Below are 53,466 nucleotides of genomic sequence, written 5' to 3' on the forward strand. Positions count from 1 at the left end.
AAAGTTACGGCCTTCTTCAATCCCATGCTCGACGAGCTCGCCTGCCAACTCAAATTCGCCTGCAGCCCCAAATCGCCTGCCCAGACCCAAGTTGCTGCCTCGCCTTCGTGCCTGCAACTCGAAATGCGGACCGCTGAGTCCCAAATCCCGCTCACCCAAGTCTGCCTGGCACCTAGGCTCGCTGCAACCCAGTTCGCCTGCTAGCTCGCCTGGCAAGACCCAAAGCCGCCCTCAGTCCCAAACTCACCTGCCAACCCAGTCGCGCGGAAATGCGCGCCTGCAGACCCAAGCTGCAGACCTCGCCAGCCTCACTGTTCAAGCGCCACTTGGAGTATGGGCAACAGTTACATCAAATTGGTAATCCACAAATCAAAGGACGAGGCACAATACTCCAGCCGTCAATGGCCGCTACAGTACGAATTGATGAGCGGACAGCGGGCGCCGTAAACGCCTGCAACCCTCATAAATGCGGCCTCACCTCATTGTCGCAGGTGTAGGGACGAGAGCCGCCAGTACGCTCGGTGGTTGCGTCAGATCCACGCAAGCATTCTGACAGCCGTTGCTCACGCATACGAGGGGGGCTTCCCACTCCTAGTAGCGTGACGCAGAGCAAGCTCGTCGACATGACATGACGCGTGACGAGGGAACAGCAGGACGTCTCGAACAACGTGTGTCACATCCCATAATTTCAAGGAGCCAGGTCCAGCCTACTCTCCCTCACCTCTATTAGTAGGTCAAATCCCATGAATCAAGGAGAAGCCCATGCCATCCCTTCCTGTTAAAACCATTCTTCAGCAGCATGAAGAAGGGGGGATTTGGCCGTTGGCATGACAAAAAAAGAAAAAAGTAAATTTGGCTGGCTAATCTCCAAAGGTTAGAACCGGAACCCTTGCCAAAGGCTCCCTCATTTGATGAACCGAATGCTCCGGCTCCGGCATCAACTTCGGATCGGATTCGTCCAAGGGAAGGCAGACTCGGCCGAGCACGAGCGAGGCATCCGTTCGCACCTAAAGTCCCCACACAAAACAAAGAGGGCCTTCCGCCTGCTTCTGTGTAAATATTTGATTTGTTAGTTTGTAATAAGCTTTCTTATAAATGCAAACGAAACTCCTTCCTTCGGAAGAATCAAATTTTCACCCTACAACACTACAGGTGGGCAGTTATGCATTGGCTATGTTGATTCGGATTATGCTGGGGATTTGGATAAGCGTCGGTCTACGACAGGGTATGTGTTTACTTTAACCCGTGCACCAGTGTGTTGGAGAAGCACCTTACAGTCGACGGTGGCTTTGTCTACGACGGAGGTAGAGTATATGGCAGTTACGGAGGCTGTGAAGGAGGCTATTTGGCTTCGAGGACTTTTGGAGGAACTTGGTATATCGCAGAGGTCCTTCACTATTCATTATGATAGCATGAGTGCTATCTATTTGGCGAAGAATCAGGTTTGTCATGCGCGGACGAAGCACATTGATGTTCGTTATCACTTCGTTCAAGATGTTCTTGAAGATGGCGATGTGGAGATTATGAAAGTCCACACGAAGGATAATCCGGCGGATATGCTCACTAAGGTGGTTCCGAGCAACAGGTTTGATCATTGTCAAAACTTGTTGCATATTCGTGATTGTTGAGGCCGTTGACGGCCATTTGGATGAACTACGTTCGGCTTGATTCCTTGGGCAAGAGGATACGTAGGCAGTCTTTCAGATGCAGCCGGTTTGGATTAGTTGATGGGGGTGAGATTGTTTGGACTCTCGTTCGGGTTCCCGATGTGTTGACATTTGTATGCTTTGGTGTCGGCTCAGTTTTGTGAAAACTTCACCGAGGTGGAGAATTGTGAGCGTGGTGGGGTCCACGAGTTTTGGGAGAAAAATCGCGTGAGCAGAACGCGATTTCGGTTTTTTGTTTTCCGCGTGAACAATAGCAGGCCAGGCCACCCGAACTCCAAAACTTGATGCTATATATATATATATTTGTAGCTGTATCTAGGTTTTTGAGGCTTGGAGCAATCAAGGGAGGACACAGAACTTTTGTGGCGGCTACAGTGTGCACGCGCAGGAGAATTGATTTTTCGGCTTGGTTATTCTTTTGCGGCTGGAGGATAAAAGAAGCAGTCACCATTGTTTTGTTATTTAGGGTTTTGTGCATCCCTTTGAGAGAGTATTTGTGTGAGAGATTTGAGAGTTTGTTTGAGGGTTTAGATTGAGAGTGATTGTAAACCCTAGTTGTATTCTCTCCCTCTATTAGTAGATCTCCTCCTCCTTGCCCCGTGGACGTAGGCAATTTGCCGAACCACGTTAAAATTGGTTGTACTGCTTTTGTGTGATTTGTAATAGCTTTTAGGGTCCCTCGACGCGCAGTCCTAGAGCTGACGAGAGGAAGAGCTAATATCCTACTTTGATAGGATATAGGCTTTTATTGCGATCTGACTCTCTTGTTGTGCTGCCGAAGTGCTGCCGAAATTTCCGCTGCGCGCAACAGAATAGACCAAAACCCTAAGCCTAATCAAAGAACAAAATCCTCAGTCTCCGAGATCCATCACCCATCTCCAATCTCTCTAACTTCCTCTTCCACAATAAATCCCACCCACTTCTAAGATCACTCTTACACCCAAAATATTTCACCAATCCATCTTTAACCCAAAATTATATTTTAGCACCTTTTTGTATGGTTAAGTAGCTATATTGTGTCCTACCTTTCTATATATTTATTATGAATAGATACATTATACAGTGTGTTTTTAAAACTAAATGCTTAAACCACTATTTTTTCAAGGATTTTTTAAAACTAATCTCGCAGCATAGCCAACTATAGATAAGGTTTTGGCGTGTAAACTCAAAATTTCATCCTCGTTTGATTTTATACCCACCCTTTAAAATAGCATTTTAGCCCGTGAGCCTAAATTTAATGAAATTTATAGTAATTTTCTACATTTTTGTTAACTGGTAATGTTCTTTTGAATAGGATTAAGTGGTGATGTTTATAGTTTAGTTTTAAACTAGATGCTTAAATCACTAATATTTAGGAAAAAAGTTTCTCCTTAATGTCATGCCATCCCAAATTGTTGATGAATTGTTTTCCTATAAACCTAAAGCTTATACCCACCCACTTCAAAAAAAAAAATTTCTATAAACTCAAAGTTTTCACCTATTCACTTCTAGACCCACCTTTCCAATTCACTTTTAGGTTCAAAATTCGATCCAAAGTTTTATTTTCATCAATTTTCAAATCCTTCCATTTCCAAAAAAATAAAGTTTCTTACAAACACAAACTCTTAACTCTATTTTTTTAAACCCATTCACTTCCAAAATTACTTTTACACATAAAAAAATACTTTGATAGGTTGCTATACTTTGTTGTGACTTGCTATAAATTTTAATTATAAGTGGTTAGATATACGATATATTTTTAAACCAAGTATTTAAATCACTATTTTTTTCTATTTTTTTTTTCTTTTTAAGCACTAATGATGCAGTATCACTAACTATAGATAGGTTTTTTGCATATAAACGCAAAGTTCCTTAGTTGATTTTTAAGCTCCCTTAATCATTTCCAAAAAGAGTTTTTCGCCTATAAAGCTAAGCTTTTATGCCAATTAATTCTAAACTTACCCAACTAAAAAATTATTCTATGACTCTAAATCGTTTAGTTAATTAGTTTTAAATCCACTTTGCATTTAAGTAGTTTAGTATACAATGTAGGTTCTTTAATTTTAATAAAACTTGTTAATATTTTGTTCTAAGTGGTTATGTATATACTATATTTTTAAACCAACTATTTAAACCATTATTATTTTTAGCTTTTTTAAACTAATGTCATGACATCACGTGGATTAGTTTTGCTTGTTAGTATTGAACTTATAATTAATATACTAAATATTAATTATAATAAGTATATGTTAATTATCATATTATACTATATATTATATTATATGGGGTAAATATTTTCTATAGATTATATTATATTATAGTTATTACATAGTGCTTTCAAATATTAATATATGTAATTATTTTCTCTATTAGTATGTTATTGTTATATAGTACATAGTGTATAATTATTATTTTGTTATTCATATAATATTATTTTTTGATATAACATTATGATATTACATAATATATTATTAAACCATTAGTGATATACGATATTAGTTATATAATATGATATAATATTTATTTAATTATAAAATATATTATCATATTATTATTATCTAAAAATTTTATTAAAACATTTTATCTTATTATTAGTATTTTATTTTATTACTATTTAATAGTAATATATTACATATAACAAAATAGTGATATATTATATTAAATAAATAATAGAGTAGAATAATTTATATTTATATTATATCATTATTGTATTATTATTAGTAAATTATTATCTAATATTATTTATCAGTGTATTTTTATTATTAAAAAATCATTTTAATATTATTTGTTGCTATTTATTATTAATATAATTTATATAACATTATTTAAAATATTATGATCATATTACATTAATAATAATAATATAATATCTATTACTAATTAATGGTACTAAACATAATATTAATGCCAAAAAATTAATGGTTCAATAATTGAAAAAAATCAATGGTATTAATCTTAATTTTAATACATTAGGATACTAATATTACTACTAGGAGAGAAATCGGGCCAAATATGTGTTAGACCCTAGAGGGGGGTGATTAGGGTCTTATGCTAATCTAATTTGATTTTATGCCAAATAAAACTAATTAATAAATTATTCTTGCAAGATAGATATACAATATGTTATAAGCAAGAATATGCAATATAAACAAAGAGATATATCCTATATAGTGAAATATATGTAATGATATATAAACAACACAAAGGTAAACAATCTAAACTAAAGATACAATTATGATAGAGCAATATAAACAATGCAAATACACAATATGATCACGGAGTTCGGACCTTCCGTCCTACGTCTCCGCTCCCCACTCCCGGGGAGAAACCTGTTAGCCCTTATTATTTGATGATGTTTTACAACCACCATTATCGGTACTAATGGCTTATTGAGTGCAAATGTAGTAAATTCTTTCATTATCGGTACTAATGGCTTATTGAGTGCAAATGTAGTAAATTCTTTTATCAAGCTTGTTAGTGCCATAAATGGAGGATTGGATGGAATATACGTGTTAGTGCCATAAATGGAGGATTGGATGGAATATACGCTACAACGATGATATCCAAAGGAGGAGGAGGAAAAATGATGAAGCAATGTTATTTCAAGAACAACAAATTCATATAAAAGCTTCATCCAAACTCAAGCTATATCAAGACTCAAGAATTGTATTCTATGTGAGGATATTAGCTAGTTTTTATTCTCTCTCTAGTATTAGAATGTAGGCAAAGAGTTATTGAATTCACTTGAAGCTATTGGGACTCACACACACGTTTTCATACTTAAGCTTTTAAGCGTTTTTCATAAAATACTATTTTTCACAAGTATGAGGACCTATCTGCAAAATTCTTATTCCAAACAGTTTGTTTTTAGTATTAAAAATATTTTACAAAGTGTCATAATTTTCAGAGGTCAAATAAATATTTTCTAAATATTTTCGTTTGAGTCTAAATACTATTCTGGAGCATATCAGAATGCGGTCGACCGCACCGGTCGACCACACTTAAGGTCATTCGTCATTGGGCTCCAGAGAGGTCGTCGGTCGATTGGTGCGGTCGACCAAAATCTCGATTTTTCTATCGGTCGACCGCACCGGTCGACCGATGATGGCTCTGCTTGTTTTCTGTGTTTTCAAAGTTGCTCGCGGTCGACCGGATTTTCGTTCGGTCGACCGAATTATCTTTTCAGTCGACCGAACGTTCTGGCGGTCGACCGAAATTTTATTCGGTCAACCGAGAGCTTTTTCAAACGGTCGGTTGCCTTGGTTACTGTGCTATCACTTAACTGTGTTTGGCACAGTTTGTGACAATAGTCTGAATAGGAGATTATTTTCTTAATTGGGAAGATTGAGTTATGATTTTAAAATGATTAATCTCGGCAATAGTCTGAATAGGAGATTATTTTTTTAATTGGGAAGATTGAGTTGTGATTTTAAAATGATTAATTTTTTCTATTTAAACCAAGACTTCTTCTTCTTCCCAGTTGCCCTAACTTCTGCAAAAACCAGAGAGACGCTGTCTTCCTGAGAAAAATTTTTAAAGTCTGGTTTCTGTGTTTTCTCTCTGTTTTTGTGTGTGTTCACTTCCCAGCTTCAGTACTCTTTCTATTTGCCATAGGGACTTGTAAAGAGAGAGTCTTGCATCATTTCTACTGCTGTGTGAGTGTGATCTTGTGTAGATCAACTGTGAGGGTGTGGGATCTGTTGAGATCAACTGTGTAGTGAGAGATTGAGAGGGAATCGCTGTGTAGACGAAGTTTCGGCTTCCAAACCGGGTGTGTAGTGGATTTCTCCTTGAGAGTGGGGAGCGGGGATGTAGGTCAGCGGACCGAACCTCGTTAACACATCGCGCGTCAAAGGATAACGATTCCTAACCCTATCTCTCTTACTTTGATTGCATTAGTATATTGTGTTTTGCTTGTCTTAATTTTTATTGCATAATTAGAGCCTCTTGACCCTAATCACCCCCCCCTCTAGGGTCCAACAATGTTCTCTTGTGGTCTACTATTGTTCTTGTGTGTGCTTTTGATATTGTCTATTTGGGGCTTTCGCGGCGCACAACAAGTGGTATCAGAGCTCCGGGTTGGATTTGGGAGTTTTGTTCGAAGGATTCACTGTTGGATTCTTGGTTGAAGAGTAGATCTATAATATGGTTGAAACAAGCAGGGCTAGTTCAAGTGCTACTAGTACATCGGGGTCGGCTTTGACAAAGGCGATCCAAAATTTGAGCATCAATAACACTAAAATTGATGTCCCAAAGTTCGACGGCAAGATTAACTTTGGTTTATGGAGGTGTCAAGTGATGGACGCCTTAGATGCACAAAATTTAGAGGAGACTTTTGAGTTTCAAGAGAAACCTGAGGAGATTGATGATAGGGTTTGGAATAAAATACACAGTAGGGCTTGTGGGGTGATTCGGTCATGCTTGACGCCGGATCTTATTTATGATGTGATGAACGAGACATCGGCAAAGAGATTGTGGGAAACGCTCAATGAAAAATATTTGACAAAGAGCATTGAGAATAGGCTTCATTTAAAGAAAAGGTTCTACCAATTCAAGATGAAGAGAGGAGTTTCCATTCGAGAGCATGTTAACAACTTCACAAAGCTGATTTCGGATATGGCCAATGTTGATATCATGGTGGAGGATGAAGACAAGGCGATGTTACTATTGTGTTCATTGCCGGATGATGAATTTAGTACCTTTGTTCTTACTATGATAAATGGGCGAACTACAGTTAGCTACAAGGAGGTGACCTCGGCATTGGTGAATTATGAGCTGAGGAAGAATGATTGTGAGCCCTCCGAGAAGGCATCGGGTGATGCACTTGCAGTTCGTGGCCGTAGTCCAAACCGCCAAAAGTTCAACCGCTCAAAATCAAAGAATAGGGGTGGCCATAAAAGTGTTGGTAGAAATCAATGTGCCTTTTGCAAAGAAGAGGGACATTAGAAGAATGAGTGCCCAAAGTTGAAGGATAGAGCCGGGAAGCAAAGGGGGAAAGCTGTATAAGCTTCAGAGGTGAATGTTGCCAAGGTTGTTGGTGACACTTCAGATTCGGATTCTTCCGGTTATTCTTGTCCCGCACTGCCGTCTGTTTGTTATGCCGACTCTACGGAGTGGATGCTTGATTCGGGAGCTACATTTCACATTTTCCCTAAGAGGGATTGGTTTACCAACTTTGAGGAGTTGAAGAGAGGAGACGTGGTGCTCATGGGGAACGATCACGTTTGTCCTATTAGTGGGATTAGCTCAGTCAGAATCAGAATGCATGACGGGGTGACTAGGGAATTGAAAGAAGTGAGGTTCGTGCTGCAGTTGACGAAGAACCTCATTTCTCTTGGAACTTTGGAGGCATCCGGCTATAGAGTGATCTTAGAAGATGCTAGTTTGAAGGTCATGAAGGGGTCCATGGTGGTGATGCGAGGTGTCAGGGAAAACAACCTATACTACTTGAAGGGAAAGACAGTTACAGGGGGTCTGGCTGCTTCTATCACCACAGAGGAGGACACTACCACACTATGGCACATGAGGCTTGGACACACAGGTGAAAAGTCCCTACAGTCATTGGCAAAACAGGGGCTACTGAAAGGTGCAAAGACCTGCAAGATGGAGCTGTGTGAGCATTGCATACTTGGGAAGAAGACTAAAGTGAAGTTTGGCACCGCAATTCACAACACCCAAGGTATATTAGACTACATTCACACAGATGTTTGGGGCCCTTCTAAGCACACATCGCTTGGTGGGGCAAATTATTTCGTCACTTTCATTGATGATTATTCCAGGAGGAATTGGGTATATACCATGAAGCATAAACATGAGGTCCTGGATATATTTGTGGAGTGGAAGAAGAAAGTGGAGCTGCAGACAGGTAGAAAGGTGAAGACTCTTCGTTCAGACAATGGGGGAGAGTATAAGAGTGATCCATTTCTACAGTTTTGCCGGGATCATGGCATTAGAAGACACTTCACAGTTAGAGAGACACCGCAACAGAACGGGGTGGCCGAGAGATTGAACTGTACCTTGCTGGAGAAGGTGCGATGTATGATGACACAGAGTGGATTATCTAGATCTTTTTGGGCCGAGGAGTTGGTTTATGCGAGCCATCTCGTTAACAGGTTGTCGTGCACTGCGATAGAGGGGAAGACTCCTTTGGAGCATTGGTATGGTTCTGTGGCTAGTGATTATGATACTCTTCGGATATTTGGGTGTCCAGCTTATTTTCATGTTAGTGATGGGAAGTTAAATCCGAGAGCGAGGAAGGCGTTTTTTGTGGGATTTAGAGAATGTGTAAAAGGCTTCAAATTATGGGATCCACAAGACAAGAAGATGGTCATTAGCAGAGATGTCACATTTGATGAGGCGTACATGATGAAGCCTCGAATTCCTCAGCAGGTGGAGGAAGATCAGACAGGAGGGATATCACAGCAGTTGGAGAATGATGTGACTCCACCCACTCCAGTCAGCACTGTGTCCATTGAGACTCCTACAGAGGTGGCACTGGAAGGAGATGAGATGACAGTTGGGCTTTTGGAGGATACAGTTGATGGTGAGGCTCAGGAGCAGGGTCATGCTCAGAGGTCCATTGCTGCAGATAGACCGAGGAGAGAGATTCGTCGGCCAGCTAGATATGATGATGTCATGGTAGCATATACTTTATCTGTGGAGGTCGTTGATGATCTTATTCCTGCCACATTCAGGGAGGCAGAGTCCAGCCCTGATTCCATTAGGTGCAGGAATTCTATGGAGGAGGAGATGCAATCTCTTCAGAAGAACGACACTTGGGAACTTGCAAAGCTACCGAAGGGTAAGAAAGCTATTGGTTGCAAGTAGGTGTATGCTAAGAAGGAGGTATCTTCTATTGGGGACATTCGGTCAAGGCCAGATTGGTTGCTAAGGGATATGCACAGCTTGAGGGCGTTGACTACAATGAGGTGTTTTCACCCGTTGTGAAGCATTCGTCGATTCGGATACTATTGGCATTGGTGGCACAGCTGGACTTAGATTTGGTCCAAATGGACGTGAAGATGGCCTTTCTACATGGAGACTTAGATGAGGAGATCTACATGACACAACCTATGGGGTTTAAAGCTGCAGGAAGAGAAAATTTGGTGTGCAAATTGAAGAAATCTCTTTATGGACTGAAGCAATCACCGCGACAATGGTACAAGTGATTTAATAGCTTTATAATTGGCCGAGGGTACACGAGGAGCCCTTATGACCCGTGTGTTTATATGCGCAAGCTACAGGATGGTGAGCACATTTATTTGTTATTATATGTTGATGATATGCTCATAGCTTCTAGGAACACTTCAGCTATTGGGAAATTGAAAAAGGAGCTGTCATCTGAATTTGAAATGAAGGACCTGGGAGAGGCTAAGAAGATATTGGGTATGGAGATTGAGCGAGACAGGGTGAAGGGGAGATTGAAGCTTACACAGAGGAGTTACTTGCAGAAGATGCTGAAGAAATTCAGTTTTGAGGGTAATACCAAGGTGGTGAGTACTCCATTAGCTCCCCACTTTAAGCTTTCAGCTTTGATGTCACCAGTTTCAGTGGAGGATAGGGACTACATGTCCAAAGTTTCGTATGCCAGTGCAGTGGGTAGCTTGATGTATGCTATGGTATGTACGAGGCCAGATTTGTCACAGACCGTGAGCATGGTATCTAGGTACATGCACAACCCCGGGAAGGGGCATTGGGAGGCCGTGAAGTGGATTCTACGGTATATTAAGGGTACCGTGGATGTTGGGTTGATATTTGCGAAGAATGATGAGACAGGGCAGGATTGTATTGGCTACGTGGATTCAGACTATGCCGGAGATCTTGACAAGCGTCGGTCCACTACAGGTTATGTTTTTACATTGACTAGTACACCGGTGTGTTGGAGATGTACTCTTCAGTCTACAGTGGCGCTTTCTACTACGGAGGCGGAATATATGGCGGTGACTGAAGCAGTGAAGGAGGCTTTGTGGCTACATGGCTTGTTGGATGATTTGGGGATTGCACAGGAGACCATTCAGGTACATTGTGATAGTATGTCAGCTATCTATTTGGCGAAGAACCAAGTCTACCATGCACGCATAAAGCACATTGGTGTCAGATTTTACTTTGTACGTGACGTATTAGATGATGGTGATGTCACGTTGGAGAAGGTCCACACTAAGGATAACCCTGCTGATATGTTGACCAAAGTTGTATCAGGTGTGAAGTTTGGTCACTGTTTGAATTTGTTGAATATTCTTCATTGTTGAGGCCGTTGGCGGCCATTTGGATGAACTACGTTTGGCTTGATTCCTTGGGCAAGAGGATACGTAGGCAGTCTTGCAGATGCAGCCGGTTAAGTTGATTTGGGGTGCTTTTTGGTGTCGGCTCAGTTCTGGCAAACGCTCGCCGAGGTGGAGATTTGTAGAATCAGCAGCAGAGGATGACAGATTCAGTGTTCAGGCTCAGGTTTCAGTCTGAACGGGTGGCGGTCGACCGGTCCGGTCGACCGCATTCGTACACAAGGCTTACTGTGCGGCAGAGTTGGTGTCGGTCGATTCTAGGGCTTCTATTGTTGGAGTCTATTGGAGAGATCAAGTGGTCTTGTAAGAGGGTTTTGGGTAAGATTTGTAACCTTAATTTGTATTCCCCTTTGATTTAATTAGTAAAGCTACCCCCTCCTTGCCCCGTAGACGTAGGCACATTGCCGAACCACGTATATCTTGTGTTCTTGCTGTGATTGGTAGCTTGTGTTCTCTTGTGGTCTACTATTGTTCTTGTGTGTGCTTTTGATATTGTCTATTTGGGGCTTCCGCGGCGCACAACAAATAGGTGGATGAGATCTCGCTGGATATGTTGTTTGAGGATGAGGGTAGAAAGTATTCATGAGAAACCTCGACTCGCGATATGTGTTCAGTCACGAGAGGGCCAAAGGAGTTTTGAGAAATTTTGAGTAATCTTACACTTTATTCTCCATGGTTTATAAGACCAATATTAACTAATTACCCTCGTGATTGAAAGTTTTTCCAGTTTTTTTTTGTATTTATATACCCTTAATCACGCATATTTGCAAAACCATGCCCCAAATCTCAATATTTATAAAACTATTGTTGGCTATTTTGTTCATGAAAAGGCAATATTTTTGCCTTTGTGAATAGTCACACATTAGAAAATGTGATGAATAGTAAGGGGTTTATATTGCTTCACCTCTTATTTGGCTTTGAGTAGTGTTTTGGGTTTTGTATTGTTTGGGTTTTGAATTACTTCTCTAGATTTTATTTTTGCATGTTTTACACAATTTTTTTTTACTCGGTCATGTAACGGTTGCGGAGATTGTGCGGAGGTTACGCGGAATACGAGTAACGTGCGTGGATTATGAGCAACGGCTACAGCTTCCAACTCCTATAAATAGAGGCTTCCCAATTCGAGAAAATACATAGAAAACAATCTCTTCTATCCTTTTCTTAAATGAGAGCTTCTCCCTCCTCTCTGAAAATTGTTGGATACTATTAATTTTCTTTTGGACAACGTTCTTCATCAGAGCAGAAGCTCTGCCACTCTCGATTGAGTACAGTGACAAGCCGAATTCCGGGGGTTTTATCGCTAGGGGAGAGAGGACCATCTGCGTCAGGACAATAGGCAGGTTTTCAATCTTCTAGGGCAGTATTTATACGGCTGCTCCCGATCAGGCTCGAATTTCTAATTCTTTTATTTCGGATTTTTATGCTAATAATTTTTATTTTTGACAGCAACTATCACCAATCATCAATTTTGAAGAAAAAAATAACTCCAAACAAATTATTAACTTCGTTAATAGGCTAATTTACTCACGTAATCTCACACATGTTATGATTTGAACCTGGGTCCACCAATCAGAAGCATACTCAGACTGACCATCCTAGCGACGGCCGGTAGGTATAATTGTTGCCAAGTTATGTCATCTTCATAGTGAAGAACATCCAAATCCTTCTTCTTATTCACGCGTCAAAGTGAAATTTCAGTACGTACGACAAAAAAAAAGGATGGAAGGCGACTATTGATTTAGAATCAAACACAACAAAGCTTGGATCTCCAAGGGAAGGAGTCAAGGGTGCCATTAAATTGCTATTGATTGTAGTCATCACTGACGTAAACGTGGTTGGTACAGTCAACGTTGGTAAAGTTAACTTTACGGTTGTTGATGTCAATGTGGATGATGTGGAGGCCATCACACACCTTTGTAGAGGATGCAGATTGCTCGGGTTTCAAACAAAAGAAGGAGATGAGTTGAACGATTGCTGAATATCGCTTTGATTGAGATAAAAGAAATTGATTTCTAGGGGTTTAGGTGTCATTATGATACGATGAGAAATATTAAGAGAGAAGAGAGGATTCACCAGTGAAGATTTGACTTTAATCCTAGATTGGAGCCGTCACTTGTATGTATTTATATCACAATGATAATTACATATATAATTACATAATACACCATGTTTTACAATGTAGTCCCTCGTATATACACTATTACAAACAGACAAACGGGATAAGATATAAATGGTTGAGAACAATTTAGAGGTGGAGGGAAAATAGGTGGATGAGATCTCGCTGGTTCTGTTGTTTGCGGATGAGGGTAGAGAGAATATTCACGAGAAACCTCGACTCATGTGATATGTCTTCAGGCCTCACGAGAGGACCAAAGGAGTTTTGAGAAATTTTGAGTGATCTTACACTTTATTCCCCATGGTATATAAGATCATTATTAACTAATTACCCTCGTGATTGAAAGTTTTTCCAGGTCTTTTGTATTTATACACCCTTAATCCTGCATATTTGCAAAACTATGCTCCAAATCTCAATATTTATAAAACTATCACCAATCATCAATTTTGAAAAAATAAAATAACTCCAAACAAATTATTAACTTCGTTAATAGGCTAATTTACTCACGTAATCTCACACATGTTATGATTTGAACCTGGGTTACTCAGACTGACCATCCTAGCGACAACCGGTAGGTACGATTGTAGCCAAGTGCTGTCATCTTCATAGTGAAGAACATCCAAATCCTTCTTTTTATTCACGCGTCAAAGTGAAATTTCAGTACGTACGACAAAAAAAAAGGATAGAAGGCGACTATTGATTTAGAATCAAACACAACAAATAATAATAATAATAGTAATAATAATTGTTCCCCTTCGACATCTTTATTTAGAATACAAGCGCACACAAGCAGCTACAAGTTGCGAACAAACCGGTTACATGACTTCAATTGATCTTCCGAAAAGGATATACCTGCAGGCCGGACTTCAATTGTTCTTCCGAAAATGAGATATCTGCAAGTTTTCTACTCCCATCTTCTGAAAATTGCTGCTCCTCCGAGACCTGTAGAAACGTCCCCAACTGAATTCATTGTATTTAGCCGGATTATCTTCAGTCACAAGTTCATCTAAAGGCTTCATAATTATATGATGTGCAGGATCGAAGAAGAATGGGAAGGAAAATCTCTCCCTCTCCGAGTTCAACGACACCCTGTGCTCCGTGCTCTCGTACTTGTCATTGCTCCACACCTGCATGGACGAACTTGCTATGAAATATCAACTGCTTGGAAATGAAGAAATTATGAGAATGGTTTTCTCCATAAGTTAAATTACAGTCTTTGTTTTTCTTCTTTTGACTCGCGGAGACATGAATGCTAGTCAGGAAATGAAAGATTATGTAAAATCTCTCTCAGATTTATCGGATTTACTTCGAAGAAATTAAGGCTTATAGGATTTACCATTGAAGAATGGTGATTTGGTTCTCCCGTCTCAATTTCTATGACATTAGATGTAAATACCGTAGATACCTATCACTTGCGCTCCCATGTTAACATTCGTATTACAAGGTCAGTTACAGATAAACACTCTGTACTATAGAGGATTAGAAATTTATTTTCATGACTACCCTTTTGTTATTTGTACATGTATAGTATAGGAGATATATTAATTTCCACATCTATATAAATAATGGTGGTCTGGGCATTGCGTGGCTTAGGTGCTAATAAAAACGCACAGGATCAGTGAGTGATATTACACGAGGTGTATATGCAATTAGTTATATGTTGAAAATATGATAATTATATTAACAAATGGTAATGATTTGACCAGACATTGGAAAAGTATTAGATAGACGCCATTTTTTAACCTGGATGAGATCGCCGATGTTGATGACGTAGGAGTTTGGAGCAGGCTTGACACGGACCCACTGGCCATCGGACTTCCTCTTGACATCGAGGCCACCGACCTCGTCCTGTGCCAGGACGGTGAGGGCTCCTTGGTCCTTGTGTGGGCCCACGCCGAGTGCAAGGTCAGGGGAGGGGCACGCAGGGTAGCGGTTTAAGCGGACTCTGCTTAGGGAGTCCTTGAAGTAGCCGTTCAGTCGCTTGGCTGGTAAGTCTAAGCTCATGGCCATGAGTTCCAGCAGTTTGAATGCGAGTTTTTCGACGGCTTTTGCGTATTCTATGCAGGCATCTCTGTGGAAAAAAGAATTTCAGAGGAGTTAGTAGAAGCATTCGGATGAGGCAGAGAGTTCACAAAACATATTTTTGTTTTATCAGATACTTATTTGTAATCCAAATCACGAGGAAATATATCTATTGAAAAGTAGAGATAGAATTCCTAGCGTGTAACTTGGGTTGTTGTAAGTTTACATACATGCAACTAGGCCATTTTTGTCCAGTTGCATGCATTTTGTTTTGTTGCAACCGCTCATTTATAGCTGCAATTATAGTTGCAAAACCACCGTAGTTGAAACTTTTGACTTGTAGCTATTTTTGACTGACGAAAATGAACTATAAATCCACTTAAGTTACAATTGTAGTCGCAACAAATTATTTTATCAAAAAATTTTAATTTTGGAAACAATATTTTTTAAAAATTACTTTTCCCGAACAATATTATTTTTCTCAAAAGTAATTTTTTGGCAAATTATTCTTTTTCAAAAATATTAATTTTAGAAAATATTATTTATCAAAGTTTCATTTATTTTGGAAAATATTATTTTCCCAAAAGTTTATTTCTTTATAAAATATTATTTTTTAAAAATTATCATTTGTTTCCAAAATAAATATATCAAAAAATATTTTTTTTTTCAAATAAACAATATATTTTCATAAAATAATCTTTTTTTATAGAATAATATTTTTTTCCAAAAACATTATTTTTCTCCAAAAATTATTTCTTATTAATATTATTTTTTAAAAATATTATTTTATTTATCAAAAGTAAAATTTAAAATAATAATATTTTCTAAAAATAATATTTTTTGAAAAAAATATATAATTGTTCTCTAAGTTTCTAAAAAGCATATTATTTTTTAAAATTATTTTACTACAAAGTTATCGTTGGCTAAATATCTTTTTGATAAAGTATTGCCACTTTTTTCAAAACATTATTTTCTAAAAATATTTTCAATTCTCAAATTTAAATGCTTTAAAAAATAAATAAAAACAAGTTGCATATAAGAAGTTACCAAGGAGAACTATGGAAATGCGAGTCGTAAAATTTAAAAATTGAATTAAACAATTTTAACTATAGGTACAAGTAATAATAGTTGCAACGTGTGCTGGTGTTAATTGCATTGCAACTAAAGGTGCCAGCTACAAAAAGCAAGTATGAGAAGGAATCAATATTGAAGACGTGTTAATAACCTCTAACTAATTAATTACCTCATATCCTTTGGATACTCCGGCCACCGATTCGAAATCTCCTGCACCCTCGTCTCCTTAACCTCACTCGACGTCGGAACAATCATCGGGTTATTCACTGCAAAATCAAACACTTCCTTCCAGTCCCTAACATTCTTTGTATTCTCCATATCATAATACCCTAGAAAATTCTCGTCGTCCCTCCTCACTCTCCTCTTCTCCTCTGTCGGCAGAGCGAAGAACTCCTTCGCTGCCGACTGAACTCTTTCAAGGAGTTCGATCGGGACTCCGTGGTTGATGACTTGCAAGAAGCCAACTTCACTGCAGGCTGCTTTGATTTCGGCAACAAGGGTTCTTATAGGTAGCGTATCGTCACCGGGGATGAAGGGACTGGTAAGGAGTGGAGAGAGGTCGATTATGGGGATTGATTCGGCCTCGGAGATGTCGAGGTTGGGTCGCTGGTCGGGTTTCTGAATGAAGTCTGGATCAAATTCTGAACCCATCTTCTTCTTTTTTTTGCTTCTCTTAATCTCTCGTTCTGAGTCCCTCTAATATATATATATATATGGCTGTTTCAAGTTTCATGGGGACTGCGTGAGTTTTAGTGCAATGCATCTGGACTTGTTTTCGAACTTTTGTCGTTTTATTTTTCTTGCCCGACACCTAAGCAACGTATATCATCAGCTTATAGTTTCTGTTTTTAGCTTCTCCCGTTAAGTCCGTACGTGCTTGCATGGATTTTTTTTTTATTTATATTATTTTGTTTATACGTTTATTCAAATATGTTAAGCTACAATATTATAATATATAGCATACTATATATGAGAGAGAGAGAAGAAAAAATGGAGAACTTGGTACAAGTTGCTTCAAGCCACTTGGTAGTGATGTGTCTAATCTTTGACCCTAATCTACATTGGAGTTAGTGAATAGGGTGGGAGGCTCTATCTTTCGAGGTGTGATGTAGGGTCAAGATTAGGCCACATCACTAACCAAGTTGTTTAAGCAATTGTAACCAAGGTCTCCATATTTCTGAATATAATATAATTATATATATGATATTAATCTATATATACTGATATATCTATATATATATTATAATATACATATATAGAGAGAGAAGAAGATGAGAGAGAGATGGTTTAATACTTGGTAGAACATAAATTTTGTGCTTGTAGTTGAGGTGTAGCATCTCTCATCCACTCATGTCATTGGGAGGGACCACATTCAACGCTTTTGAATGTATCCCCCCATTTGAATAAGTGAACGATAATATCATTCCTCCACTACCAAGCACAAATTTTGTGCGCTGATACCAAAACATACCCATATCCTCATATATATATTATTATAGCTATAATCATATATATATATATATACTATATATATATATATATATATTAAATATAATATATTAATTAAATATCATCTATTAACTAATATAAAATGCTTATGAAGGAAGAGCTAGTGAGTACCTCTTTTCTCTGCATTATGAGAATAAGATAAATTTTTTTCGGTTAAAGTTTTGAGTGGTAGGTTTGTCTTAGATGAGTTAAAATCTTAAGTTTGAAATTCAAAATTAAATAGTTTAACCATCAGTCTCTTCTTTACAAATTTAGTCATGAGATTTACTTGTCCACCCCACTACCCCACTATTCAATTGCTTTTGGGAGAAATATTTTTCATTTTCTTTCACAACCATCATGATTTAATTGTGTACCCAACTATTCAACTTTTTTTTAGAGAAATATCTTTCATTTTCTTTCACAACCATCATGATTTAATTTCCCATCCCACCACCTCTCTATTCAATTTTTTGAGAGAATTATCTTTCATTTTCTTTCACGTACAACCATCATGATTTAATTGCCCACCCGACCACCCCACTATTCAAACAAAAAAAAAGTTCTTCTTTTTTTGGCTTGCCCAAATTCTTTTTGCATAATCATTATGATGATATAATCACTCGTTAACTTAATAATTAACTAATAACTTAATCTATATGGTCAAATTTCAAGGTAATTGCTAACAACTTGAATTTGTTTTCTCATTTTTTATAAAAATGATAAAAGATATGATATTCATGGTAAGTTGAAAAGTCGGAACTTTTCGCTATCCCACTAAACCATGAATTACCTCTCATTGTTCTATAACCATACATATACTTACATGAACATCCATATATAACTAATTAATTGAGAGAAATATCTTTCATTTTCTTTCACAACCATCATGATTTGCCTACCCCACTACGTACCCCACTATTCAAATTATTTTTTTTTTGGCTTGCCCAAATTCTTTTCTCATAATCATCACAATGATATAATCACTTATTAACTTAATAATTAACTAATAACTTAATCTATGTAGCCGAATTTCAAGGCAATTGCTAACAACTTGAATTTGTTTTCTGGTTTTTTTCATAAAAATGACAAAAGATATGATATTCATGGTAATTTGAAAAGTTGGAATTTCTTGTTAGAAATTTTATGGAGATTAATCACCATATAAAAGAACCATGAATTCCTTTCCCTAGTCCAAGTGGGGTCCGCCTCCCATCCATTTTTGCTGCAAAGAGAATGTAACATGGGCCTTAATTACTATTAATCAATAGGCAACCCAAAAATATTGGACGGTAAATCCCAACATTCTCCCCTCCAGCCAAAAGAGGGGGTATGTCAATCTATGACTCCTCCCCGAGAGTTTATGGCGGCCAATTGCTAACGTAGTCTTCTCTCTGAAAATAGTCTTCTTTTTTGCTTCTCTTAATCTCTCGTTCTGAGTCCCTCTAATATGGCTGTTTCAAGTTTCATGGGGACCGCGTGAGTTTGAGTGCAATGTATCTGGACTTGTTTTCGAACTTTTGTCGTTTTATTTTTTTCTTGCCAGACACCTAAGCAACGTATATCATCAGCTTATAGTTTCACATTTTAGCTTCTCACGTGAAGTCCGTACGTGCTTGCATGGATATAGATAGGGACGTGTTTACGAACTTTTGTCGTTTTATTTTTCTTGCCTGACACCTAAGCAACCCTGACACCAAAGCAACGTATATCAGCAGCTTATAGTTTCTCATTTTAGCTTCTCACTTTAAGTCCGTACGTGCTTGCATAGATTTTTTTTGATTTATATTTCTGGTTTATACGTTCATCAAACATGCTTAAGCTACTCTAATGAACTAAAGATAGATGTTAATTATTATATATAATATTACTAATATATATAATATACTATATATGATATATATATAATATAATATTATATCTATATAATAAATATATATATATGAGATTAATGAGTGATCTTTTCATAGGAGATGATTCATCCTTGAACCTCTAAAATCACGATGATTGCAGCGACATTATGGATGAATCCGCTCCGTTAAACTTCAACTACATATTCTAAAATCCCAAACACACCAAGTTTAGGGTGAACCCGTCTCGTTTGACCCTTCATTTCACTCGTATCAATATTTAACCCTGTTTAATGATAGAACTTTATCACGACTGGCCGCTCAGATGGAGGGTCAAACGACGACGGATCATCCCAAACTTGGCGTGTGTTGGGGTTTTAGATATGTAGATCAATTCAACGCGAGCGATCATTCATAATATCGCGCTCAAATCATCGTGATTTTAGAGACGGTCAAGGACGGAATCCTCTCCTCATGGACAAGGATACCCATAATATATATAATATATATATATATTAATATATATATATATATATATATATATATATATTATATTATATGATATATATACTATATATATATGAGGTTGCTGGAGAAGAAGCAGCCAGCTCACCGCCCCTGAGCTGATAGCTCTATGACATGTTGAAGCCCCCTACTAGATCATAACTAAGTAGGGGTCATTCAGTCAGGAGCGTTAGCGCACTGGGATCTTGATCGTGACTACCAGCTTCTCCATTTCTGATATATATAATATATATATATATTATATATATATATATATATATATATATATATATATTATTTATATATATATATTATATATATATATATAATATATATATATATATATATAGAAAACCGGAGGTGAGCTGGCAGCGAAGAAATTTCCTGCGCTACAAGTGTATGACATGTGAGCCCCCCTACTAGTCACTCGTTTTGTGCGCTCACATGCCATTACACTTGCAGCCGCATGAAATATTTCCTACGCTGCCAGCTCACCTCCCGTTTATCTCATATATATATATATATATATATATATATATATATATATAATATATATATATATATATATATATATATAATAATATATATATATATATAAAATTACTTTTATAAAAAGGAAACCCAAAACCTACATTAAACTATTATTATATTCCATTATATTGATTTTTTTTAATAATTCTAATAAATCTGGAAATCCCAAAATAGTATAGCCTCAGCTTTTAATACCCACTACACTTACACTGTTTAGCGCTTTTATTCAACATAAAAGATTTAAAATAACCCACACCCCACCCCCACCCCCACCCCAAAAAAAAGATTATATTCTCCATTTTTTTGAAATTCCTCTCCAAATAGATTTCCCCCCTCAGATGTTTACTCCCTCTATATAATCCTAGTATAATACAATTATTACATTCATAATTCACTCAAAAAAAAATTGCTCTCACCAGCTCATCTCGCTAGCTTAGGTAATTCTACATCTTATTGCATTCATGTTTCTCCTCTATATAATCCCACTTTTTTACAATTAATTACATATCAAAAATAATTTGTCATGATTGATCTTTGCATGTGCATGTTACCTGATGCAACAAAACATATATATAATATATATATATATAATATATTATATATATATAATAATATATATATTTTATATAAAATATATATATATATATAATATATATATATATAATATATATATATATATATATATATCATATATATAATATATATATATATATATGAATATATATATATATATATATATGTCAATGTCAATCGTCCTCAACTAAACTTCTGTAAACATGATCAGGGCACCAACCAACACACAATAAATTTCTGTAGCAACTTCTCAAACATCTTCAGCATGCCAACCGACACAACCAATAAAGAACTGGAAAAAAACAAATTTCAAGAGTTTTCGCAATAGAAAACATCTCCAAAATTTGGAAAATCACGAATTTAAATAGATTTTACCTTCAGATTGACAACTCCTACCGCCTCATTCTCCGCAGCTAATAACCGTCAGTGCCAAGTAGTTTGTCATGTAGGAGACGACGCGGTTAAGAAATTACATATCCAAGTAGTTTGTCATGTTGCCGTTTGCATGTTGCTTGTTGCCTGATTGCATGCAAAGCCTTTATATATATGTGAATGTCCTGCAAAACAAGATAATCATGTCAATGTCCTAAAGAGGGAAAGATATATGTGATATATGTCAATGCCTTAAACTTAATTGTTATATTCATGCACTATTTCATATCTTAAAAATATAATTAATGTTGCATAATTGATGAAATCAGTATTTAGCTGTAGATTAAAGGACGAACAGATGGCGCTTGTTAGCTACACAACCATCAGTAATTTAACTACCAAAGATAATGATGCAATCATTAAGGTAAGGGTGACTAGAATTGGGACAATGTCAATATCAAGAATAGGGATATATTCGGGTTGCATCTAACACTATTGGATGAAAATGTAAGCAACAATATATTTAATTTAACATGTTGATTACTCTTCGTACGTTATTTTGATCGATCAATAATACATATTTCATCATACCAATAATTTGATATTCAACTGCATAGGGCACTCACTGTCAAGGGACAATCGGACATACTGAGATGTCAAGATTTAGTTCATTGCTTGAAGAGGGAAAGATACATGTGATATCCAAGTTCAGAGTACTTACCGTATTTGGCAATTACCAAACAACGGAGAGCAAAATACTCATCTGTTTCTGCAGGTAAACTATGGTTAGATTTCTCCAAGTAGAGGATGACAACGTTGCAAAATATAAATTGGACTTCGTTCCTTTCAATGAACTATACTTACATATACTCTCCACCATTGCAAAATATCTAAAGCATTTTCTTGACATTTAACTAAAGAAGCTGATAAATATTCATCTATTTTAGAAACCTCCAATGATGATCCAAGTCCAGACCCACTAGTTAGCTCAGCTATCATTGTATGCCTATCAAAACTTACACGTTTACCTCGGCTTGAGCTCGAAGGCATCGAAGCTGCAGACTGTTGTGCAGCTACACCATGTCTAGCTGCATACTCATCATATAATGTTTGAAAATAATTTCTAATAGCTAAATGATGAGAAGTAGCAGTAAGGGTGGATCCATCATCTAAGTCTATAATCTATCCACCATACAATGATTGTAACAAACTTCGAAGGTCAATATCCTTCAAACATGGATCAATAAGAACCCCCAAACCTAAAATATGAGGAATAGACCTAAAATACTTATTAAATTTGCTCTCCATTTTAAAAATTATAGCTCCAAAAGTATCATCCATACGATATTTGGTAAAAAATTTTTGAATATTTAAAATTTGTAGAGCAGCTAAAGTAATAGTTGGATAATAACAAGCAGATAATAACATAGTAGCATCATAAAAAACTTGTAATATCTTATTTAAATTATATATAATTATTCATTCATCTTCAGTTATTCCATAAGTGCTACCAGAGCTAGAACTAGAAGCATAATAATTTATAAAATCATTTATAATTTTTTTATATTTTATTGCCACACTTAACATTGCATAGGTGAAATTTCACCTATGGTCAACATCTTTTGGAATTAGTCTAGCCTTAATATTTTTTCTTTTACACATTTGTTTCCATCTTTTAAGTCTTTGTTCAGAAGCAGTATGTATATAAGCAACTGTTCTAACTTTTTCTATCATGAGTTTAATTTTAGTAAATGCACTTTGAATAATTAAATTTAAAATATGACATATACATCTAATATGAAAAAGTCAACCATGATAGGGCAATGACAGAGTTATTTTGAGAAAACCTACAACTATATTGTTATTACATGCATTATCTAGTGAAAGAGAAAACCTACAGCTACATTGTTATGACAGGGCTAAGCATACATCACTCCGCCATCTTCCCCTCTCCTTGGCTCTAGCATGTGGCCTCAAACTTTTTGTGTGATTTGAGGCGTCATTGAGGAAATCACCCATGAACGTACAAATGGAGTTTAGCCAAAAAAATGTTACGAAGGAATTTTATTCCCTATAGTTAAATTCTTGTTTACTCTTTTATATTAAATGCTACGTAAGTTTCATTGTTTCTTTTAAGCAAATCCATTGTTTAATAAATAATTGATATGATATAAGAAATACTTACGTTCTTCTTAAGAATGACAGTGAGTTAGAGAAAGTATCACAGAATTGTTAACTTTTTTTTTGCCTCTTTCTCTAACACAAAATGAATTAGGGAGAAGTGTTCCTAAGGTGACGCCTTAGATAATCATCTAAGAACGCGATCTAAAATCACATGATTGAGTTACATTGTAGATAATCCGTTCCGTTAAACTTGATCTACATATTCTAAAACCCCAACACACTAAGTTTGGAGTAAACCCGTCATCGTTTGACCATTCATCCACTCGTATCAATTTTAACGGTTTCGAATGAATAGAACTTTTCACATGGCTAGACGGAGGGTCAAACGACGATGAGTTCACCCCAAACTTGGTGTGTTGGGGTTTTAGAATATGTAGATCAAGTTCAACGGAGCGGATCATCCACAATGTAGCTCAATCATGTGATTTTAGGCCGCGTCCTTAGATGATTATCTAAGGCGTCACCTTAAGAACACTTTTGCAAATGAATTATAGTTTTATTTTCATAAAGACTATGTATTGCTTTGATTAAGAAAAATCTCAGTGTAAATAAGTAAACCAGCTCAACAGGATGCAACTTGAGACTCCATATATAGAAGGAATAAGTATACAGCATTGAGTTCCAAAATACGGAAAGGTTAACTTATTGAACCTTTCTGGAGCTCAAATAACTTAGATTGCAAACTACCCTCACCAAGCATTTTATTTTTTATTTACCAAAGCGAGCGGCATGTAGGTCTACATCAACATGGGAGGGAAGAGGAGATGGGGTCGGGGGAGAGAGGAGATGATGGCGGCGAAGTGGTGCTTGGTGCTCGCGGCAGAGGGGGAGATGGGTAGCGTCGGAGATGCGCCTTTCGGGACCCCGACGGAGTCAGAGTTGGTGTGTGTTGCTCTGAGGGGAGGGAGAGGGGATTCATCGTTCCTTGCGATCGAGAGGGACGATAATTTCTTTTTTTTTCTTTTTCTTTTCGCCCCCTCCCCCGTTAAGATTTTGCTTCTGCCGCCCAAGAAAGAAATAAGGAGAGGCTCTCTCTCATTTATGTTTCCGTGTTTGTTATTTCCTATTTTACCCTTCTTTTAATAAATGGGAGGGGGTGGATTCTTTTTAAATGGACAAAAAATGCTTCTATCCACTCAAGTAGATAGTTGTTCATCTATATACATGGAAAATGGTACAGGCACACCCCCAGGCACACCTTGTGCCACACCCCCTCTCTCAGCTACAGTGCACGGGGCCCACACATGGGATTTTTTAATCCCATGTGTGGGCTCTGTGCACTGTAGCTGAGAGAGGGGTGTGGCACAAGGTGTGCCTGAGGGTGTGCCTGTAGTGCCACCCCTATATACATACGTACATACGTACATATACATACTAGAGGTGGAGGAGATCTTGTTGGAAGTTAGAGGGGATGGAAACGATGCTTGGAGTTGGAGGAGGCGGCAAGGGAGGTTGGAGGAACGTAGAAGCAACAACGAAGAAAATTATTTTATGATCCAAGCTTTGCAATCCGCATATATTCTAAGATGCTTTCAAGACTTAGGCGGGTGACCAAAATACCGACTAGATTTAGATGGGAGCGCTCAACTAGCTTTTTAAAACTATGCTACTACTTGTTTTAGTTATGACTTCTCTAGATAGCTTTTTTAAAACTACGCCACTAGCTATCTCTTCTAGTTATGACTATTTCTTATAGTGAAAACTATGCTACTATTTGTTTAGTTATGACTATTTTTAGTAATTTTGTATACATCTTGTCCCACTTACTCATGAGGCAAAAAAGACATTCACGAGCTAAAAAAGCTAAAAAAAAAACCTAGAGTTATGCTCTGTTTGGATGGCGGTGAATGCAGGAGAGTTGAAAAGAAATAAAAAAGCTCACTCCATTTAATTAACCTTCCGCCACCCCTCAAGTTTGAAGATGGAGGGGGCGAGAAAGGATAAAACCTCGAAATTGGGTTACAAAAGAGGTCAAATATTTTGAATCATCATGACATAAATCTAACGGCTCATAAATAATTCTTCTCAAGTTTCTTTACTAAACTCTCAAACCTAATATTATTTAGGGAAAAATGCTTTCAGTCCCCAAAAGCCAAGTGAACATGCTTCCTACCCCCCAGGACTTGGTCAATGGGTGTTTTACCCCTAAAAATAAAGAATCTGTTCTCTGAGCCCCCAAAACACAAAACCCAAGACATTAAAACATGTGAAGACCATAATACCCTTCTCTCTCTCTTTCTTTTTTTATTAAAATATGATGGGGGGTTATTTTATTATTTTTGTTTTTTTTTCTCTCTTTATCATGATGTACCAAGAGGATAGTTGAAATGATTGATGATGATTATTTTATTATTTTCGTTTTTTATTATTTTGGTTGTTTGTATTGGGAGGTTGTTAAAGTTACGGGTTGATTGTTAAGGTTACGGGTTGGTTGTTAAGGTTAAGGGTTTGTTGTTAAGGTTATGAATCCTCTCTCTCTCTCTTTCTTTTTTTATTAAAATATGATGGGGATTATTTTATTATTTTTGTTTTCTCTCTCTCTTTATCATGATGTACCAAGAGGATAGTTGAAATGATTGATGAGGATTATTTTATTATTTTCGTTTTTTATTATTTTGGTTGTTTGTATTGGGAGGTTGTTAATGTTACGGGTTGATTGTTAAGGTTACGGGTTGGTTGTTAAGGTTAATGGTTTGTTGTTAAGATTATAAATCCTCTCTCTCTCTCTCTTTCTTTTTTTATTAAAATATGATGGGGATTATTTTATTATTTTTGTTTTCTCTCTTTTTATCATGATGTACCAAGAGGATAGTTGAAATGATTGATGATGATTATTTTATTATTTTCATTTTTTATTATTTTGGTTGTTTGTTTTGGGAGGTTGTTAAAGTTACAGGTTGATTGTTAAGGTTACGGGTTGGTTGTTAAGGTTAAGGGTTTGTTGTTAAGGTTATGAATCATCTCTCTCTCTCTTTCTTTTTTTTATTAAAATATGATGGGGATTATTTTGCTATTTTTGTTTTCTCTCTCTCTTTATCATGATGTACCAAGAGGATAGTTGAAATGATTGATGGGGATTATTTTATTATTTTTGTTTTTTATTATTTTGGTTGTTTTTTTTGGGAGGTTGTTAAAGTTACGGGTTGGTTGTTAAGGTTAAGGGTTTGTTGTTAAGGTTATGAATCCTCTCTCTCTCTTTCTTTTTTTATTAAAATATGATGGGGATTATTTTATTATTTTTGTTTTCTCTCTCTCTTTATCATGATGTACCAAGAGGATAGTTGAAATGATTGATGAGGATTATTTTATTATTTTCGTTTTTTATTATTTTGGTTGTTTGTATTGGGAGGTTGTTAAAGTTACGGGTTGATTGTTAAGGTTACGGGTTGGTTGTTAAGGTTAAGGGTTTGTTGTTAAGGTTGTGGATTTGTTGTGTAGGTTACGGATTTGTTGTTAAGATTACGGGTTTAATGGTTAAGGTTACAGGTTTAATTGTTAAGGTTACAGGTTTAATTGTTAAGGTTACTTATCTAAAGATCCTCTTGGTACATCATGATAAAGAGAGAGAGAGAGAGAGAGAAATAATAAAATAATCCCTCATCATATTTTAATAATAAAAGAAAGAGAGAGAGAGAAGGGTATTATGGTCTTCACATGTTTTAATGTCTTGGGTTTTGTGTTTTGGGGACTCAGAGAACAAAATCTTTATTTTTAGGGGTAAAACACCCATTGACCAAGTCTTGGGGGTGCTTTCACTTCCTCTCCCTTCTTGTCTCCTCCACTCCCCTTCGTTAGGAAACTCCAAAACTCGTTACGAAACTCTAAAACATAGTGTTAAAAGTCACTATTTGTTTAGCCTGCAGCTAGATAACAACAATAATAATAGCAGCCGCATATTTTTTTGTAAATTTTCCTAGAGATACCAGCGGTGTTTATAACTACAATAGTCGTTAAAATGGTCAGATTGGTATATTTTTTAGAGGCTTGGTAACATGTTGGTATATTTTCTTTTAGTTTTGATATTTTCTTTTGGTTTTATCAGATTGGAATAAATTTTCGACTCTGGCGCCATACAGGCCTTAAATTTGACCGGAGTTATTGTTCCGGCAAGGGCTGATGGGATTTTTTGTAAAAAAACCCCTCATCAAATATAATTTCCTGCTCCTAACCCCCCTCTCCCTCCTCCTCCTCATCCGCTTTCTCCTCCTCCTCATCCTCTTCAACCTCCCCCTCCTCCTCTTCCTCCCTCCGATGTCGACCGGCGGCGCATGGATCTCCGACGACCTAATACCCGGCCTCCCCAACGAGGAAATTGTATTTGATGAGGATGAGGAGGAGGAGGGAGAGGGATTGCGGTCATAGTGTCAATACCGAACACGTGCTTGATTCGCGCAAGAATCGTGAAGATCGATCGTATATTTTCTTTTGGTTTTATCAGATTGGAATAAATTTTCGACTCTGGCGCCATACAGGCCTTAAATTTGACCGGAGTTATTGTTCCGGCAAGGGCTGATGGGATTTTTTGTAAAAAAACCCCTCATCAAATATAATTTCCTGCTCCTAACCCCCCTCTCCCTCCTCCTCCTCATCCGCTTTCTCCTCCTCCTCATCCTCTTCAACCTCCCCCTCCTCCTCTTCCTCCCTCCGATGTCGACCGGCGGCGCATGGATCTCCGACGACCTAATACCCGGCCTCCCCAACGAGGAAATTGTATTTGATGAGGATGAGGAGGAGGAGGGAGAGGGATTGCGGTCATAGTGTCAATACCGAACACGTGCTTGATTCGCGCAAGAATCGTGAAGATCGATCGAGATAGAAGCGAGATCGCGACGTCGAATGTGGATCCCCAAAGCGAGCTCTGTCGCAGGAACTTGACTTCCTGTCTCTTCCAGAAGATTTTATGTTGGACGTCGGCGACCGCCGTCATCTTGTCCACCGTCATCTTGTTCGGTTTGCTCTAGACAATCATTTTCTTCAATCCGTGCTCGGAGTCGGCTAATTTGTCCATCTCTTTATAAAGAGCCGATGTTGCTGCTATCAATCGATCCATTTTCTTGACTCTGGAGTCCATCTCCTTGGCGCTCATCGCCCACCGATTCGGATCCACGCCCGAGTCCGCGTAGCTCTTGAACCTCTGATCGAACCTGCGGAGCTCCTGATCGGCGCATTGCTTGCTCAGATTAGACGTCGAGGCGGAGGGTCGCGGCGACGAGGCGAAGGCCAGCCCTAGAAGAAGCGCGTCATCGTCGGAGACGACCTTGTGAACTCCTTCGATAGCGATGGTTTCGTGGCGGAGGCGAGAAATTTGGGAGTCGGAGGGATCGCTAGAGATGGACGAGCTTGGACATGAGGCAGACGATCTCGAAAGCGAGGATGCCGACGGTGGAGGATCTCTTGGTGAGGATCATTGATGATGTTTATTGGGTCACTGAAGAGCGGATGGCGGACTTGACTCGAGTGAGCCATGTCTCTAAAGCCATGGAAGAGGAAGGAGATTGTAAAGATTTAGGAAGTCTAGCTGGTGTGTGTTATTAGCACTTTAGGCGTGAGGAGAAGGGGAAAGAGGGGAAGCAGGGGGTTTAATGATTGGAGATGGAGGTGAAGGGATAAGGAGGGGAGACTAAATAATTGGGAAGAGGAAGAGGATGAGGAGAGGGGGAGGTTGAAGAGGATGAGGAGGGAGAGGGGGAGGAGGAGGGAGAGGAGGGGTTTAGGAGCAGAAAATTGTATTTGATGATGGGGTTTTTTGCAAAAAAAATCTCATCAGTCCTGACCGGAACAGTAACTCCGACCAAATTTAAAGCTTATATGACGCCGGAATCGAAAATTTATACCAATCTGACAAAACTAAAAAAAAATATACCAACATATTACCAAGCCTCTAAAAATATATATCAATCTGGTCATTTTGCCCTACAATAGTCGAAGGGATAAAGTTGAAGCAAAGCAAATACCCGCATTATTATTTCATCAACAATAACGGTAACTGTAATAGTAGTTTTTCATGAACCAAACTAAGAAAAAAGCTTCAAGTCCAAGTCCAACTGTACCCACATTTAGAAAGAATTTCTTCAATCTTTGAAAAGAAAACGTCAAACGTGCACATTCAGAAAACTTAAGGTAAAAACATGCGTTGACATTGAACTTCATAAAGCAAGACGTTGAAACAAGAATCAATTCAAAGATCTGCACTTAAATAATAATCTCCAACCACCCCCACCCCCACACACACACAGCTTCTTCATAATCTATGAAGACACTGTTCAGAAGGATTTCCTGTAAATTTCATCACCACTATTTAACTCAGTCAACAGGGCAGTCACTCCATCAGATGCCCGTTCCCCAGAGATCCAACTCCATCCAGCAAGATTTTTTCCTTCAGTTGACATAAAAAAAAGGGGCATTCCAAAACTCTCTCCAAAGTTTTAGGATCTCAGCCACCATAAAAATCTCAATGTGCTGAAGATCCCTAAAACGCCATCAGTCCACCGGAAAAATCCCAGTTTATTGGGTTCTCCAGTTTCTTCTCGGTATCCCTTGTGTCGAAAAAGTACAATGTTAAAAACTCTCAAAAAAGGAGAAAGGATCACATATTGACACTTTTTTCAGAATAAAATGGTGCTCCAAGTAGAAACTCCATTTAGAATAGAACATCATTGTAACAACCAGATATCCTGCAAGCATAATACAAAATATCAAAAAGTTGACCTTTTTTGAGTTGGAGATATCAGTAAACAATGTTGAAGAACATGAATAGTCAACACAAATGTGACAAAAAAAATAACATATCAAAACATATAAAAGAATTGTTTGAGTTGGACAACAAAAATGGAAACAAAAAGAAAAAGTAAAATGCAGAAACTCTTTGAAATTCCACCTTATTAGCAAGATGCCAACGCTCAGCTGGGGATCCAAGGTCAAGAAATAGCGAGGCTACCATGGTCTGCATCTGGATCATAGATAGTGCCAGATATTTTTGAGGGAGGCCAATACCGAAGAACTGATCTCCCAAGAATGTTGTTTACTGGAAGTGGCCCCCTGAATGGAAGCGAGAATTCGAATTGTAAAGACCAGATAGACAAATATATATCAAGTAGCTCATCATATAGAGCAAAAAGAAAAATAGAGTTACGAGTGTTGGCTTTCAGAACATACCAATTATGAGAGTCAAAGCTGTCATTTCGATTATCCCCAAGAACAAATACATAGCCTTTAGGAATTAGCTGCATAAGCAACATAGCAGAGGGTTAGTTCAAAATTCAATTCAACTTGAATTCTTGAGCTAAGAATATCAACTACCATAAAATTCAATTCAACTTGAATTCTTGAGCTAAGAATATCAACTACCTTAACATTTCGTTTATATAGTAACATGAAAATTTTAGATTGGACCGGACCATGCTTTCTGGAGTAGTTATAGTAAGAAATTTATATCCACCACTTACTTTAGGTTTCACGCACTGGAACACAAAACACATCTAAGAACAAATTATTATCACCGTCAATATTGACAAAATTCCTCACACGTCAATATATTCTTGGGTTAATTGCGGATAGGCCCCCTGCACTATCGCCCAACTGCAGACAGACCCTTCGCCATTTGTGTGGATAAACCCCTGTGCTATTTGTCCAATTTCGGATAAACTCCATGGGTGAATTTGACTCTAAAGAGTCAAAATAGTTCACTCAGGGGGTCTATCCAACCAATAGAACTACAGAGTGTCTATCTGCAATTGGCTACAGTACAGGGGGTCTATCCACTATATCATATGCTTGTGAGAGGAAGCAGCATATGTCAAAATGTCCAAATCAGAAATCTATAGATGGTCATAACAAATACAGAAAGGTTTCAATCTAAGTGATAAGTGCGCCACCACATCCTAGTTTGTACCAGTTCTAGCAGAAAAGACTTACATTCACCTCTATCTGATGTAATGCATTTAGATGAGGATGCAATAGGAATCATTACCTTTCCTTCCATTTCATAAGCAAGTGGCTCCAATATGAATTCTTCATCTTGAGCAACTCCATTCACATACAGCTTCCCATTGCGGACCTGTTATGGGCGAGGAAAAGATTAAATCATTTTCTCAAAAATTGACTATATGAAGTAGGCTGTAGCAGACAAAATAAAGATGTGCAAAATCAAAAGATGTAAGGAGAAACATAGAAACTTACTTCAACATAATCCCCAGCCTTGGCCACCACTCTCTTGATAAAAACATCACTAGAACTGTACCCATTTTCCTGCAAAAGAATAGTTCACCAAAATTTAAAAAAAGATACAAAATAACTTAACGGCTACATTGGGTTGCAAAGAATGATAAATTAAACGAAAATGTTTACCTGGAGGATTGGAGGAGCACTGAAGATAACTATGTCTAAAACTTCTGGTTCTCTGAATAAATATGAAACCTGCAATTTGGCAGCAAAGTCATGAACTAAAGTTCATATCACCAAGAAAAAGCATCAGATTCCATAGCTCAAGAGGAAGTTTCAGTACTTACTGAGTAAAAAGACATTTTGTTGTTTCATAAGGAGTTACTGAAATATTTCATATCCCTGACTTTGCATGATGTTAAACCCATTTGTCTTAATTAGATTTGATGCTCATCACTTTGGTACTAATATTAGATAAAGAAATCTGATACTGGATATTAAGAAATCTTAAATGAGGATCCAAATTGAAACTAATATCCTACACACTACGCACCACCATTATTGGGTTAACCCCAATAAAACAGAATAGAATCAGTAATGCTGTGTTTGGGAGATGACTTTAGAGAAGGGAAGGAAGGGGAAAAGTTCCCCTTCCTTTCCCCTTCCTTCCCTTCCCCTTCATCACACCCCAATTTGGGGTGTAAGATTTTGGCTCAAATCCCCCCCACCTCCAAAATGGAACTCCCAAACAAGGTTAAAATTAGATTTCTCTTCCCCTCCCCCTCTCTACCCTCCATCCAAACAGGCCATAAGACAATCTTACCCTATGCAATCCCCAAACAATTAAAACCCTTCATAAATAAAACTTCACCTAATCGTAATCAATACCAAATTCTCCGTTCTAACATATTTTCCTTACCTTCTCTGCCAATATCCGGTCTCCCACATCCAAAGTCGGGTACATTGACATCGAAGGAATCGATTTTGGCTCCGCCAGCCGTGACTTATACAGCAAAGGAACAGTCACCGCAGCAAAACAAAACTTAGCATCATCCGAACACGAATTCATCCACCTAGAGAACCAAGAGCTCAGATTCCTATTCTTCCTCTGCAACTCTTTCACACCCTCCTTCACAGTCACAGCCTCAACCGAGGCCTCCATCGAGCTCTTACTCCCCTTAGCTCCACTCTTATCAACACCCACAGCCTCCTTGTCTTCGAACCCACCTCTTGAAGACCCAGGAACAAACTCACTACAAGGAAACCACTTATTGGGCTGCAAAAACGGCAGGAAATAAGAGGGCTTAAGCCCTCCTAAACCAATCGAAGACGAGACTCCAAAAACTCCAAGCCCAACGTTAGATCCAGCTCCAGAGCCAGACACCACGGCCGAGATCAAACTAACCGTGATATTAGCAGGCCTCGACCCTTTCGGAGCCAAAGTCGAGTACTTTACCGTCGCCGGAGCGTGAGCCTGAGCCTTCGACTTCTCTTGCGCCGTCGATCTCGTTCGATCGCCGGTAAAACACGAGAACTTTGACGACTGAGGCTTGGATCGATATCGATTTCGGTCCCAATCTCGATCCCTCGCCCTAGATTTCGTGACATTGGGATCATCGTCCAATCTCTGATTCGCGAAGAGGCACAAGGATCGGCGGCAGTTTCCATAGCGGATAGGCGGCGAGGGTTTGGGCCACGTAGCCGGAAAAGGAGAAGGTGATTCGGATCGCCATAACTAGGGTTTTGAGAAACGGGTAAAAGATCGGATGCAGCGAGATTAAAAGGAAGAACCTTGAGATTAAGCGGATCCCATTTCGGCAGAAGGGGGGACTGAATCGAGATCGGCCAAGGGAAATTGAAGGGGCTGTAGGTTAATTAGGGTTTGGAGATCGCCGAAATGGGAACAAATTAGGATTTTGATGGAGATTTGAATGAATTAGGGTTAGGGCTTTTTTTTCCCCTCTTTTTTCTCAAGCTCCCCACTGACTCCGATGGAGAGAGAGAGAGAGGAGAGGAAGGAGGGAGGAGGGAGGACAGAGACGAAAAAGGGGAAGCAGTCGGCTGCCCAAATTTTATGAGTAGACGGCGGCTGCAGAGGGTATAATTGGGCCTGATGTTCGTCGTAATTACGAGATTCCCAAATATTCGGAAAAGCGGATGAATCTGGGTTAAATGACCATTCTACCCTGTCACCGTAGCGTACTTATATCACTTAATCGCACTCACTTAACATGCCATGAAGTTTGTAAGAGTTACAATTCAGTGCTCCATGTTATGCAATAGTGAGAATTTTGTTCTGGTTTTAAGTTGACGCACACAAGCTAATTCTAGAAATTTTTAGCCTAATATTTGTTGAATCTAGTGTTGAACATACAGTAATTATACTTTAAAATATAGTTACAATAGATTTAAATTAGAATTCAGATATGTCTGACAGTACATTCAATAAACAGTAAAGCCTAGAAATTTTAAAATTAGTTTGTGAGTTTCATATGGAGAAACTTGGAGCAAAATTTTCACTTTTGCATAACGAAGAATATTTAAATGGAACTTTCACAAAGTTTAAAATATAAGCTAAGCGAGTGTACATAAATCTAAAATGGGGAAACTTAAGTGCTAATCAGCCTTTAATTTGAGATAATTGATTAGGCTGTTGATGGGGAAGAGAGAATCTTTTCGTCGAAGTTTAATAATGAGCTTCCATACTTTTGGGATCTTTTTTAGGTAAATACTAAATAGCATTGGGGATAAATTGGAGATTGGATTTTAGCAATTTAAAATATTGGTGAGATGAGTTTGGGCCGAATGGACTTTCCTGGTCCTTTCCGTGGGGGTGGCCCACGAACCCGCTTTGCCCTTCCACAGTAAGGAGTAACAATAGAGACGACTCCTAACAATCATATTTGGATTAAGGGAGGCATTTTATTAGACACTTTTGAGGGACGGTTTTCCATTACCTTTTATATTGATATTGATGATTTGTTAATATTAAAGATAATCTTTTATAATCCAATCCAAAATCTAACCCGTAGCTGTGGAAATCATCAATATTAAAGATATCAGTAGAGAGTTATTTGCATGTGATTTACGTAAAGCGTATATATGCGTAAACGTGACCTATTTTAACTTTACATAAAAATTTTGTGTGGGAAAAAAAATTAAACATGGAGATCTAATAGGATAAGGGGGAAAGTAAATATCGAGATTTTTGTTTAAATCAAAAGTGTTTTATATAAATTTTTCCCCCTGAACATTTTGATTTTATTTTGGAACTCAACTAAGAGTTTGTTGACTTTATTAGTGTGGTCCCACCTAAAATCTCTATGTGGGTGTATATGCAAGAGAGAAGGGGGACAAAATTGACGTGCGAGGTTGAATGATGTAAGCTCATGCGTCATCGAAACTTTGGAACCATTAGTTTAACTACCTTGCTAATTATTAATTAGAGCTTGATGCAGACTGAAAAGCAAAACAAAGCTGTTATTTGTTTGACCGAATAAAAATTAGGTTAAATTGCACTTAAATACCCGATTGATTCTCAAAAAACACACTTATATACCCAAAGTTTTAAAATGGAACAAAAAAACACCCGTTTCAAATTGGAGCTAAAAATATCCCAAGTTGTAAGAAAAAGTACAACTAGCTATCTTCTGTCAACTAGTTGTGAGAATATATGATGCCACGTATGACTAATTTACTTGCCAACTACCATTGGTTATTGTCTTGATTACTATTTTACCAGCTCCTTTCATTTTATTAAATATCATTCCTCCTCCTTCTTCATCTTCTTACATGTAAACCCAAATCACATTTTCTCCTTAATTAGACTTTCATGTTATGTCAAAATTAATCGAAGGAGGTGATTGTACCTTAAAAAAGAATCACCGAGTCCCGAACCTTCAAAATAACTAGGCATTTTGCTCCAATTCGAAATCCTAGAATTGAGACCACTTGCTACAGCTTGTCATATTCCCCAACCAAAATTTTGGGAGAGAGAATGAGAAAGAGATTTTAGAAGCATGAAAAATCCTTATTTTCATTGTGGAACTAAGAGAGATCAAGAGATTTGGAGAAAATTGGCTGTAAACGTAAAGTTTTGGGGGTTTTAACTATAGAGGGTTATTTAAACGGAATGATATTTCAGTCTTTTTATGTTAAATTTAACGTTAAGCAAATTCACGCGGTAAACAGCCTGAGATTTTTTTCTTCTTCTCTTTTTTCTATTATTATATAAACTTAAGGTATATAAGTGCTTTTTAGGAACAACAGGGTATTTAAGTGCAACTTAACCTAAAAATTAACTAATATAGGATTAGCTCATGACTTATGACCTAGTCTTCTGGAAGGCTCGAGTGAGCACGAAAGAAAGCTAACTAGACTTTGTTTTTGAGTAATAATTTATCTCGCACGCTGAAAGTTGGTCGGTTATAAAAGCTAACTAATAAAATGCGACGTTGAGGCTTATGGCTCACCCGAATGAATGGATAATCCCACGACCTAATGCAGTGCCGTCTCAAGCATTTTTGAGGCTCTAGGTAGAGAAAAATATTTAGGATCTTAATACTTTAAAAAAAATTAAATATTAGTTTTTAAAAAATATATTTTATATAAGATTTAATTTTCTTGCTTTTTGAGATGCAAAGTTACTAATTAAATTTTTATATTCAAGCTTTGATAATAAATCCTTTTCAATTGATAAAATTATCAAATCATTTAGACACTGTTTGGCAACCAAAAAAAGTGTCTTATCTAAGAGCTTGTGTCTTATTGACTTGGTCAATAAGCTAGTAGAGCTGTTTGGTGACCAAAAATAGGAGGAGATTATTTTGGAGATTGTGTCTTTTGCAAGTAGCTTTTGGAAAGCTATCTCAAGTAGCGTTTGTTTTTGGGAAGGAGCTATCAATTTTTTTCTTCCGTTTTTGCCCCTAATAATTCTAATTTTATATCAATAATATTGCATAACTTTTTTAGTCATTTAACAAATTTAAGCTAGTTGTACAGCTTCTTTTGCCAAACAGCTCTAGTCAATCAGTTGTACAGCTTCTTTTGCCAAACAGCTCTAGTCAATCAGCTAGCTACACAGCTATCAGCTTTCAGCTACAATTTCACAGCTTTCAGCTAGCTTGACAGCTTTCAGCTATAATCTCGCAGCTTTCAGCTAGTTTTGCCAAACAGAGCCTTAATCTTTCTTGAGACATTGCTAAATTATATTAGTTTTTCTTTTTTTTACCGTTATAATCTAATTAATTATAGAAATAAAATATAAAAAGTTATAATTAAACTTTATTAGTGTTCTTTTCCAAATATTAAGATAATTATGGATAAGTATAGCAATAAATGATCAATTAAAGATAATTTAGAATCCTAACAATAATCAACTTCTTATATTTCCAAAATAAATTTATATATATATATATATATATATATATATATATATATATATATATATATATATATTATTATATAAACTTAAGGTATATAAGTGCTTTTTAGGAACAACAGGGTATTTAAGTGCGCAAGCTTAACCTAAAAATTAACTAATATAGGATTAGCTCATGACTTATGACCTAGTCTTCCTGGGAAGCGCTCGAGTGAGCAGCGAAAGAAAGCTAACTAAGACTTTGTTTGAGTAATAATTTATCATTCGCACGCCTGAAAGTTTGGTGCGTTATAAAAGCTAACTAATAAAATGCGACGTTGCAGGCTTATGGCCACGACGAATAATGGACATATCACCACGACGCTAATGCAAGTGCCGTCTCAAGCAATTTTTGAGGCTCTAGGCTAGAGAAAATATTTAGGATCTTAATACTTTAAAAAAAATTTAAATATTAGTTTTTATAAAAATTAGTATTTCTATATATAAGATTTATTTTTTGCTTTTTGAGATGCAAAGTTAGCTAATTAAATTTTTATATTCAAAGCTTTGATAATAAATGTTTTCAATTGATAAATTATCAAATCATTTAGACATCTGTTTGGCCAACAAAAAAAACGTGTTATCTAAGAAGCTTGTGTCTTTTGACTTTGGTCAATAAGCTAGTAACTAGAGCTGTTTGGTGACCAAAATAGGAGCGAGAATTATTTTGCGCAGATTGTGTCTTTTGCAAGTAGCTTTTGGAAAGGCTAATCTCAGCTAGCGTTTGTTTTTTGGGAAGCGAGCTATCAATTTTTTTTTCTTCGTTTTTTGCCCGTCTAATAATTCTAATTTTATATCAATGAATATTGCCATAACTTTTTTAGTCATTTAACAATTTAAGGCTAGTTGTACAGCTTTTTTGCAAACAGGCTCTAGTCAATCAGCTACGCTCACAGTCATCAGCTTTCAGCTTACAAATTTGCACACTTTCAGCTAGCTTGACAGGCTTCAGCTATAATCGCCGCAGCTTTCAGCTAGTTTTTGGCCAAACAGGAGCCTTAATCTTTCTGAGACATTGCTTAAATTATATTTAGTTTTTCTTTTTTTTACCGTTATACATCTAATTAATTATAGAAATAAAATATAAAAAGTTATGAATTAACTTTATTTAGTGCTTCTTATCCAAATTATTAAGATTAATTATGGCATAAGATAGCAATAAATGATCAATTTAAAGGATAATTTTAGAATCCTAACAATAATCAACTTCTTATAGTTTCCAAGAATAATTATATATATATATATATATATATTATATATATATAGGTATATTATATATATAATAGTTATATATATTATATATATATATATATATATATATACTTTCTCCTATATATATATATATATATAGTATATATATTATATATATATATATATAATATATATATAATATAATATATAGGTAAAAGTTATGTCAACTTTAAGTGGATAGAATAAGTCATCCACCAACTTTTTTAACCGTTGATATTGCGATTGTTGGGATCCGTGATAGATATGAAAAAATCTTTTAAGATTTGTGCATCTTGATGGCCACAAATCTTAAAACAAGATGAGTGGATAAAAAGTTTGGTGACAAGGCCTTCCTATCTACTTAAGTGGACAGGAGTTTTACTCTCTCTCTCTCTCTCTCTCTGCTATATATATATATATATAATATATATATATATATATATATATAGAATATATTTTTGGGGGTCCCAATAAAATGGGGGCCCTAGGCATATGCCTTAGTAGCCTATGTCTTCAGCTGGTCCTGACCTAATGTCATGGAGTCAGGGACCCAGTTTGGATCTACTATATATATGCTAGAATATTCCTCCCCCCATCCAGAGTTGTTAAAATCGGATGGGTCGGATCCGGACCCCATACGCACAAACTCTAACATGAGTATGATAATAAAACTATATACTTGACAAGTAGTGATGTAAAATAATAAGAAAAAGCTACAAATATACATCGTTATAAATATATTAGTGGGTATGAATATTGATAGTTTTTAAATATTTGACACGTATGAGGAAGTGGCGAGAGAAGCAGCAGGAAGTTCAGGAGAATCGGTCAGGTAGACTGGCGGTCGACCGCGAGTCAGCGGCGGTCGATCGTGAATGTGCACAGAATGGCAGTAGGATTCGGAGCTGAAGGCGGTCGACCGCATGTACCCTGTAGGTGATTTTTGGTCTCGGGATGAGATTCGGTCGACCGCCGCGATCGACCGCGCCATGACTGTAATCGATTCTGCTCTCGGGTTTTTCACCGCGGCTGACCGCGATACCTGCGTGGTCGACCGTCGCGGTCGTCCGCAGACTGTTTTTGGGCTGGGCTTTGATTTTTGACCCGATTCATTTCTGAGTTCATATATAACTCTAATTATAATTAGTTAGGGTTAAGCAATGACGATTTTGAGCAGTCTTTTGAAAAGAATTGATGCATCCAATTGTGGGATATTTGTGAGAGATCTAGAGCTTTATTTTAGGGTTTGATCGGTGAGATTTGTAACTCTATTTGTATTCTCTAGCTTTATTTTAGGGTTTGATCGGTGAGATTTGTAACTCTATTTGTATTCTCTTGATTTCTAATAGTAAAAACTCCCCCCTCCTAGATTTGTAACTCTATTTGTATTCTCTTGATTTCTAATAGTAAAAACTCCCCCCTCCTTGCCCCGTGGATGTAAGCAACTTGTCGAACCACGTAAATAGTTTATTCTTGCTGTGATTGTGATTTGCTTAGTAGTTGTGATTTATCTCGAGTTATTGTTCGTGTCGCTTCGAGAACTTCTGCCGCGCACAACACCGTATCTGTATATTTGAATATAGTATCCATAAGATGATTAAAATCCTTTTGACCTAACGAATTATGAATTATGATGGTTGACAATGTAGAATCGGCGAGAAATTTTGGATCAGAACATGTTTGGAGGCGCAGGAGTCGTTTTGGGTGCTGCGCGGTCGACCACGGCGCAAGACCGGTCGACCGCGAACATGCACAAACCAGAGTAGGAGTCTGGATTTGGCGCGGTCGACCACCGCGGTCGACCGCGAGACCCTGTAGGCGAATTTGGTCTCTGTCGCTAGATCGCGGTCGACCGCGAGCTTTGGGCGGTCGACCGCTAATCGGGTCAGGGCCTGTTTTGTGTTTCCTATTCTTATTAGGTTTGGTGTTTGCTATAAATACCAACATACAAATTAGGTTTCTTTGACTTTGTTTGGAGATTGGTTTGGAGATATTTGGAGCATAGAAAAGAGAGAGTTTTTCTGAGCAACTGTTTGAGGGTTTATTTGGAGAGATTAAGAGATTTGTTAGTGAGATTAGTTGATTGATTTAAGCATTTTGTAATCTTAGTTTGTACTCTTCTTCTCTATTAGTAAAAACCTAATCCCCTTCTTGCCCCGTGGACGTAGGCAATTTGCCGAACCACGTAAAACTATTGTGTTTGGATTTGTGTCGTTGTTTTGATTTGTTTGGTCTTTATCTCAACGTTTGTTTGATTTGGTTCTCGAAGCACGCCTGTTTGGTTGTTCCGCTTCCGCGCAGTGCACAACAATTGGTATTAGAGCTCTAGATTCCAGATCTAGGGTTTTGTCTTGGTTGGAGAAGTAAATCAATTTGGAAGTTCGGCTTGGGCTTCGTTTGGTGAGAAAGGTGGGTTCTTTTTGGTAAAGACTCTATCTTTTTCAGTTTGGATCTACTCTTCATTTGTTCCACATTAGTTTGCTGGCGCTTGTGCTATTTGGAGGAGTAGATCACTTTGGAGGCTCTTCGAGGGCTTCAGTTGGAGATAAAGGTAGGATTTTTCCTATTTGTGGATCTCGTTGCCGTCGTGCGGGGTGAGATCGTTTGGAGACTCTTATTAGGGTTTTAATTGGAGGTAAAATTCTCTCCTTTATCAGTTTGGATCTATTCTTCATTTGTTGGTGCTTTTAGATAGTTGACCGAGATAGAAGGATTTGAGACTGGGTTATTTGTTTGTTGATACGGTGCATTCGATTATTGAGAAGTGCTCTTGACCTGCATATTGAAGTCCTTTGAGCACGTTGGTATGAGCAAAGAGACCGAGGTGGAGTTTGGCATTTCTATTCGATGATTGAGGGGTCTTCTATTTGGTGTTCATTCGGGCATTTAGGGGAGCCTTCCAAGGAGGCATCATTGGAAGGTAAATTGGTATTTTGGTTTCCTATGTTAGGGATTGTACTAGGCATTTGTGGGTTGCAACCAAGTCCCGTTGGTTTTGAAGTCCTAGTAGTCAACAATAGTTGAAGAAGTGTATTGGCAGAAGGTGAAGGTACTTCATTCTGATTTTAGCGGGAGGTACAAGAGAGACATATTTTTGCATTTGTGCCGAGCTCATGACAGTTTGAGATACTTCATTGGAGAGAAAACATTGTGGCGATGAGATAAGATGATATTTTTGATTGGTTGTTCCTTTATGGAGTGGGATCAGTGTTGGTTGTCGAGCATTGGTTCTGGTTTAGGAGGTTCGATATATTTCGGGTATCTTAGTCATAGGTCACCGACTGCTGCTTTGGAGTTATTGGATCTGGTAGAGCTGCTTCAGATTTTGGTTAGTATCAGATATTTGGTTACCCAGCATTTGATCACATCAAGGATGTGAGATTTGATCCGATTGTGCGTTTGGGATTCAGAGGCTTATTTAATTATCGGTTGAGAGCTTTTGATTTTGTTCTGAGTAGGTATGTCACTTTTTGACTCTTGGTAGGTAGAGAGTATTGATCAGGTCGTTTGGATATCGTAGCAGGTGAAGAGTGATGCTACTCCACATTGGGTGGAGTTTACTCCACATACTCCAGATCATACTTTATCGTTTGGGATTTCAGCCGAGGTGACACAGATTGGGGATCATTTGGATTTGGATGCAGATGATATTGGTGAAGAGTTGCAGACTTTTCTATTTATTTGAGGATCTTTAGAGGCCGTTTGGGTGAACTACGTGAAGGCTTGATTCCTTGGGCAAGAGGATACGTAGGCAGTTAGTTTTGATGTAGCCGATTTGGTGAGTAGATACTGATGTTTGAGAGAGTGTTCGCACTCTCGTTTAGGTCTCGACTTGTTATGGATTGAGTCTATTGTCGTGAATCGTTTTAGTTCGTACTGGACGCAACAAGTGAGGCCTTTGGTTTGGTCAGTGTCGGCTCAGTTTTTGGAAGAAACTTCGCCAAGGTGGAGAATTGTAGAATCGGCAAGAAATTTTGGATCAGAACAGGTTCGGAGGTGCATGAGTCATTTTAGGTGCTGCGCGGTCTACCGCGGCGTAAGGCCAGTTGACCGCGAACGTGAACAAGCCAGAGTAGGAGTCTGGATTTGGCGCAGTCGACCGTGAGACCCTATAGGCGAATTTGGTCTCTATCGCTAGATCGCAGTCGACCGCGAGCTTTGGGCGGTCGAGCACCAATCGGGTTAGGGCTTGTTTTGTGTTTCCTATTCTTATTGAGTTTGGTGTTTGCTATAAATACCAACATACGAATTAGGGTTTCTTTGACTTTGTTTAGAGATTGGGCTGGGATATTTAGAGCACAGAAAAAGGAGAGTTTTTCTAAGCAACTGTTTGAGGGTTTATTTGAAGAGATTAAGAGATTTGTTGGTGAGATTAGTTAATTGGTTTGAGCATTTTGTAATCTCAGTTTGTACTCTTCTTCTCTATTAGTGAAAACCCAATCCCCTTCTTGTCCTGTGGACATAGGCAATTTGCCGAACCATGTAAAACTATAGTGTTTGGATTTGTGCCGTTGTTTTGATTTGTTTGGCCTTTATCTCGATGTTTGTTTGATTTGGTTCTCGAAGCATGCCCATTTGGTTGTCCCGCTTCCGCGTCATGCACAACAGACAATGTGTTTGGGATGTTTTAAGATTAGGCTTCCTTTTTTATTAAATAATCTAGACTGGTCTTGGGTTCGATTCCGATCTGAGTTATTTTTTGAAAAAGTAGTCTAATCTTAAAATATGCCAAACACATTCTAGACGATTGAGCAAATTCTTTTTCGATATTATTTGTTAGTCGTGTTAGAATGTAATTCATATAGCATCTCTTGTTTGAGTATTAACAAACCCTCGGTTGTTACTTATGATTATTTGAGATGGTATACTTCATGTATAAACAGGTATACATAAGATACGAGGCGAAAACATAACGCAAAATCAATATCTATGTTGATTTTAGTCATCGCACCATCGATGGTCACGAAGACACCATCGATGGTCACGAAGACACCATCGATGGTCATGAGTCAATCGATGGATTACAGTGCACAATTGGAGAAAAATATAAATAGAAAACAAAATCATCCATAGACTACAGAGACAATCAATAGACTACAGTGCACATTCGTTGAATTATAGAAACCAGATTTCAGCTCATCGATGGATTACAGGGTAACCATCGAGGTGCATAGGGGACCATCGATGGTCGTTGTTTGCGGAAAAAGTTGCTGTATTCATTGCTGCATTCATTACAACTTCAATCGTTACAATGAGAATAAAAAGATAGGCCTTTATAAGACCGGTACACAATGAAAACAAAATAGATACAACTCTTTTTCAACACGCAAGATCTGTTCATCATCTCTTGCTGCGTGGGTCTTTTGCCTGTGACGGGGATGTTGATATCCGTGGACCACCGGGCACTCAGATCTGGGTCTGAGAAAATCGGGCAGAGTTTCGTCTATCCGCGAAGGGATATGGAAACAGAACCCGCGTCGATCGCGTGAGATCTGCAGAGGTGTAAAGCTTATGTCTCGGCTAAAACGAGGCACTAGCTCTCTCTTTGTATCACCGCTAAGGCAACACTAAGGGAAAAGAAGGTGGGGAATGAGAAAGAAGAGCTCCTTTGCTGCAGAAGGCTCGCTCACTCCTCATCCGGCAAGGGCTTCGAAAGGCGCTAATCAAATCCTGGTTGAACGGCTGGGGCGAATTAGCCAAAAATCCTAAAGTCAACGCCTAAACACGGCGGTTGCCCGGGTAGCTCTATTCCTGAGAAAGGACGAAGTCACGTATTCAAATTCGGTAGCACCTAAAAGGGTTAACTCTTTTAGCGCGCTGACGTACACATCAGGAGCCGGACTAAACAATCCGCATGCGTACCCGACGTCAAAGTAGTCGGGTACAAGGCCTAACAAACTGTGAGGCTGGCGACTTAGCCAAAAATCCTAAAGTCAACGCCTAACACGCGTTGCCGGGTAGTCTATTCCGTGATGAAAAGACGAAGTCTACGTATTCATATCGTAGCACTAGAGCGCTTAACTCTCTCTTAGCCACGCACGCTCACAATACGCGAACGCGACTTAAACAATCCGCATGCTAGCCCCGCACTCAAACGTAGTCGGTAAAAGGCTCATCAAATCCGTTGATGGCTGAGCGATTTGCCAAAAATTCTATAACTTGCGAGATCATTGACGCCATCAACTCCCCCAGTTGTTCTCGTGACCGCGACGCACCCAACAAATTCGCGCCCACAAAATTCCACACATGCAGCATGAATCAACTTTAACAGTTTATCCTGCCAGCCCCGACACTTGGGACCACCGCCTGCTCCAATACCTTAAGAGCTTTAAACTGTTGAGTACCAGCAAACGTACGCAGTATAAACTGTGTTAATGGCGATCCCGTAAACGCCTTTAGGGTAGCGCCGATCACACGCGTAACCCTAGGTCATACGCCAAGCCAACGCGTTGCAAACAAAAGTCAACGTTTCGACGATTCAAAACCCTAAGGCGTCCCAACGCCGGTCCAACGCGTAACCCTAGCGTCAAACGCCAAGCCCCAACGCCCGTGCAACAAAAAGTCCCAACTTTGCACTATTCGAAACCCTAGGGTGGGACCGCCGGTCACACGCCGTAGGCCCTAGCGGTCAACGCCAATCAACGCGGTGCGACGCAATGTCAACGTTCGAGGCGATTCAAGATCCACACCATTCAACGTTCGACCGCATTCCCAAAAACCAGTTCTCCGCAGGATCAACGCCGGTCAACGCGCTAACCCTAGGTCAACGCCGGTCAACGCCGTGTGCCGATTAAAAAGCCAACACACGGCGGGATCCGAAACCCTAAGCCAGCCACAATTGTGGCCGAAGGTAGCTTCCAAAGTCAACTCAATGACACGAGTCCACAAACTCAATTCATCAGCCTGCAGAACTCGCAGACTCGACGCACGGGCCAAGCGATTGAAACGCAGCGCCCGGCAAGAACCTCGGCTATTCGTCAAAGCCATCGCGATAGATCGAAAATCGAAGAGCTCAAGATGTTGAGCTAATTACCCGACTGAAGCCCATCATCAACATACCCAAAGTATTCCAGCTCTTCTATAAAAGAAACCAGGCTCGAGGAAACACTTTGGCAGGGGGCATATCTGTACGCCATCAAAAATTGCCTATAGTCTCCACAAGCCGCGTTCAGTGTTAACGAGCGACAATGAACGTCACCCATCCAATCCACATGAGCCTAATCGACGTCGACGAACAACTGAAGTGAATCGACGATTACATGAGCGGATAGGACTTTCGGAATCACCCGAAGACCCGGACCAATCGGGAAGCCCCGGCACTGCTTCACAAAAAGGACAACGCCCTTCATGCCTCGACCACTCTACAGCATAAATCTAATCACCAGAGCAGGTCAAACTCTTCGTCGCGCATACCAACGCACACCGAATCACTCAAATCCGAATCCGGACGACGAATCAAACGCCGAGTCAACGGCGGGACAACGGCAAACACACCCGGAAGGCCTCGGACCAGACTGAGACACCCGGGGGCATCCCGGCCAGCACGAAACTACCCGAAGGGTGTCTTGCCGAAGCCAAGGACACCCCAGTTGCTCTCGGCCTAGGCCGCAGCACACCCCAAGGGTGTTCTCGCCTGGCCGAGCAACACCCCAAGGGCGTGTCAGCGGCCTTGGCCCGCCAGACACCCAAGGGGGCGTGCTCTCAGGCACGGCCCATGACACACCCAAGGGGGGTGTTCTCGGCTAATGCAGACACCCCCAAGGGGTGTCTCGGCTTATTGGCCGAGACACCCCATGCGGGGTGTTTCTCGGCGCCAATGCGCCGAGACACCCCAAGGCGGCTTCTCGGCCTTAGCGCGAGACACCCCATGGCGCCGTGTCCTCGGCCATGCCGAGCACACCCCAAGGGGGTGGTCCTTCGTTTTGGGCGAGCCGAGCAGACACTCCCCCTACCGGGCCGGTCCGTCAACCAGCCCATACCCCCCTTTTCCCTATTAAATAGGCCCCCTAGGGCCCTCCATTCTCTTGGCCTTGGTTTTGGGAGAGGAAATTTCAGATCTAGAGCTTTAGGCCTTTTAAGATCTGAAATTCCAGAGAGGAGCGGCGAAGCCCTGCCGGAGGAAGCGCAGTCGGGGTTTCTCTATAGAGGCCGGCGAAGGCCCTTGCCGGATTGAGGAGTGAGCGAGCCTTTTCTGCCAGCCAAAGGAGTCTCTTCTTTCTCATTCCCCACCTTCATTTCCCTTAGTGTGCCCTTAGCGGCTGATACAAAGTAGAAGGGCTAGTGCCTCGTTTTAGCCGAGACATAACTTTACACCTCTTGCAGATCTTCACACGCCGCATCGACCGGCGCTTCTGTTTCCATATCCCTTCGCGGATAGACGCAACACTCGCTGCCCGATGTTTCCTCAGACCCAGATCCTGAGTGCCGGTGCGTACCACTCGATATCAACATCCCCGTCACAGGCACAAACCCACGCAAGCAAGCAGATGATGAAACAGATCTTGCGTGTTGAAAAAGTTGTATTCTATTTTGTTTTCATTGTGTACCGCGTCTTATAAAGGCACTATCTTTTTATTCGACGTTCATTGTCGCTCGTTAACACTGAACCGGTTGTGGAGAACTATAGGCAATTTTTGATGCCTACAGTCGTGTTTAACCATCAATGCTGATGACGTATTTTGGCAAATTTTGTATTTTAATCTCAACCGTTCGTTGACCCCTTTTCATCTCTAACTCTACATGATTCCTAAATTTTCCCCCCCTTTATTATCAAAGACTATATAAGATAGGAAGAGATCATATTTTTGTAAAGGTTTCTGGATTGAGAAAAAGAGATAGATTTTATTCTAGGGTTTGTGTGAAGATGATTTGTGAGTCAATCCCCAGAGCCTCATCAAATTCTTTCTCGTTGCGCTTAGCATCTTCGGATCGTTTCAGTGAGAAGAGTTACCTTTTGATTCAACATTATCACCGCTTCTTAATCGAGCTTCACTTCAATTCTTTTCAAGAATGGTTTGTCTGAAAACGACTATAAGATCTTCTTAATTTGCGCTTAAATTATTTTGGTTGGTTTGTTTTATCTTATTTTTATGGTGTACACAAGCCAGCGGTAATTGCAAGTTGGGAATTGCTAGGGTTAGGTGTTACTCATTTGTGAGGAATTATTAAATGACTGATTTTAGGTAGATTCATTAGTGCAATATTTGTAAGCATACTGAATCAAGCTATAATTTAGGTGAACTTTGATCATAAGGAGCAAACCTCTTTGTGAGAAGGAGTGGACATAGAATTTCTATCCAAACCACTATAAAAACCTTGCATGTTGTTTAATTTATTTTTGGTATATTTTTCGCTTTTATTTTTATATTATTTTCACCGTAAATTCTATGTTTTAGCATCAGATCCAACAAGTCCATGCTGTAATCCTGGTGTTGATGGCCTATAAGAAAAGAAACTGCACTCGTTTACTTGGGCCATAATTAAGTCTGTCAAGTGCAGATGAAAGACTGTGGGCTTGGGCTGCTGAGACCACGTTCCCCTCCAGGTCATGAACTTAAGAAAGCTCAGGCTCTCAGGCTACAACATATATTATTTCTAAACTATTTTTAAACACTTTGTTTAAGTAAACAGACAAACATGATTAGTTTAAAGCTCAAACATAGTTAACTCCGCTCATTACCCTGCGTAGAATAGTTCCAATATACTCTTCCAAATATTCCAACGGAGATCTAATCGATTTGAAATCCAAAGAAGTAAAACAATGGAATGGAACATAAAGGCAAAATTTATTTGTTTTTCATCGATTCTAAGCATCAAAACAAATCCAAATATTAGATCCCTTAACAGAGAATTGAAGCTCGTATCACGACAACAATTGAATCATTGATGCAGTCACACGACCGGCTTATAGTTTTATTGCTCAATGCATGCAACTAATCCATCTATGCAGAAATAAATAAAGTTGTTCAGTTCCCTTTCATGGGTCAATTCCGATTCTCTCATAAGTTATATTGTTCAAGCCTAGTAATTAGTTTGATTTCGTCCCCCGCTATTCTAGGAATTATAGGAAATGTTTTTCACTTAAAATATGATTTCCTTGTATTTCTTAAAAAAATTATAGGAAAAGTTTTGAGAAATCAAAAAGTACCAATTTTCTTATTTTTTGTACTTTGCTTGTTTGGTTCAAAACAAGAAAATGACTCATAACTTTATAGAAAATAACAAGATTTGATAGGTTTTTTATTAAATATGGTATGTGTCAGATTTCTGGTGATTTCCTCTCATTTTGAGAGGAAATTGCTTTTTGTAAAATTTGGTAGGTTTTGATATTTTATAGAAAATATTTCTGTAAATTTTTTGTTGAACCAAACATAATTTACAGAAATCTCTGGAAAACTTTTAATTACAAATTTACCATTGTCAGATGTTTTGAGAAAAATTTTCTCAAAAAGTGTGCAACCAAACAGTGTGGTAAGAATGACATGGTAACTATCTCTTCATTTTGGATTTTGAAATTGAAAAAAAAAACTTCCTTGGGCTATATATTCTTCTATTTGTCAAAGCTTTTAATCAATTTCATAAACATAATGATTAGGTACAAAGGGCTCAACAACCTAGCTTCAACTCTGGATACCATTGGCTCTTGAGTCACACTCTATCAATTCTACAAAAGTATAAGACCCCATTACGATATTGTATAAAACTCCATCTTATATAAAGCAACTGGTTGCAATTTAGAAAATATTGGATGCTTAGGTGGCTCAAATGTCAGATCAATTTGATAGAAATTGTCACTAGTTTCCAGTATTATGCTAATTAAGCACTTGGTATGATTTCTCAATGGTCCCACTCTCTGCAAAGATTGCAACTATAATCATAGTTTAACAGAGTTAATTTAAAGGAATTGATTACGCTAATAATTATCACTATTTTGTAAAATGTAGTTGCAGAAAGAAGGAGACAGTTTTCACAAAAATGATTTTGGTCACATCGAGTCATTCTCATGAATATATATATTTTTCATATCTATAATTATGAAAAGACTATAATTACAATGGAAAGAAATGATCTTAATGCTCCGTATACATTGAAAACACATATTTTCAATAATTTATTTCACCATGCATGGTTAGGAGTCAAATTTGCTGGAATAACATTAGTATATATACAGAAGCACAGAGTCCCATGGCTAACACAATATTCATTTTTTCCTTAAAAATCTAAATAACATTAACTACAAACCTTTTGATACAAAATCACAAAGAAACCACACAGAACAACAAAGACTATATCCATTTCCCTTTTTCTTCAATAAAAAACACAAAATTAAAAGACAAGTAACACACTATTCCACCTACTCCATCCATTATTAATCCTACCTCTGAGAAAATACCTACCAGATTAACAATAACTAGACTATAAATTTCAAACTACTTTTATACTGCAAGAATCAAGAATGTAAGATCGTTAATAGCTGGTCAATTTTGACGGCACGTTCAGAAAATGATTGTCCTCACATTTTTGTATCTTGTAATTTAAAATTAGTTTGATAATTGGAGTCTAGTTAGTGGTATCCAACCTACTAACGCACCTCACCGTCAACGGGCCCACTGCTCCCATCCCCTACCCGCCAACTCGTTCCCGTCCACCAGCCCCATTCCCCCATCATCGCCGGCGGCCAAATCACAGTATGGGTCCCAAAGAAATCTCATATCCGCCATCGACGCCGGCGCTCCACTCTTAAGCCCAAGCCCAAGCTAACCTCACGACTCGACTCGCGCAAAAATTTGGGGCCGATAATCGGCATCGGTTCGGGTTCGGCGGAGACGCCTTGTTGCTGTTTTGTGGAGCTGCGAGAGGAGCCGCCGATGGGTACGTTGCGGAGGGACCCGCCGAGGGTCCAGTAGCGGCGGCACGAGCGCAGAAGTGGCGGGGCTGGCGAGGTGTTGTAGTTGTTGTAGTACAGAACTTGGTGTCACGTGACTCGCCGCGTGGCATTTCTCTTTGGGTTTGGTGGCTGCTCGGAGGTTAGCGAGAGTTGACGGCGGGACGGCGGCGGCCGTCTGGAAAAACGGCGACGGAATCGGATGACATGTTATAGTTACGTTTTTTCTCCCCCTTAAATGATGGATGAAAGGTTCTATGTTGGGGGCTTGCGTGGGTGTATCGGGCCTTATTTATAGGCATGAGTGTTTTACAAAAAGCACCTTCTTCATTGTCACATTTGCGGGCACAGTTACATATTTACATCTGGTCAAATATTCCTTTATCCGAGTCACTACGTAAGAAGGCATCAAATAACCAAGGTCTTCGGTCATAGTTGCGGTACATTAGAATTCAAAAGGTGGAGAGAAGCTCTGGCGAGCAAGCAGCTTTTGTCACAGAATTCCAGTTAGCAGGGAAGCTAGCTTTTGTTATGGCTGAAGTTGTTGGCTATTTCAAAGAGAAGGAACTTTGCATTCTTTTTCTATTATCAGTTCCTCATGAGTCGTCTGAGGGTGCAAGTGGGACCCAGTAAGGTCCCCAATCCGACTATTTAGGGTTCTGTCTAATAAATATATATAGTTCTATATGCCCTTTGACTCTGTTGTTCTTATCAGTCTAGATTTTACTTAGTTTGATGTACGGAACATGTTTTAGTGGCTCATTATACGAGTTTACTAACCTCAAAGTGCGTGCATCTTCTTGAGTCTCAAGATGGTTAAGGCCAGTCTGATTTCAATTGTAGAGTAGTTAAATTAAAGCCGAAACTGCAATTTCTAAGTTTTTATTAACTCATAAAGAGAAACTATATATATCATACTCCCTCCCTTTAAAAGTACGAGTTCGAAAAAATCTTTTCATGGTCAATATTACCCTTAACATTTTCTGAATATTACATTGTTATTCTAATCTATTTTAATTATCCTATCTTCTTTGAATTGGTAATTAAATAATTTATCCTATTCATAAGTTATTCTAATCTATTTTAATTATCCTATCTTCTTTGAATTGGTAATTAAATAATTTATCCTATTCATAATGATATTTAACATGTTATTGGATAAAGGTCTTCTTTGAATTGGTAATTAAATAATTTATCCTATTCATAATGATATTTAACATGTTATTGGATAAAGGGGATACGTTTGATATAATTTTAATCCTTTATTTATTTCAGTTCACAAAGAAATCTAAAAAAAAATGGTAGCCAGCACCTAAAATATTTTGGAATTTATAAAAAATATCCTCTAAGTTTTTTAAATTGCAAAAACACCCCTACAAATTTAAAATTTCTAACCTATAAACACTAAAATAAATATACAAACTTACTAACAATCCTTAAAAAACCAAAAATTTGTAAAAAATATCATACTCTCTTTAAAAGTATATGTTTAGAAAATACTTTTTATGGTCAATATTAGCCATAACTTTTTTAAAAAAGAACATAACTAATTAAAAAACTATTAAATTTAAAATTTATAAAAAACACCATTAAAGTTTAGTACATTGCAAATTATCCCTCCAAAGTTTAACATTTTTCAATGATATTTTGTAATTCCTTAATTTCAATGTTATGTTTAATAGTTTTGTATATTTGTAAATTACAAAATATTAGGTGTTTTTTTATAATTTTTAAAACTTTGAGGGTGTTTCTTTCGTAGTTTTCTAAATTTTCATTGTGTTTTCAATGTAATGCATAGATTCATAAATTAAAAATGATAATTAAGAGTAAGTCATTCTTAAGATGTAGTAGGCCATAGTTAAGTGCACACCACTCTTTCTAAACAATATAGCTTATATATGCAAATATTTTCAGACAATATATATAGTGGTTAAAAGGATTTTAACTTTAATGTACTATTTTTTATAAATTGTATTTAATGTGAACCCACTATATAATTTTGACTGTGATCATCATAATTTTAATATGTTTGATTGATTGACTAAATAGGTAGATAGACCATATATTACTTTACTTTCTCACATGAACTACTATTTGACGCTTACTAATTTAAATTATTATTTTTAAATTTAATATAAAGAGAAGCTCTAATAACATTTATTTATTTACCTACAATATATATATATATATAAAGGGTTATATAATCTTATATAATAAAATTGATTTAATATTGAATAGTAGTATCGTTATAATAATATTATTATTAGGGAAATTCTTCATGAACCAGTATGTTCTTTACAATATATAATCTATGCACTCTAAATTATTGTGTGTTACATAGAGCCAAAAAGTTTGAATACAAGCCTTTAACATTTTGCTCTCATAATAACAAAATCCACTTAGCAGATGTGGATATTTCAGATAAGTTATATGTCCTATATACAATACAATTACCCTATGCAAGTAAATTATAATATCAATTTTCATTCACATCATTTGGAGCAAGATATGATAGGGACCTTGAATCAAAGAAAAAAAATTATATTTAGAGCACATGGGAAATATATCATAATCTCTCTGCTCTAATTTCGCAAGAAAATAATTCTTCATAATTTCAATTTTATTTCTATGATACAGAGAATGTTGAACCATACCTTGATGATATTATTTTTTGTAACATTTTTTAAAGAATAAAAGTTAATAAATTCTTAAAGTACAAGTGTTACTTCTCAACGACTTCTTTGTAATATTTTAAAGGTGTTTGTAATTTGCAGTTTTACTTCGGTTTGGTAAAAGTTTATTAAAGTTTTATTCTATCAATCCCACAAAAAAACATTGTTTTCTTTTTTATTTTTATTCTACTTTTATCAATTTAAATAAAATATGATTAGTGTGAAATTATTGAAGTTAATCCTGTGAGTGGTTGAGATCACTCTAGAGAATTCAAGCCAATCTGGGTTGTATTTTGTTAACATAAGAAGTGGTCAATCCTACTTGAATGTACAACAAACTTGTATTTGAATTTTAAACTTGCATACATGTAATCCTTATCTATAAATATTGCATGCCCAACATGAAAGGGCAAGTTGTTTCTTTACCCGAGCAAAATTGACAAACGTCTCTGTTATGGCT

The 53,466-nt window shown here is 37.9% G+C and overlaps 2 protein-coding genes and 1 pseudogene across 2 annotated transcripts; all 3 read right to left on the reverse strand.

Moving 5' to 3' along the window:
- LOC109850681 (probable 2-oxoglutarate-dependent dioxygenase JRG21) lies at nucleotides 13,763-16,812 on the reverse strand. The gene is made up of 3 exons (XM_020420739.1): nucleotides 16,309-16,812; nucleotides 14,787-15,114; nucleotides 13,763-14,170 (listed from the first exon to the last, which is right to left on the reverse strand). The coding sequence occupies exons 1-3, from the start codon at nucleotides 16,788-16,790 to the stop codon at nucleotides 13,910-13,912; spliced, it is 1,071 nt and encodes a 356-aa protein (XP_020276328.1). The 5' UTR covers nucleotides 16,791-16,812; the 3' UTR covers nucleotides 13,763-13,909.
- Nucleotides 21,336-29,210, reverse strand: LOC109847761 (annotated as a pseudogene).
- LOC109848672 (thylakoidal processing peptidase 1, chloroplastic-like) lies at nucleotides 29,625-33,868 on the reverse strand. Its single transcript, XM_020418296.1, is given in 8 exon segments — nucleotides 29,625-30,315; nucleotides 30,519-30,679; nucleotides 30,797-30,864; nucleotides 31,611-31,697; nucleotides 31,820-31,888; nucleotides 31,988-32,056; nucleotides 32,721-33,482; nucleotides 33,484-33,868. Coding segments are annotated over 7 exon segments (1,227 nt in total). The 5' UTR covers nucleotides 33,535-33,868; the 3' UTR covers nucleotides 29,625-30,315; nucleotides 30,519-30,558.

The sequence above is a fragment of the Asparagus officinalis genome, chromosome 7 (assembly GCF_001876935.1).
Source record: "Asparagus officinalis chromosome 7, Aspof.V1, whole genome shotgun sequence".
NCBI lineage: Eukaryota > Viridiplantae > Streptophyta > Magnoliopsida > Asparagales > Asparagaceae > Asparagus > Asparagus officinalis.

Excerpts from the sequence above, each read along its gene's own strand:
- LOC109850681 (XM_020420739.1), bottom strand. The coding sequence starts at position 16,790 with ATGGGTTCAGAATTTGATCCAGACTTCATTCAGAAACCCGACCAGCGA. Across the intron at positions 15,115-16,308 it reads GAGTATCCAAAGGATATGAG|AGATGCCTGCATAGAATACG; the intron begins GTAATTAATTAG and ends TTTTTTCCACAG. Across the intron at positions 14,171-14,786 it reads ACATCGGCGATCTCATCCAG|GTGTGGAGCAATGACAAGTA; the intron begins GTTAAAAAATGG and ends TCGTCCATGCAG.